Source organism: Diceros bicornis, chromosome 14 (assembly GCF_020826845.1).
Source record: "Diceros bicornis minor isolate mBicDic1 chromosome 14, mDicBic1.mat.cur, whole genome shotgun sequence".
NCBI classification, from domain to species: Eukaryota; Metazoa; Chordata; class Mammalia; order Perissodactyla; family Rhinocerotidae; genus Diceros; species Diceros bicornis.
In genome coordinates, this window is record NC_080753.1 from 52,194,654 (window position 1) to 52,266,742 (window position 72,089).

General features: G+C 42.7%; 1 long non-coding RNA gene across 1 annotated transcript; it reads left to right on the plus strand.

The window, feature by feature from the left end:
• Positions 1–17,567: 17,567 nt before the first annotated feature.
• Positions 17,568–34,556, plus strand: LOC131413510 (uncharacterized). Its single transcript, XR_009221955.1, has 3 exons — positions 17,568–17,657; positions 29,456–29,766; positions 34,504–34,556. It is a non-coding gene; the product is annotated as an uncharacterized LOC131413510 (long non-coding RNA).
• Positions 34,557–72,089: the final 37,533 nt, after the last annotated feature.

Here is a 72,089-nt window from a genome sequence, read left to right on the forward strand (position 1 = left end):
TTGCCCTGCAAACTCAGCATTGGCATTTTAAAGGACTGCTAATTCTTTTAAAGAATTCTTTTGTGAATCTGTCTTTTTTTTTTTTGTTCCTATCTGATGGTTGTCTGGCATCTCCTCTGACTCCCTGGCTAGTTATTCACAAGTAAGAGGGACAGTTCTTTCACCTTCGTCCTCATATACATCAGAAGGCACTCAAGTGCCCCTCTCTACTTCCCTTGTCCTTAGTTTTCTCATTGAGGAAGACAAACTTACCTGCTACCCCAGTCTCCAGCTTAGAATGTGTGTCAGGAGCTAGTGTAAGGGCTTTACCGACTTTACGCCAATTAATCCTCATGTGGGGCCAATACAGTCAGTATGATTATTATCATCCCCATTTTATAGATGAGGAAATCAAGGCGTAGAATGGTAAAGAGCTGCCTGGGAATATCCAGTGGTGGTAGAGCTGGATTTAAATCTGTCATTCCGACTCCAAATCTTATTCCTAGCCATTGGGCATTCTGAGCCATGATGACATGTCACTGGTGATCTCATCCAATCGCATGGCTTTAAAATCTATCTGTATGGTGGGTGAATCTCAAATTGTTGCCTCTAACCTAGACCCTCCCCTGAGCTCCAGGTTTGGGTATCCAACTGCCTACCAACACTATCACTTAGATTTCTAACAGGCACTTCAAACCTAACCTGCCCCAATCAGAGCTCCAGATCACCCTCTCCCTGCATAAGCATACTCCTGTGGGTCTTCTCTCCTCTCCATAAATTTGTTTCCATTCAGTTACTCAGGCCAAAATGTGGGAGTCGCCCTTGACTCCTCTCTTTCTTTCACAGCCCACAGGCAAGTCATCAGCAAATCTAGTGGGACTAACAATATCCAGAATCCAACCACCTCTTCCCACCTCCACTGTTATTGCTCTCCTGCTGTCTATTCTCCACACAGCTTCAGAGTGAGTCAGCTTATGTCACTCCGTTGCTCAAAATTCTTTGGTGCCTTCCTGTCTCATTCAGAGGGTGTGCTGTTAAGTTATTGCCTTGCAACTCCAAACCCATCCTTCTATACTCGATTTTATGTTGCTGGGCTGGGCCCCTGAAAACCACCTTTCCCCTTTGTCAGCTGCATCCCTGTTGGGCTCAGCCAGTAGGGGATGGTAGAGGGAGACTGTGCTGGGAGAAGGGACTTGCTCCTTCCTGTTTTGTTTTCTGTGGGTTTCCTGTCAGCTTACAGCTCCTATGAGTGGGAACCTGGCCCCGATGCTTCCCCCCAGCAGTAGCAGTTCCTTCCTGTAGCAGTAGTTAAACCCACTTGTCAACTTTTCCCACACTCGAGAACCAGCCTCACTGTATGTCCTCAGGGACACCAGAACCAGCTGCCATCGCCCCCTCTTCAGTGGTCTGCACTCCAGCCCCAGGGGACCCTCTTCTGAGCATCTAAATTTGAATAATCACCCCCTTGTTCCCCCAGTCTGAGGGTGGAGACAGCTTCCGGCAGTTGCTCTCTCTTTCACCCTTTCAGTTACCTGGTTAATGACTTTATTCCTAATTAATATTGCTTTATATTAAATGAGTTCTGTTGAAATAACTAATGTGGCTTCTGGCTCCTGACTGAGCCCTGAATGATGTGCTGAGTCAAAGCCAAAGTCATTAAAATGGCTTGTAAGGTCATCCCGGAGCTGGCTTCCACCACCGCTCCTGTCTCAGCATCTTCCACTCTCAGCCTGCTCGTTCTCTTCTAGCCCCTCGGGCCCCTTGCTATTCTACAAACACACCAACTCTCTCCAGCCTCAGGATCTTCACCCTTTCTCATCCCTTTGCCTGAGAAATGCGCCCTACTGTTCTGCATCGCTTCTCCTTCACCTCCTTAGAGTCTCTCTGAAATGTCACCTCTTCAGTGAGACCTTCACTGGTCACCCTACACGATCCACATTCCTCCACCCCTTTAAATCTACCTTGTTTTCCCTATAGCACCCATTTACTTGTTTGTTTGTTAATTGCCTGTCTCCTCCTGAATGGAATATAAGATCCAGGAGGGCAGAGACTGTTCCCGTTTCAATGATTGCTACGTCCCAGACTTTAGAACACTGGCCTTACATGTAGTAAATGGTGATAAGTATTGGTTGGATGAATAAATGAATTGAAATTCTGGACTCTCAGGATCATGACTAAGGTGCCCCAGGCCTTGGTGGCTCTGTTCTCATGTCTTGGGTTGGTGGGGGCGGGGGGTGGGTCCTAAAGGGGTGCTGGCCTCTTAGGACAATGACTATAGGTGCTTTCTCCATTGATGTGCGAAGGAGAGCCGGAATGGCGGTGCCAGCACCTACAGTGTGCGTGGGCTTGGGGTATACTTTTGAGGAATGAGTCATGTTTTTTTCCTCTTTTCTCCCAATTGCTATTGCTAGATCTGAAAAACAAACAAAAAAAATGAAACAAAAAAAACCTACAACAAAACTTAGGAGCTACTGAGTCTGTGGTATCTGAACTCTACTCTCATTTCCATTCTGACTGGCTTTTGAACTGATGGACACTGAGGGGCTGCCTTGCTAGGACACTATCCTGAGAACTTTATGGAACATTCTAAGTGGTTACCAGCTCCTATGAGCTTAATTCGTAATGAAACAGCCTGGGAATGTTGGTTGTTGGCTTTTTGTTGTCATCTGTGTATAGACTGTGTCTGTGAGGGTCGGTCTGCTGTGTGGATTGCCACACCTCACTTCTAAGGTGGGGCCCAACTCCCTAATCCAATGTTGTTGGAGGGCTAACAATATTTTCAGACCAGGAAGAGGCAAGAGAATTCCTTAACATTAGCAATTAGTGGAGACCCAACTTCCCAGGGTTGAAGGTTGCAGTCACCCTAAAGCCAGCGCATTACAGGTTACACCCTGCCCTGCTGGATTGTGGGTAAGCTCCCTGGATTACAATGGCAGCTGCTGGGTTCTCACTGCTGAGATTCATCTGTTCAGTCTTGTTTGCCTTGGATTTCTGCCACCCGGGTTTCAGAAGGTGCTGAGCTGGCCACTGTTCTTGGCCCCAGAACACAGGTGTGATTGGTGCCATGTTAAATGCTAGTGGCAATTATGGTTGCTGATTTGAAAGGAAGCTAAACACACTGGCTTTCATCAGGTCAGCTTTGCTTGGCCACATGCAACTTGCCGCTTGGGCAAAGGAAGGCTGAATTCTTTATTCAGACAGGATCTTTCAGGGTGTTGTGTTTCTGGGCTTGGATAAGTAAACAAGACAACCCTGTGAAGGTGGATGTTGTCTACACTGCCATCGAACTTGGTGTCCTGTGAAAGGAGATTCTTAAGCGCATAAAACCCCTCATTCTGGAGGGTTAGATTTTGCTTAGTTTAGGCTCCAGATTTTGCTCAGCGTAGAGCTACTACAGCCTTAGGTTACAGTGCCATATCTGAAACAAAAAAATCTGAGTTATATTTTAACTTTTGAATTGTAGGGTGCATGGAGGCAAGAGGTAATTAACAAGCACCTTCAGACTACCTAGGACTGTGCTGCGTGCTATGGGGGATGCAAAATCAAAGACTTAGTTAACGTCCTCAGGAAGCTCTCAATCTATTTAGAGAAATAGGAGGTACACATACTCACAGACACAATAAAACAAGATTGTAGATAAGCATTAAAATGTTTGTATAGACAAGAGTGCTATAGAAACTCAGAGAAAGAACAGATAATTGTGGACCTGTGTTTGCAGAACAAGGCTACATTGGAATTTGAAGTGACCTTGGGAAGAGAATATGGGTTTAGATTGATAAGGAAAAGGAGAAATTCTCCTAAGGCCAGGGCAGCCTGAGCAGGGGCTTGGTGTCGAGAATATGTGTAGCATCCATGGCTTACGCAAGTGGATGAGCTCTCTCCAAGGGAGTCATTGGAGAGGGAGATGAGCAGATGGGAAAGGACAGCGCATTGGAGGACACCCAATCTGGTCGGGTAGACAGGATATGTGCATAAAAAAAGATAAGTCAGAGTGTTGTTTGCAATTTAAAATATTAAAGGGAGATTCAAAGGAAAAAAAGATAAGGAATACTTGGCAACTGTACCTTAAAAGCCAAATGAAAGTTACAAACAAGTGCTTCAGGACTTCAGTGGAGGGAGGAAACATCCAGAGCAGGCTTTGTAGAAGAGTGTTGATGGGGAATAGGTCTTAGGAAAGGGAAGAGAAGTGGGGAGAGGCAGGAGAAAGGGATGCACAGGATGTGAAGGGGGGCTCAAAAGCAAAACTGACTCTAGAAGGTCTCTGGCTACTTGGTGAAGAAGGAGATGGGTATTTGGCCAGGATTGGGGTCTGAAGACAAGATGAGAAGGTCTGTAACAGTTAAACTGGGGAAAAGAGCCAGGGAGTGGATGAGTGACAAATACCAGGATTACTAAGCACCTGCCAGGGCCAAGCTGTATTTGGATGCTGTGAGCCTGTGGTGGGCCAAGTCTGGGGGTTCTGGGACCTTCTCCAGTTGTGTTTTATGATTCCAGAAGTTGAGATTGGGAGTAGGTGGGGCTGACTTGAAGGGAAGATCTGAGAGGGTGAAGGCTCAGTTGCTGACGAAGGCAGCATTTATACAGCTGAGTACAAGGTTCAGTGGGCTTAGGGGAGGATTCTGGAGGAATGGGAGGAGAGTCTTCTGGGTTAAGAGACCGGTAGAGGTGGAGGCAGTCTTGTGCTAATGAGGTCTTGTTGGCCAAGAGGACAATGAGCTGAGAGGAAGAAGAATAAGGGAAGCTGGAAGGAGATTATTTAAGAAGGAAGTAGAGCATTAAGTGTTTTATTTAATACTCCTCTACATAAAGGAAGTTAGGTTGTCAACAATAGCATGAATAATATGACAATGATAAGATCACTAACTTAGAAGATCTTGGAACAAACCCTTCTCTAAATTTCTTTAGATTTTCTTTGTTTTCTGTCCAAACTTATTTTATTAAACATCCTTTGGTTAATATTTTTGATAGATTTTAGAAGTTGTAAGAGCAGGAATTAGACTTAGTTTGGAAACTCAGCTCAATCATTTCCTAATTGTGAGATCTTGGGCAATTTGCCCAACCTTCCACTCTTCATTTTTTCATCTGTAAAATGGCAATAACAATTCATTTCTTGTGGGGCTGTTGTGAAGACAAATATTAGATTCCAACAAAGGGGGAACTACTGTTATTTTAAAATTAGAATTTCAGAGGAGTTTGTGTGTTTCAGAGTCAGTGGTTGTTCAGCCCTGCCCATTCTTCCACATGTCGTCTCTCCTTTCTCTTTCTCACTCCTCACTCACTTAAACATGTCTACTTAGATTTGTGATTGGAAATTTGGGGTGCTGAGTCCAGGTAACTGGATGTAAGCCAGTATTTTTTAATAAGTTGCAAATTATGCCACGTTTAAGTACAATACAGGAAGAGGAGGGAATTAACCCTGTGAGTTGGGGCTCTTTGTCAAGTCTCAACAGTCTTCACAAGCTAGTTGGGATCTTTCTTTCCTAGACTCACACCAGTGTTGATGGCAGTCTCCCGTACATTGACTGAGTCAGGGGTTGCTGTGTGCTGAGTAACGCCGCTCTTTGCTGGGAGGGAAGTGGGCAGCCCTAGTAAGGAGCACTGAGAGTGAGTGATGCTGATACTCTCAAAACTGTAGAGGACTCCAGGAGCCGAATGTGTGGGTCAAAACCACTTGAGTTGTGTTTCCAAAAGTAACTCACATCTGTGAAATGTATCAGGGAAAATTAAATGAGTCCAAGCAGGAAACAAGTTCAAATATATTTGGAAGATATTAAAGAATGGGGAAAAATTCTCCGAGAGATCTGGTCTCATCTTTTACTCTTTATGTAAAACAATTTGTTTCTCTGGTTACATCGTTTCTTGAGGTATATTAGCAATACTGTGTCCATTTGACAACTATAATATTTCCTTTTTAGTATTGTATATAGGGTAAAATTTCAATTCCTAATTCCTTGATGAGTTCTACTTCCTTGGCATAGAAGGTCTGTAACAGTTATGGGTTTGGCCAGGATTTTCCTTTGTCTAATTTAACTTATCTAAAGCACAAGTGAAGACTTTGTGGGCTGAGGCCAAGAAATTATACTTCATTCTTGCCTAACACTTTTTCCCTATAGATCTCAGATCCTTAGCTCATTGACAGAGGAGTTGAGAAAACACAGATTTACATTAAAAAATAATCCTTACTCAAGTATTTCCATTGTGTGAATTTGACACAGAAACCTACCTTACCTGCGTTGTCCCCAATGTCTTTGCGTCTATGACTTGCCCTGGAAACTTCCTTACTTTAAGAAGCAACCCAAATGAGTATGAAGTTTTGTCATATAAAAGTACTTTGGTATAAAACTTTTTCAGAGACAGATATTGCAAAATTTCCCATCAGGATATAATTTTGGTGGTTGTGTGTAGAAAGGGGAGGGAAAGGGTTGTTTATTAAAAGTTCAATATAGGTGTCTCTTGCTGTTTGACCTCTGGTCATTCAAATTTTCCCTCTCAAAACTCAGGAAACAAATTGATTTAGACAAATCCATCACTTTCTCAAATCTCAATTCTTGTTTATTGAAACTCAGGAACTCAATTGGTTTTTTTCTCTCCAAACTCACCCTCCAGATATTCACTATCAGAATTTAGGAATCAAATAAATTTAGAAATTGAGAGGTACTTTCCCTCTTCTTGCTTCTTAGAAACCATTCATTTATTGTAGAAAACTAGGAAAGTACGGAAAAGAATAGAGATAACAAAAATGACTCATTATCAGAGGTATAATCCTGAATGCTAATTTGCTGATAGTTTACATCAGGGAATGAGACATGCCTTCCCTTTGTCTCTTCCTTTTCCTCCTCATTCTCCCCAGCTCAGAAACATTCAGAATCCATGGGAATTTTTCAAAACCAGTTTGTTCATGGATCTGCATGTTGGCTTGGATGACTGTTTGTATCTGGCCGGTGTGCACCGTGTGTGAGGTTTCTCCCATTGCCAGCCTGTTGCACTTGAATCTGGATTAAGCCACTGGGCCTTCTCTTGGTGGCTGGCTTCTTGTTGCTCTTCTCAGGCATTGGAGGACAGTCTACCAGGCTGTTTTTTCAGGGTGACATTTGTAGCCACAGGATCTGTGAAAGTGTGTGAATAATCATTGACAGTAACTCATTTCCCTACTTATAGATAAGGACGAAAATGCCTCGTTGAAATACAGTTTGAAATCTAAGCATAAAGAAAGTCAGGATTGAAAATGATGCAGAACTGATGGCGCACATTGACTTAAAAAAATACATTTTCCCCCAAGTGCTCAAAAAATAACTACCACTGCTGTCTGGTGTCCAACTGACTGTGTGAGCAAAACAAAGCCAGATGCAGTCGATTAACTTCCAGGCTTTCTTATGCAACACTGCCATGGCCAGTTTCCCTACTGCACTTATGTTCTCTAGATGAGCTTCCTCAGTTTCATCTGCATTGCTTCTTGGGGCTACAGTTGCAAGTGAAGGAGCAGAACGCGGAGAATCTGGCCGATCGCTAGGTAATGTGGCCATGGTGCAAAGGTGGTTCTCCACTCAATGTGTCTGCTTGATTCCAACCTTCTGACCACAAATGTTCATTGTGAGTATGACTCTTGCCAAAGCAGCTCAGTTTGTAAATGTTTCCTTCATCTAGCTTTCTGAAAGATGACATCAACTCGGATAGTTGCTCCATTTCTGTTTAGGGCTTGGGCCATTATATATTGGGTATCTCGAAGGGAATTAGAAAAAGACACCCCCTCTGAGCCGATGAGCCTTCTGGGCCTGGAGGCAAATAGCACCATGTGTGAAGACAAGGCAGTTTCCTCCAGTTGGATGAATCCCTGCTAGGGGTGGAAAGAGGACTTGACTTCAGCTCCTGCTGTGCCCTTTTGCAGTTCACAGACTGCACAGTCATCCAGTTAGGGCAATAGAACACTTGGCAGAAGACATTCTGGATGAATTTCTGATTATGCATAGACACCTTTCTTGCATGGAGCTCTGAGTCCCCTGCCTACATTCTCACCTCACCATTCCTATGCACTCAGGGCAGAATGTTAGCTTCACAGACAGGCAAACAGAAGCCCAGTGAGAGCAATTACTTACCTGGGGGACGATGTAAGCCAGCCGTCCTGCCAAGACCAGAACCTGATCTTTTAACTGGTTCTATAAATCCCCCAGTGGGACTTGACTTAGATTTAATTTAGTTTTTTAAGTCTTGGCAAACTGGATGCTGTGTGTTTGTGTAGACTTGCACCATTTAAAAGGTTCTTGGGGTTTAGATCTTGCATGTAATTTGCTACATTAGCTTTGGGCAAAAATATTTGCTTTTTGGTCCTTTGTGGTTTGAGTTCCTTCGCAGCGTTAACCTGGCATGTTAGAGAGAGCTGTGCTGTGGAACGCAGCAGGGGGCCCTGAGTTCAGGGCAGGGTGAGCATGGGAAGGCTTATTACCAATGGCAGCTTTTCAGATCACACGAGCTTATATAAGATTTTCCTGGTTTGGTTGGTTGTTTGTTTATGTATTTTGGACATTACACAGTTGAGATTAGGAAGCTGAAGCATTTCAGATTTGGAAATGAAGAAAAGATTTGGATTCAGGTTGGGAAAAACTCTCTGTTGATACATTGGATTAAGTAAGAGCATCACTGTGATGTTTGTCTTGGAGAGTGACATTCACTGTCGTAATTGTCCCAACACCTTTTGATCATCTTTGAGGCCAAAGTTTGGTTCATCTTTGAGGTGAACAGAACCAGGATGGGTTATTCCAACCAAAATTTGGCTGTCTTCTTGGATTCTGCAGAATGTTAAACACTTCAGCATTGGAGAATGGATTATCTAGTAGTTAGATCTAATCCCTATATATTCTATTGTGACAACAAGCAAGAAGCAGGTTTATGACCCCACTTTAGGGTAGGGATAGCTGGGACAGAGAAAAGGAAGTAGCTGGGTTAGTCATATGATGAATTTCAAAGCAATACCTGGGCATCCTGGGGACAGCCTATGATGATAAATCCTGCAGCTATACTAATTTTCGGCAATGCCTTTTCTCTCTCTCTCTCTCTCTCTCTCTCTCTCTCTCTCTCTCTTTTTGAAGCTAAAGCTAATACTCTTGTTTCGGTAGACTGTGGAACGGCTTTTCTCCTGTTCCTGCACCATTACCAATCTCTCAACCGAATTTTCAATCCCTGTGTGTATGGACTGGAATCACACCATATGGGAGGGTTAGGTTCTAAAATCAGCATGGAAAGTGAGAATCTATTATATTTTTTAAAATTCTCCTTCAAAATCTCTTATTTTGCCCATTTCATGTAGTATACATAGTTTACAGCATTGATATGTATAGTATATGTAAAAATGCATATATAGTTAAGACTATGGAAGCAATGTTTAATTTTTCAGTGCCAAATCTTTAAACAGTGTCTTAGCAAGAGGCTTTGAGAGATAAGCAGGAGCAAAGATTGATTTAGGGCAGAGTAGATCACATCTCTCCTCTCCCGCTCGTTCCAGGGCATTTGCTCGCTGAGTGAAATGGTAGGTAGAGTTGCCTACGTTATTGGAAAATTTCCACCTCTCCTCCTCTCTCTCCTTACCCCTACCCTGTGTGCCCCCCTCTCTTTCTCTGTCTACTTTTCTCCCCTAAATGGAGATAGTTGAATTTGTGTAAGTTAAATATGTATGCATCATTTTACTGTAGGTTTCACAAATGCAATCTGTAAGTCAATCAATGTCATTGTGAAATACAAGAAAAAGTAGAAGGAATGCTTGTTGCTTTCTAGCGCTCCTTAGCAGGAAAACACACTGATGGATTTTATGTTTTTGTTGGAAGGATCAGCCTATAATGGAATATGGGTTTATTGTTAATGTTAAATTAGTAGTTTACATGGGGGATGTTACATTGTTTAAGCCAGAGAGATCAATGTCTTTTTGGAAAAACAGGGCTAGTGTTCTATTCTGGCATGCACTGCACCAGGAAAGCCCTTGTTATGAGCAAGTATAACACGCGTTGGAAAGCATCTAGGGAAGAATTCCGGAACTTATACAACTGAGTGTTACATGATAGGGTCTTTACATCTAAACACCGCTGTATCAGACCATTTGTCAGCAGCTTTTCTCTTAGTTACCCCAAAGCACTGATACTGTACAGCACGGTGTGATGGCAGCAGCTTCTCTGGGGTGGGGAAAGTCAGAGAAGTCACAGATGAAGAGAAACCTCATTCTGGAAAAATCATCTCTGAAGCCAGCTCCAAGACCACCTGGGTTCGTTAGTTGTCTACTTGCTCTTGGGTCTCTTTCTCATTTTCTCCAACTCTGTTTTGTATTGTTTGGGGTTGACCCCTCTAGACTACATTCCCTGACTCTCTTGCCAAGTGTCTTACAGCTAGGTTTGGCCAACAAGAATCATTGGAAGGTAGGAGAAAGGGAGAAGCCAAGGAATTTTTCCCTCTTGTTTTCTGCTTGGGATGGTGTATTTCAGGGTAGCTGGGTTTCATCTGTGGTTGTAGCTTTTGTTGGACAACCCCTCCTGCTGGACCTCCCCAGCCCTGGGCACTGGTAACATCACCTTCTCCCTTTATTTCCTCAGCCCTACAAGTGGCTTCCTGCCATTGCTAATTTCTGGGTTTCCTCACCATCCCTTTTGTTTTTTTTTTTAGCTTTTCCAACACTTTTGTGGCAAGACCCCATATTAAAATTTCTGTGTTGAGCTACCTGATGTGGACTGTGTTTTGCTGTCTGTATTTTTTTTCTGTTTGTTTTCACAGACCCTAACTAATGCCTAGCCAGGCTCTAGCCTCCATCTTGAATCTTGTCCTTGGCCTGATGGGTTTGCCCTTAGGTCTGGCTTTACATTTTACCAGCCTGTTGCTTCTCACATACATCTTTCTATTGTTTTCTGGCCTCAGTCTTGATGCTTGGGTAACACTTAGTGCTTTTATGCTGTAGCTCACTCCTCCCATACCTCCATCTCTGCTGGTGCAAGACATTGTCTGAAATATGAGACACTGGATTTACAACCAGAAGAGTCCTTAGATATTTAACCCAACTCCCTATTTTCACCAATGAGGGCACCGATGCCTAGAATAGTTAATGACTTCCCCAAGGTCACTGAATTAAAGGTAGGGAGTGGGGAGGAAAGAGAAGGTTCACATTCGTGTCTAGATAAACTTTGTATCACCTTATTAACTGTAGCATGTGACAGGGATTGCAGACATGAAGATTGAAATATTTACTACCCAATGACCCTCCTGGTTGTCTGGCCTTTGCCTTCAAGCAAACATTTTGCACTGAGTGGACAGAAATATTAATTAATTAATTCAACTCATATTTATTGATTGTCACTAAGGTCAAGGCTCAATGTTGAATGCTTTGGGAAGGACACATGTGAATAGAAAATGACTCCCATCCTCAAGAAACTCACTCTCTATGAAGGAATATGACATATTTATAAATGATTCATATGTATGTCATATATGTTGTGTACAAGATAGAAAACTATAAGTTCCACAAGAGTGATGCAAATACAGTATTATTTGATGTGGAGGAGACAGAAAGTTGCTTCTTAATGGAGCAGGTAGTGTTTAAAATAGACTGAAAAGCACAGACAATATTTGACCACGTGGAGCTGGTGGGGAAGCCATTCAGGGGGAGTGATCAAAAGCAAATAAGGAGACAATGAGTGGTTCAATGCAGCTGGAAAGCTGATGGGTTTTAAGGGGGATAATAATAATAATTAATAATAATAATAACAACAACAACAACCATAGCTAACATTTAATGGACTCCTACCGTGTACCCAAACTCTGTGCTAAGTGCTTTACATGCTTTATCCCAACCTATGAGATGAGTATTGTTATTTCTATCTTAGATGGGGAAACTGAGGTTCAGAGAGATTAATAACTTGTCCAAAGTCAGCCAGCTAGCAAGTGATGGAGCTGGGATTCCACATGGGTCTTCTTGATTCTAGGTGGGCTGTTAACCCCTAAGCCAAATAAGTAGACTATGAAAAGTAAGGGATTTACATTTAGATCTAAAGGCATAAATAGTAAATTTAGTAATGAGTTCTTAGAGAAGTCATTAGGAGAAATGAAAAGACCTAGATCCCTGAAAAAAAAATTAGTTACCATAGCTTCACTGGAGCAGAGAGCTACAAACATTTTTGAGCATATTCTCTCAGTTGAAGTATATTTATTTGTTCTTATGTGTGTGCGTGTTTGTGCACACATGCATGTGCTATTGTCCTAATAGATTATGTATTTTATAAAACACACATAAAAATAAATTTAAAATAGATTAAGTAAAGATAAAAATATTTCAGAAAACATAATTTTTATTTATTAACAGTTCAAAAAGCCATCTTTGCCTTCACACAAAAGAGGCTTTTAAATATTTATCATTAAGCTTATGCTTAGTCAACTTTTATAAATCCTAATTGGCTTTCACATAGCTTTTAACCTAGTCAAAAACATTGTAGATGTTTGCTTTCTGATTCTACATGCTTTTCGTTTAATATCTTGCTCATCATGAAGATTTCATACCATCACTAGCTAATATCTCAAGTCATAGATATTTAATATGAGGTTCATCATTAATGATTGTGGGTGTAAATCCTAATTTTAAATAAATTCTTTTAAAAAAAATTTTGGAGGGTTTTTTAGTGATTGACATTTTGAAAGTGAAATCTTCGATTTTTTACCTTGTAATGTGACTGATGAAGAGCTTGCCTAAGTGCGAGAGAGACGTGTTGGCTCTGCCATTGTCGCATTGTTTGCTTGGGCTGGTGTTATTTGTAGTACTTTCAATCTGTGGTTTCTTTTATAGTTTTTTTCAATGACCTAAGGGTTAATTTAATTAAAATTACATATTGTAATGCATCCAGCCGCTTAACCAGGCATAAGGAAGTAGCAAAATGCTCTAAAATGCTGAAAACAAAGGAAGGGCTGATGATAGATACGGGTCTTAACTTCCAGGGGAAAGCTCACCTCTCTTGAGTGTTGCGGATTGGGCAAAAGCTCTAGGTTGATCTGGATGTAACATATTTGTTAAACTTAACTCATTTATTTTTAAAATAAAGACACATAAAGGTAGTCTTGATGGTCTAAATTCCTGTAGGGTTCCATGACTGTTGAATCATCAAAATTGTACACCTTGCCCATTTCTTCATATGACTTAGGCTTCTGGAGAAAAATATGGGAGGAGAAGGGGACAAAAGTATTCAGATAATGTCATTTCCTCTACAATAATCTGAGGTGTGACTCACAATCCCTGAAAAAATTCTCCTGGAGTTTGGATATGAATGACTAAATGCTGCTCTAACCAAGGGGAAGGTGTATTTTACATGTATAAATATTCATTATTTCTATGTATTAGGGTTGAAGAACTCAAACATTTATAGGAAATTAAATCCTATTTTCATTAAAACTCCTCTGTTCGGAATCCTTAAAGTGAATAACCCTGACATTTAAATTGGAATCCACTCCTTTCTTCTCTCTGTTGACCAAAGTAATACTGGGAAAATATGGGAATTATCTGTCTACCAAAGTCATATCATCTATTTCCAAGTATGCTAAACCCAACTCCAAAGCCTAGTGGATGAAATTTCTGTCTCCCGTGTTAAGGCCACCAGGTTCAATTCCTGCTGGGATAGTAGTTTTTTCAATTAAATTTCCATTAACTTTTCGCCTCTGTGTCATTAGACACTAATTCTTATGTGCAGCAAAAGTGAAAGAGTAAAAGGAAATATCTGATTCATGCATCATGTTGCTGACAGGTGAAATGTGACAATGACAACTTTTTAATGTGGGAGATAGGGAAGCCAGCAAGAGGACAGGTCTTTGAGACCCAACACTGACCACGGTTGGGGAGTGGTGGCAGCTGCAGCTCGGGAAGGTAATTTGGAAGATAGCGATCGTGCAGTGGGAGCATTCAGGATGCTAAATGCTGGGATGCGAGGAAGAGCTGGGCAGAGAGAACAGGCTTCAGTAAGCCTGAACACTGGAGGGGGAGGTACGTGAATGGTAAGGAGAGGAGATGGAGGGGTGCTGGTTGTTTGGAACAAGCCGGTATGAAGGGAGAAAGACAAACCTCTTTCACTAAAGAAAAGAAAAAATGGGAACCTAGAGGCGACCCACTTGGTTAATATGTGGATTCTTAGATGACCTAAAGTCTAAGCAACATGAAAATGTAAACTATTAAATTCTACCTTTTTGTTATATTTAGACTAAATTGTGATATATATTAAGTTTTGATCTGGAAGTATCTAAAGCAATTTAATGTATTTTTCTATTTCCAATTTTAAAGTTAATATATAAGTAAGGAATTGTCTTTAATCCTGTTATATACCTTAAAAATAATGATCAAAAGTTGATGATTTTCTTAAGTAGTATTGTTCTGAATTGAAAATGTATCATTTTTTAATATTACCAATAACCAAAATCTTAAGTAAACTTCAATTTTGTCAGTAACATAATTCAATATTTGGAATATTAATTTGATGGAAATATATCAATGTATCTTTAAAAAAATGTCTAAGACAATTAAAGCAGGGTGTCGCCAACCTTTAAAAAAAAAAAAAGTCCAAGCAACAATATGTAAACTATCTAGAAGAACGAGTAGCTAAGAGGTAGAAAATAACAGTTCATGCATTTAAACCTAGAAGTGGAAAGGGTTCCCGGGCACAGATGAAGACAGTGAGAAACAGACAGAGGTTCCAACAATTTGGCAAAAAGGGAAAAGATAAAAAGGCAAAAGCCAACCAACCAAAAATTAAAACAAATATTTGCTAATTGGTGGTGCGGAAAAATAGTAATAGTTGATGCTCAGGCAGGCTAGCTCAAGAGGGCTTTTAAAGAAGTACCCATATTCTTTCAAGTTTACATGGAAATAAGAGTAAACGGTTTTTAGAGTTCCATTACACAAATCTTAACCAAACGAGCTTAGACACAGAACTTAAAAAAAAAATAGAGGCAAAAGAGATTAAGGACAATTTGTTCTCTAGGGGCTTGTCTGAGTTTACATGTGGGGTGTTCAGAGGACTGGACCGTCAAAATTTAAAATTATTCCATGTCTTATTTGAGAATACAAAGAAAAACACAAATGATTGTCCACACACATCCATATGTATATATACACACACATATACATACATGCATAGTCTGTATGTATTTGTATATAAGAAGCAGAATCAACTTTTAAATATCCTAATAATGCCTAACATTTATTGAGCGCTTACTGTTCCATGCACTGTGTTAAACATTGTACATCTTGGTTATTCATCACAATTACTCTATTGGGGAGTTTCCCTCTATTTTACAGATGAGAAAACTAAGGCACAGAAGTTCAAGTTCAAGTTCATAGGGTCCATACATGGTAGAGCTAGGATTGGGAACCAGGCATTCCAACTCTAGGACTCGTGTTTGTTACCACAACTCCATGGAATGGCAGTTAATAATTTAACAAAATACATCTGGAATAGGTTTAACATTTATATTTGAACATAGCTTTGCCTGCTGTTCTGAGAATATTTACTTTCAAATAAAATGGTGGAGCCCAAATTGAAATAATATAAAAAGGCTACATTGATTCAGGCAGAACTATTTCTTTCTTTACCGCTGGAAAGAAACCACATCACTTCTTAGAAGGATGCAGAACATCAATTTAAAGTAAAATAGGCTTACCTCGGCAAGGTTTCTGTGCGATTATTGACTTTACCTAGTGCCACCCTCTAGCACTGTGCATGTGTGTGTCTCTGGTGTTTTGGAGTCTACTTTGGAGTCAGCCTCATTACTTCCATGTACACGCTGATGGTTTGAAGGCACCTCAGGACTTTGGTCTGTACACAGTTTTGCTTTTGTTTCTCCTGTATAGGCACTGACATCTCGTAGAGACCTGGCCCCCTAAGCCATTGAGTGAGTTAGGAATCCGTTTGGCTCTAAGTAACAGAAAATCCAGCACACAGTAGCTTAAACAAGCAAGGGTTTATTTTTCTCAGGTAGCGAGACGTCTGAAGCGAGGCAACTGCTGGTATTGGTTTAGCTGTTCCACTTGATCAGAGTCGGAGTGTCTGCGGTGCCCTTGGCCTTTCCTTTGTGTTTGCAATACGGCAGTTGTAGCTGCGAATGTTCAAGGCAGGCAACGTGGGGAACAGTCAGCGCCAGCCATGTCTGTCTCCTTTATCAGGAGAGCAAATCTTAAAAGACTTTGTGCCCTTTCTTTTTCTCTCTGCCCTCCAGGGACTCAGCTGGGACTGGGTCACTACTGGCTGCAAAGCAGGCTGGGAATATATTTGGGCTGCAAGGGAGAAGAAAGTTGGATATGGCTGTTGAGTAGCTACTCTATGGAGTTTGCCCTAGCATCTCAATTTGTTGTTGTTAGTGCCGTCCGGTTGATTCCAGCTCCTAGCAACCCTGGGGACAGCAGAGTGGGACTCTGCCTGGTCTTTTTGCACCATCCTCTCACCCTCCGGCACCATATCAGACAATGCTCTGCTGCTGTTCATAGGGTTTTCATGCCCAGTTTTTTCAGAAGTGGATGGCCAGGCCTTCTTCCTAGTCTGTCCTAGTCTGGAAGCTCTGCTGAAACCTGTCCACCATGGGTGGCCCTGCTGGTACTTGAAATACTGGTGGCACAGCCTTCAGCATCACAGCAACATGCAACCACCACAGTATGACAACTGACAGACAGATGGTGTGGTTCCCTGACCGGGAAACAAAGCTGGGCTGTGGCTATGAGAGCACTGAATCCTAACCTCTAGACCACCAAGGCTGGCTAACATCTCAACAGATCCTCTAATTTCAGGAACAGGCTGAATTATAAAATTGTGTAATAGATAATCAAATAACTTTCAAACTCATGCTGTAAGTCAAATTGGGCTAAATCATATATTTTTCCTTTATAACCCTTTTATAACGTGTAGTTTGATCTCTTGAACATTTGGCCCTAAAATCTTCTTTAAAATATTCATTTTCATTGTCACAGAGAAATGACTTCTTAAGCAAGGGTACACTTCAGTTCAGATCCTGTCCAAATGATCTCAAATTCTAAAATGTTGAATTTCAAACTCCTGAGATTTTACTATACCCCACTTGTTTGAACAGTGTTTACCCTATGCCCTCTTGGCTGAGATTTACAGAGCAGAACTCAAATAAAATTATCTTTTTCATGAAACTTTTAAAAAGTTAGCGTTGATTATTATGATGTTTCATTTTTACTCACTAACATTCATTTCTGGAAATACATAATGCATTTAAAACAAAATTATGCAGTCTAATTTCAAACAGGAAATTAACACATATGGGAGTTCTGTTTCTACAAAAATTCAATCTGTAAAATAAGAGAAAAAGTTAAAGTAAGTTGTGGAAAACAAACAAATAATGCTTTTTAAGGATAACTAATAATGAATGGGAACAAAGAATTGGAGAATATGGCACCCTAAGTGGTAGAGCTTAGATTCAAACCTAAGTCCAGTGCTTTTCCTATATTGTATGGCTATTTTGAATATTATTTAAAAAAGGTTATCTTTACTTTTTTAAGTAGGTGCTTAAAATATGTGCTACATTCTTAAGTGTGTTTTTAATTATATTTCAGGGCCAAATTATTTCCATAGGAATGCACCTCTAATTTTACAGTGATATCAGTGGGAAAATAAAAGAGGTTGTATGGAATTTTACTTTACTGCCAACTCCATGGGAGAGAGGTAGGAATTATAAGCCTAGGGTTTGAAGACAGAAAAAAAGTTAGCAATGTCAAAGCACTATTGTTATCAATATAAGATATTCGAAAGTGTAACAGCACTTTGATTTCTAACAAGATTTCCGAGAACCATGAACTTTGCCACAATACCATCCATTGTAAAGTAGATGTGGTATGACAAGAAACATCTTGTACCTACCAGAGGAGTTTCATGTATTACTCAAGTCCCGGAGATATTGTTATACGTGACCTAACTTATAAAGAAAGCACAATGTAAAATTTTATGATAAAGATCTCATATCTTTTTTACCCATTTAGCATAAAGTAATTTAAAAAAAATTCCAGGTCAATTTATCCAGTACTAAAATAAAGATGCCAGAAATAAATAACAGCTGTTTAACCATGTACAACAACATTGCACAACTGTTCAGGACAGGAGGCAAAGATGAATTATGCTGATAGGCTGTGAAGTGGCAACATTATTTGTGCCTTTTGTTTTAGCCATCAGTCTTGAGTTCTCCATCACCCACTCCTTTTAAATGATTCTACTGAAAAATGCAAAATAGCTCAATCCATTCATTTTCCTTAAGTTCCCTTAAAATAAAACACCAGGGATGTAATTTGCTAATCATATTTCATCATTCATGACAATCACTGCATAGAGTTATGGTTGGTAAAGTCACTGAGCGTCTGTGTGACTGTTATTGTACGAAGAAGGCCCGTTCTGGCAATGGAAAAATGTGTTGATCAAGAGCAATTCACAGCATCACAGATTCCATCCAGAAATGTAGGTCCTGGTAGAGATTTATTTTTATTCTATAGCAGCTCTCAATTTTCTGTGATAGCAATGAAGACTATTGACCTAGATGTTCAAAACAGTGGATTAATCTATCCAGTTGGGTGAAGACCATGGGAGTTGGAGAAAAAGGAAACTCTTCCTTTTTTATGAGTCAGTATGGTGTCTCCTATTCCAGTGGAAAATGTCTCTGTTGGTGACTTAGCAGTGGTCCAACTGACTGCCATAGTTGCTGAGCAGTCAGGATCACGTGACTTTTGACACATAACTAGTCTATGATGACTATGACATGGGTGAGGATCACCAAGGATCCATTACCTTTTTCTGAAGAATATGTAATATTTAAGAGCCAAATCATTTTACTGAATGTTTCAAAAACACATCATATATTTCATTTAATCTCCCAACAACTTTAAGAGGTGGGTATGATTATTTCTATATTATAAAGGAAGAAGCTAAGGCTCAAAGAGGTTCAAGTTACTTGCTAAAGTCATAAAACTAATAAATAGCTGAACTAAGTTTGATCTCAGGTCACTGGTCTCCAAGTTCATTCTTGTCTTCTTTAGACTACACTGCTTCTCAGTAGCTGGGTACACAAAAGAAAACATTATGGATGGATGGTAGACTCAAAGGCAGTCGGCAGATGTAAGCCTAAATTAAAATGGCAGGCATAGAGAAGTATAGGGTCAATGATCCTTGGATCAACAAATAGTCTGTGTCTCATTCCAGAATTCCTATAAAGAGTGTGAGCTCTTGGTGGTGGCTTATCCAAACCTTCTCTCTCTAGGGGGTTCATGTTTGGCCTTCCCCAACTGTCTACCAGCTCACTGGCACACCAAACTCCTTTGCCCCCATTGTGGTGTGAGAGACTCCCTTGTCAAATAGAGATGTTAACAGAACATATACTTCATGAGCCTAACTTCTATGGCATAGACAACCATAAGGAAGGCTGGCTCAAAGTCTCCTTTTGGGTCTTCTTTAGTTCCTCCTGCTTCCTCCTATGAGTAGTAGAAATTGTGGAAGCAATGAATAAAAACCTGAGCCTCTCCTGACAGAGAAGTCCTTTCTGTAACATCTCCAGTTTGACATCAAATTCTTTCCCACAGCACCTGAGTTTGCGTCTCATCTCTGTTCCTTATTAGCTGAGTTGCCTTAGTCAGCCCACTTAACCTCTCTAAGCCTTGCTGAAAAATAGCCAGGCTTATAGATGTCATGTGGGAGTGAATAAGGATGGTGTAGATGAGAGCAGTTTGGAATCTACAAAATGCTTTACAGACTTAAGATATTAGGTATCTGCCACCCCTTCTGAAGATCCTCACTCCCCACTGAGTTCCTAAAATAAATAAAGATAAAGTAACATTAGGATTTGAAACTATTTGAGGGATTCTAATTCCAGTGATAGTGAAAATTCTTACCCTGGCAGATAGGGACTTTCTCTTCTTTGCTCCCACAGTATCTTGTATCTCCCTTCTTTGTAGAACTTACCTCATTGACTTATGAATGTCTGTTTACGTGTCTATTTTCCCTCCTCAAGGAGCCAATCTTAGTCATCTTTTTATCCACAGTGCTTACCATTCAACCTTGGCTGAGCATTTACTCTATTCCACTGTTATAAGCACCTTATATATATTAATTCAGTCACTCCTCACAACAATAAAATTATCCTCACTTTATTGATGAGGGAACTGGAGTTCAGGGATACTAAGTATCCTGCTCAAAGTCGTGGATGTACATCCTTACACGAGTGGTGGTCGTGAGTGGTGAATCTGGGATGTCTGGAATATGAACCCAGGTCTTCCGACTCGAGACTGCTCTTAACCACAGTACTTTCCTGCCTTTAAAACACTAACATTTATTGTAGAAAACCTGGACAATAAAGGAAAACATAACAAAAAGAAAAATGTTATTTCCTTCATTGTTTTATATATAAACATAATTCCACCACCTAGCGGTAACTACACTTAGCATTTTCCCTCATTCTGTGAGTGGTATTTTGTATAGTTGAGCTTATACTGTAAATAAATTTATAGCTAGTTTTAACTTTTATCATATCATAATCATTTATAGTGATAAAAATATTATTGCATAAATGGGTGGATCATTATTTACCCAAGCATTCTCTCATAATTGGGCACTGTATTTTTCCTTCCTGTTTTAAACGATTCTGAAATTAACATTTTTGTGCATAAATCTTTTGTATGGATTATATTTTTGTGTGGTTCACAGAAAAGGATATCCTTGAGATTTTTGATACAGACTGCCAAATTGCTTGCTACAAAAATGGTATCAATTCACACCCCCACCAGTAGGATCTGAGCAAGCCTTAGATGTTGGAGAGAAGTTTCTGAAGGAGGGGAAGGCAGAGACTTGAGGATTCTGAGTAAGGAAGAGACGGCACCAGGAGACAGTGAATTGCCTACTTCAAAGTGTTAAGCTCTCCTGGCCTTTAACACTCTTGCTCCTCACCCACTTAGAAGAAATGGAATGAAACCAAGCTGCCCAAGAGGAAGTGGAATTCTGTTGTCTTAGGCTGCACCTCCATTGTCTAAGGATCTGAAGAGCTCTGCTCTTGCTAAGTGGCAGGTCATTAGGCCTCAGTTTAGCAGCAGGATGCTGATATTGTTTTAAATTTCACCAAAGAATAAGGAAACACATTTCAAAGGCAAAGCAACCCATCCAGAAAATATCCTTAGAATTGTCTCTCTTTCTGTGTGCGTGTGAATGCACACGTGTGTGCATGTACATGTGTGTATGTGGGATGGGGGGGACAGTTTGAGAACAGTTGCTATTAAGAGAAATCAACTGATCAAAGGAATCGATGTTGCCATTTTTGCGGGTTTTCTGAGCTGATTTTGTGAGGTTTGGCACACTGCAGTGAATTTAGAGCACCATGCTGAGGCATTTTCATTAATACCTGGGAGGCTGTCTCTAGCCTATGGCGCTTCAGTAGAGGAATTAGAAATATATAATTCACCAAGTGTCTAACCTCATATCTTGTAAGATCCCAGTTGTAATTATCCAGGAAAAGCGTTTACTTTCTTCCGCCTTTATCTTGCGCTTTGAGCGGGTCTCCTGGCTTTCCCCATATTTTTCCTCCCTCCCTTTTCTCTTCCCTTTAACTCTCTCGCAATTATGTCTTGACTGTAGGGCACTCAGACTTCCAGGCAGGGGCTCCATTTTTATTGTTTGTCTTCGCAGTAACTATATTCACCTGTTTATATCTCTTGTTTTTTTTTTTCTTTTTAAATCCCAAAAACCCAGTGAGCTTTGCTTACTTGGTCAGCAAGAAGAAAATGACCTCCCTCAGTTTCAGAGCTGCAGACCTGGCATCAAGAGGAACACTGGCCACAGAAGCTACAGGTTATTTTCAGTAAAAAAACTGGATCATTTTACAAAAAGAATAAAAATCCACTGGAGAGAGAATGGTATCATTCTCCTTGGGCATGTGAGAACTTTCATTTTGGCAAGAAGCATTGTAATTAACAGCATGGGCTTCAGAATCAGATAAACCTAGTTCAGAGGGCTGGCTCCACTTAATAGCTTATGAACTTGGCAATGTTTTCTGAGTCTCAGTTGCTTCATGTGTGAAATGGGTATAATGGCATTTACCCCATAGGGTGGCTGGAAGGGTTAAATGAGATAAATCACGTTGACCACTCAGCACAAGGCCTGGCCTGTGTGCTCCATAAATATTGACTGCAATTATTTTAATAATTATTCTTATCATCATCATTTATTTGACTCATAAAATTTCTCACTTGCTCTATCTTATAGTAAGGACTTTTTTTTTTCTTTCTAAATGTAGCCTCTGTTTTTCTGATAATCTCAACAGATGAAAGGGAGGGAATATCCTTCCCCAGCAACCAGTTAATATTGTGATATAATATTGTGATAAGAATTTCTCCTCCTTTGGCGATTGTTTGGGAAACAGCTGTCTCTTTCCATGGCTCTCCCAGTAGTGTTTGGTTATGGGGTTAACTGATTCCTAAATGGGTAGGGAAGAACATGGAGACACCAGAGAGAATATTTATGAAGAAGAAAGCACCTCAGACATAAATATGCATCTAGCTTGTAACAGAATCATTCAAACCAGTGCTTCTGCACTGCCACCTGGATGCATGGCTGAGAGCTTGCTGGTACGTTTTCACCCCCATATACTCTCTCCTATGGTGCCTACTACAAAACCAATAAAGTATTAATAATAAAAAAGAGCCTTTCTGAAGATGTAGCATGTTAAGACAAGTTGTAGGGCATTAATGGCAATTCTGTGAAATGTAATTTGAGGCATATATTTTCAAAAAAGCTTGCCCCAAATCTATGGCATTCTTGATTCAAATCGGCTGCTGTGGTCTGACGTGTCTCCTTGAATTTTTCCTTTCATTGCTCGAGTTTACTTGCACAATTTTTTCCATTCCTTTCCTCCTCTGATCAATTTCCCACTTGCACAAAGCATCAAATCTCTCCAAGGCTGGTTTCTCAATACTTAGCAAAGCTTTCCATCTTTCTTTTCTGTAATGCTAGAGGGTAGGGTGACAAAAAAGGAAGATTTAAAGTCAGCAAGTAATTTTTCTGTGAGTTTATTTTTATCCTCTAAAATCAAGACCTTAATTCTTAGTTCTTCTGGGCCTTGCATCATTTTAATAGATTGACAATCCACCCACTTGGGCTTTCTCCTCACGTAATGAACCGAGTAGAAGACAATAAACCCGCTTGGTTGGAACCCAGAGCCCCGGGTTAGGCGTCTGATTTCCATGTGAGCAACTGGCCTTACTGGCTTCTCCCGTCACAGCCTGGAGAAACGTTGGTCAGCGGCAGGAGGAGAGAGTGCAGGTGGGCCCCACAGGGTCATCCCTCACCCCCAAGAAGGACAACTGAAGGGGCTTGTCCAGCCTCTTAGTGGGATGGGATGGAAATAACTGCAATTTTTATAAATTTATCCGCTGCTGATTTTTGAATAATTGGTGGTAGTGGTGGTGGGTGGGAGGGGTACAATGCACATTGTGGGTGAGAAACTTTTGGGAAAATGACTTGTTGGGACAGTTTATGTGAAAAGGGATGACATTTCAGACTCAATCCTCACACAGTGTTGGCGCTGCAGAAAGAGAAAACAGGCCTTGGGGAACTAGTTGCTGTTCCTTGTTTGATGGTTAGAGGTGGGGAGTTTGAAGAGAGACTGTTGGAAATAGTAATACTATCTAACCTTTACTGAATGATTACTACGTGTCAGGGACTGTTCTCAGTGCTTCCTGTGTGTTGACTCAATGAATGCTCACAACTGTAGCAGGTGTTATCATGCTTGTGTGTGTGTTTATGGAGGCGAAATTCACATAACATAAAATTAACTGTTTTAAAGTGAACAGTTCAATGACACTCGATACATTCAAAATGTTGTGCAACCACTGCCTCTATCTAGTTCCAGAACATATTCATCACCTCAAAAAAACCCCCTGTATCCATTGTATTAGTTTCTTAGGGCTGCTGTATCAAAGTACCACAAGCTGGGCGGCTTAAAACAACAGAAATTTATTGTCTCACAGTTCTGCAGGCTAGAACTCCGAAATCAGTGTCTGCAGGGCTATGCTCCCTCTGAGACTCTGAGTAGAATCCTTCCTTGCCTCTTCCAGCGTCAGTATGGCCAGCAAGCCTTGGTGATCCTTGGCTTCCAGCTGCACCCGTCCAATATCTGCCTCCATCTTCAAATGGTGTTCTTCCTGTGTGTCTTCACACCATCTTTCCTCTACCTGTCGATCTCTCTATCCAAATTTCTCCTTTTTATAAGGACACTAGTCATATTTTAGGTTAGGTGCACCCTAATCATCTTAACTTGATTCCCTGCGTAAAAACCTTACTTCCCAATAGGGTCACATTCTGAGGTATGAGGCTTAGACGTCAATATATCCTTTGGGGGACACAGTTCCACCTATAAAACCCGTTTACCAGTCATTCCTCATTCCTCTACCCTCCAGCCCATTGCAACCACTAATCTGCTTCCTATTTCTATGGATTTACCTATTCTAGACATTTCATTTAAATGAAATCATATAATATGTGAACTTTTGTGTCTGGCTTCTTTCATGTAGCATAATGCATTTGAGTTTCTTCCATGCTGTAGCGTGTATCAGTACTTATTTCTTTTTATGGCTAAATAATGTTATACCTGTTTTCCAAATAAAGAAACTGAGGCATATAAAGGTTAAATAATGCATCTAAGATCACACAAGGAGGAGATAACAGAGGTGGGAACTGAACCTAGAAAACTTCTTGAAAAGCCTTTCTATCCTTAAGGAGCATTGCCTCTAAGGGGCACAGAGAGAAATGAGCACTAGAAAGAGAGCAGGCCAGCAAAGAGAGGAAGATGGCTGGTACGGCATTCCAAGCAGCAGGAAGATGTCCCAGGGCCTCTTAAGACTGGCACCTAATATTCAATTTTAAGTTGTTTCCTATTCTGTGCTGTGCAGCCACCTTCTTCCTTCTTCCCAAACCTTCAGTAAACTCTTCCTCACTTTCCTGTTTTGAATTAAGTATGCTTTGAGGAAATAATGAAGGGTAGACTCCAGAGTGGAGACAGAAATTTGGAGTAAAAGATGACCTGAAAATTGTAAGCCCTGGGCATTTTACAAATTTGTGGATGTCTGACTAAGCTATTTCATTGAAGAATTAACGGACAGTAGGATTCCAGGGGGCTGTAGGATTTGGAGACAGGCCCACATAGCTTTGTGTAATTAGCTTGATGTCACCCAGAAGCTTTGATGTAGCGAAAGTAATCCCATCACCCTCACCACCCAGACCTACCATGTCCTCTTAACCTCCACTTGGATGAGTGGACGCTAAGGTGGTGTGCGCCACAAGAGAAGATAGGAATTGTTCCTGTGCCAGGTCGGTTCCAAAGTTTTAGATTTCAAGAGCCAACTTGCCAAACCAGAGAGATGTGGTTCTCCATGTGCAAATCAAGACTGTGTTTTGAGGACTTGCATGGGTTCCTTTCAGGAGTGAAAGCAGAGTACTGGTTTCCTAGGGCTGTCGTAACAAGTACCACCAAGTCGGTGGCTTCAAGCAACAGAAATTTATTCTCTCACAGCTCAGGAGGCTAGACAAAGTGTCAGCAAGATTGATTCCCTCTGGAGGGCCCTGCGGGAGAGTCTGTTCCCCTCAGACACGAGTGGCCAGGAACAAAGGACTCATTCTGGTCTAAGTATTCAATGCTGGGAGCAGTATTCTCTGCTGTTGCCCCTGCTGGCAACCTGGGCTCTGAGCCTCAGCCTGTGTGAGATTCTGGAGCCACCAGGACACAGAGTCGTCGTGGTCAGAAGGACACATGACACCGATTGGGTTTGGTGGATGGGAAATGCGTGTTGAAAATAGTTTGAGCAGTCAGTCCCACCGTGTAGCATAGACAGAGTGATCTGAATGCTCTTGAGCTGCTACCTCAGTGGCTTGTCATCTATTACAGAGTGTAAATCTAGAATCTATGTTTTTACCTTATTGTGTGATAACACTGTTTTTGATTTTTTTTTTTTGGCTAAAGAAGATTTGCCCTGAGCTAGCATCTGCACCAATCTTCCTGTATTTTGTATGTGGGTTGCAGCCACAGCATGGCTGACAAGTGGTATAGGTCTGCGTCCAGAACCCGAACTCGCGAACCCAGGCTGCCCAAGTGGAGCACAAAGAACTTAACCACCAGGCCACGGGGCTGGCCCCCCTTGTTTTGTTTTTGTTTTTGCAAAAAAAAAACCAAAATCCTTTCAGTAGCATTGAGCTAAAAAGGTGCACATTTAGTGAAAAATTAAGTCCTGAATATTTTTTGCTCAAGAATGTTGATGAATGTGAGACTGGCACAAATGCTTGTTAACATTTGCCGTACGCTCTGGGGTCTGTAGGAACATCACTGACCGCAGGTAAACCCAGAAGATAAAATCTATGAAAAAGCATCACCATCTATTTTAAAAAATTAGTAGCTACTTTAAGACACTTATGGCTGATGTTGCCTATTTCACATGTGCAGTTTTTTTTTTTATATCACTCTGGGAAGTATGGCTCTTCAGTTAGGTAAAATGAGTATTCTTCCAAGTTAATTTAGCTTAATTTTGATTTCATTTTGTCTCCTGCGCCTAGGAAAAGTAAAGTGATATTTATTAGTGGGATGGCTCCATTAGCAGCAGAGGAATGTCACAAATAGTTGAATGATGCAGTTTTCTATCAGTTTCTTCAAGAGAAAGCCAATTAATTTAAGTAATGGTTTGATTTTTTTTTCCAGCCAATTCATGGACTCAAAATAAAGCTTTTGAAAATTTATTCTGTCAAAGATATAGCATCTGACTTTATTGTAGTTTAGCACTTCACTTAAAAACAATTCAACAGTGAAGATGCTGGTGGAACTACAAATACAGATTTTGGTGGAGCACGGCATGATGGGAAAAATAGTGTCTTTACTAAATTAAGAAATCTGTGGAGCAGAGATGTATTTGGAATTAGATGTAGTGTGTTCATAGTTCATAATTGCATCCAGACAAGCTGTGATAGTCTACCAACAAAATAGAAGCTATGGTTGACAGACATTATAAATATTTTTATTTATACATAGAGAATCTGAGCTACAAAATATTTGTGAAAGAGATGATGCTGAATTTAAAAAGTGCTTCCAGGGGCTGGCCCGGTGGTGCAAGCGGTTAAGTGTGCGCGCTCCGCTTCGGTGGCCCGGGGTTCGCCGGTTTGGATCCCGGGTGCGCACCAAGGCACCGCTTGGCAAGCCATGCTGTGGCTGCATCTCGTATAAAGTGGAGGAAGATGGGCACGGATGTTAGCCCAGGGCCAGTCTTCCTCAGTAAAAAGAGGAGGATTGGCAGATGTTAGCACAAGGCTGATCATCCTCACACACACACACACACAAAATAAATAAAAAGTGCTTCGACCCGGCAGTATGTGCCTTTTCTCCTTCTTTGTATGTTCTTAGGTTTTAGATGTGTTCGAGCCTTTGAAGAGCTACCTTTAAATCAACTCAAGTGTACTACAATATATAACGATCTTTTCCTTTTTTTTTTTTTAAACAAATGAGTCCTCTAAATTTTGTTTGCATTTTGTTTAAAATCAGTTGGTAATCTTTAATCAAGTATTCAGGAAACGGTGAGCCAAAGACTTCAGTTCTGGAAGATTTTAGGAAAATGTAATTATTGAAAACAAAATTTATACCTACAAAACCAAAGGAGGAATTGAACAAATTAAATAATTAAAATTTGAGAACAAATTATTATGCTTTGAAATATCTTACTTATGGGAAGAATATTTTGGCGGAGCTTTTGCATTTTACTGGATGAATTTATATTCTGTACTGGAATGGAAAGAAATTGAGAAGGTTTATGATTTTGTAGCATCTAAAATTGGCAAAACATTGAAAAAAATCCTAAGCAGAGACAACTTATTTGATGAGTTTTGTCTTGTAAAACATTTGTCAAAGAAAATTTTCCTGAATGACAAAAAGATGGCACTTGTGAAATATGGACTGAAATAGTGACACATTTCAATAAGAAAAAAATTTTTTTGTTAGCGCTATCAGTTGATTCTGACTCCTAGGGATCCTGTGTCTAGCAGAGCAGAGCCCTGCCCAGTCTTTTTGTGCCATCCTCTCACTTCCCCGCGCTCTATCACACAGTGCTCCGCTGCTATTCATAGAGTTTTCATGGTCAATTTTTTTGGAAGTGGGTGGCCAGGTCCTTCTTCCTTTTCTGTCTTAGTCTGGAAGCTCCTCTGAAACCTGTCCACCATGGGTGACCCTGCTGGTATTTGAAATACCGGTGGCAGAGCTTTCAGCATCACAGCAACACGCAGCCACCACAGTATGACAACCGACAGATGGGTGGTGTGGTTCCCTGACCGGAAACGAATCTGGGCTGCAGTGGTGAGAGCACCCAATCTTAACCATTAGACCATCAGGGCTGGCCAAGAAAAAAATTAAAATTGAGAATATTTTCCATTTATTAGAATTACTTCTTCACTTACCAGGTATCTCAGCACCTATGAAAAGAATATTTTCTTAATTAAAAATACTACGGTCAGAGCCAGCCCTGATGTCCTAGCGATTAAACTTGGGCACACTCTGCTTCAGCAGCCTCGGTTAGGTTCCCGGGCACAAAACCACACCACTGCTCTGTCAGTAGCCATGCTGTGGTGGCAGCTCACATAGAAGAACTAGAAGAATTTAGCACTATATATAACTATGTACTGGGGCTTTTGGCAGGGGTAGGGAAGGAAGAAAAAGGAGGAAGACTGGCAACAGATGTTAGTGTAGGGTGAATCTTCCCCTGCAAAAAAAAAAAAAAATTACTATGGTCAACTGAGAAGAGTCAATTGCTAGTGTCAACAATGTCAAAACTATTTATAAACTATAAAATGCAGCTTTGAAAAATATTGCAGGCAATTTTATGAAAAAATAAAAAACTATATATTAAAAATACATTCTTTAGAAAAATACCTGTGACATGATATTAGATAGAGATATGACTCCAGAACTGGTTACAATAAGTGTTTATGAAACAAGAATATTCTGCTTAGGTTATTATTTATTTATTTTGAGGAAGATTAGCTCTGAGCTAACATCTGTTGCCAATCCTCCTCCTTTTTGCTGAGGAAGATTGGCCCTGGGCTAACATCCATGCCCATCTTCCTCTGCTTTATATGGGACGTCACCACAGCATGGCTTGACAAGCGGTGCATAGGTCCGCACCTGGGATCCACACCCGCAAACCCTGGGCCACCAAAGTGGAGCACAGGAACTTAACCACTACGCCACCAGGCTGGCCTAGGGCTTATGTTATTTTTAACTGGTTAGACAAATCAATCTAGATAATTTAAAATGTTTTGTTTTAACGTATATTGATTGCTTTTTATTTTTAGAAGTGACTTTATTTTTGAAAATAATTTTTGACTAGAACTATTTTATAGAACTACTTGTCAATCTATAAATGCATACTTAAAAATATCGTTTTATTTATTTTTCTTTCTTTCACTTTCAGATTTGTCCTGGTGTGGATAATAAATTATATAGTCACATAGTTAAAACAGAAGCCTATTTTGAGAGTTTTTTTTTTTTTAAATCCTATCGCCTCATTTATGATTATGGATGATAACCCACAGTCATCCATCCACTTCCAAATTCCTGAATGCCAAGAAGAGAAGACTGCCTACTGATTCCTTGATTAGGACATGGATGTACGTTGGGAATTCGATGGTTTCACTCACTCCTTGCCCAGCTGCCTTTGACTTCTCTTTCCCACAAGCATACAGTAACAGTGACTTCCGTCTCTCTTGGGTAACTCTGCACTGAGTAAGTAAGCATTTAAAAAATTGTTCATTTTATTTTGAGAGTTATATTTGCATTCTTTATATATCTTTAACAAATCATTTTATTGTTTACTTACATTACAGTCTATGGTTCCTTTCTGTGGAGAAGGAAAGTGTAATTCTTTCAGTATTATAGCACATGACACACAAGCACACTCACTAATGAGTTCATTAACACTCCAATAATTATGTAATTGGTATTTTAAATGCCTTATATCATGAAGAAATCCACAGTGGGTTGTTTTATCGGTGATTAAGGAGTATAGATGATAGAGGGAACAGATTCTTATTTTTCCCTTTAATGTAATAGAATATGGGCTTATGCTATCCAAAAATTCCCTGTCCAGTGGAATTTCAGGAAAGGATTAGACTTAAACAACAAGGGTTGCCTATATCTATTGAATGAGTTTTTTATTTATTATTTTTTCAGCTTTATTGAGATATAATTGACATATAACAATGTGTAAGCTTAAGGTGTACAAGTGTTGAATTGATACACGTACATATTGTACAATGATCACCCCCACAGTGTTAGCTAACATCTCCATCCCCCTGAGCGACTTTTAAAAATGCCAGGCACTCTTGAGGCCTTGGGGGTTCAACGGTGAACACACAGTCTTTGTCTTTACAGAGTTTATCTTTGGTAGAGGGAGAAGGACACTAAAATAAAAAATAATATAAACTATGTCTGGTGGGGATGCGTGCTTAAGAGAAAAATGAGCCAAGCTAGGGGGATACAGACAGATGAGAGTGGCGCTATTTTATTTAGTCAGAGACAGTCTTTTTGGTAGAGCACAGAGACTCAATTAAGTGTTGAAAAAAGCCATTTGGATATCTGGGGGAAGGGCAGGCCAGGCAAGGCTGACACAGGAGGAGGCCTGGTGCGCTTGAGGAAGAGGAAGGGGCCAGCGTGGCTGGGGAGGTATGGCGGTGGGGAGAGGGGAGGAGAGGAGATCAGAGAGGTTGGGAGTGGCAAGATCTTGGAGGACCTTGGAGGCCAGAGTGAGGACTTTGGATTTTTTCTGGAGTGAGATGGGAGGCCACCGAAAGTTTTGAACAGAGGAATGACGTAATATAGCTTACATTTGCAAAGGATCATTCTGGCTATGGTATAGAGAAAATACTGTGTGTGCGCATGTGTGAATGTGTGCACGTGTGTGTGCATGTGTGGTGTGGAATAGAAGAGTAGAAAAGGGGAGAGCAGTAAGAAGACTCTTGCAATGGTCCAGACAACACACGATGGAGGCTTAGACTAGGGTGGTCGTACTGGGGGTGGTAAACAACAGTGGGTTCTGAATATATTTTGAGAGCAAAGCAGACATGATTTGTGATGAATTGCAGATGGCAGAAACTTGAAGGCTTTTCGCATGGGTATGAGGAAGAAAGGAGTTGCCATCTACTGAGCAGGGGAAGATTGAGAGAGGAGCAGGTGTGGACGGGGTGGAGTTGGGGAGTCAGAGTTTAGTTTCCGACCTGTTAAATTGAAGATGCCCCTAAGACATCCAAGTGGAAGCATAATGGTTGATTAGTTATCTTCCGGTGCCTGGTACTTCATCAGTAGACCGGAGCTATTAATAATACCTACTTACCCTACAATAAGATTGCTGTGAGGATTAAAAGAGTTACCAGGTTAAACGACTCTGCCAGAGCTCAGGGTAACCACTCAAATGTTATTGTCATGAATATCTTTGATTAAGTCACATTTTCTGAGAAAATTCATACAAAAACGAAGTACCACGTCCCAGAGGGCAATCAAGTCTATCCCTAGAGTCATAGACTTTGAGCCAAAATCGTCTTCAATCTCCACTAATTCAAACCCTCATTTTATAGATGAGAAGACCAATGGAGGGCTGGAGAGTCTTGTGGAGAGTCTAGAACCCAGGTCTAGAACCCAGGGCTGCTGCCCATGAAGCCTGTAATCTTTCCATTACGTAGTACTTCCCATGGAACATTACGTTTTGCCCCTGGGGTCTCGATTTTGCAGGGTGTTTGCTAAAAATCTGAGATGATTCAATGTTTAGCAAGGCTTCTCACAGGTTTAATCTTCAGAGAGCAGGGAGAAAATGGGGCCCAGAGAGAAGGCGCCTTGAGTCAGGTTCACATCCCGCCTGGTTTAGAAGAGTGAGCTGTGGGGGAAGTGCTTTCACAAATTGTTGTAACCTTCAGGTCACCAGGATCAGGAGCATGGGCCTGGCCTGCATGGTGGAGGTGATGCAACCTGGGAGGTTCCTTCCTTGTGTGGAAATATCACGTGATCAGCTCCCTCAGTCACGTGGGCCCACTCAGCCAGAGGGAATGGAGGACAAGACAGAGGTATCTGCTATAAAGGTAACGCCCCTGTAAACGTTGATGTTTCTAGGATTCTCTTTTACTGTCATCTAAGGTGTTCCTTTTGTCCCTGTCTCACCACATCTCTCCTTGCCCTCCATCCCCTAAATTCCAGGTTAGCGCTGCTCAGAAATTACCAGTGTCCCATCTTTTCCGTCCGTCTTGGGATGCTGATTAATACATAATTTATTCTTGAGCCCTTTCGAGAGTCCGAAGTCTCTGCAGAAGGGCTTTTGGCAGGCCTGGAAATGAGTGTGTTGGATCCTTTTCCATTAAGCCTCACAGCAGCTGTGAGGGCTGGAAAGTTGAGGGCTAGTATATCCCCAGGGCTTTCTTGCTCTTCCCAAAGTGGGAACTTTTCACTAGCCACTGAACCAAAGGAAGTGACCAACCTCACCCCTTGCCCATGGGAATATGCACTCGGCTGATAACGCTGGTGATCAAGAGAGGCTCTCCCGCACGCTCAGCTTTGTGGTTTAGCATGACGCATCTTGGGGGTTGGGGGGAGGTGGCCCGGCCTCAAGCCTTAGGTGGTGCAGGTTGAGTGTGAGAGGTCAGAGGGGCTGGGCTCTGCTTGGGGCCTGCATCCCAGGTTCCCTACCCAGTATCCATTCTCCCCCATCCCTTGGTAACAAATGCTAATTTTGTTTGTAGCAGGAATGTTACAAATTCCTAATGAGCCAATGAGATGGAAGAGAAGCCTTGTGAATGGGGCTTTGGGTAAAGCTATTGTTTTTCTGATTAAAAAGCACAGGATTTGGAGTAGGAATTTTGATCTTGAATGTACAAGTCCTACACTAAGGGTGGCAAAGCAGAAAGACACAAGGAGCTTGGGACTTCACTGACGCTGCAGACGTGCTGTACCAGTGCTTCACTTGGACCTCCTGTTAGGTGAGAAGAAATCATCCCCATTGGACTAAGCTGGTGTATCAGAGCTTTGTTCCATGCAGCCGAAAGCTGTCCTAACTGGTGACAGCATCTCACCCCTCAGGTGGGAGCTTGGCTCTGCCATTCACCTGCAGTGGAGCCTTAAGGAACACCACTTAAACTCCCTGAGCCTCAGTTTCCCCATTTCTAAAATGAGGACAATAATACCCTTTCTGCAAGAGTCCTGAGAGAATTCCAGGAGCTTCCGTAAGTGCTGAACAACCATCGTGGGTCACTGCTGTTGCTGTTGATAGCCACTAGGCCCTGCCCCTCTTGGGGAGGGGGACCGGTACGGTTTGACGGGGTGGGTAAGCAAGGAAGGAGCCTTTGGAGGGGAGGATGTTAACTCTCAGAGGTGATGACCAGGCCAAGAGAGGGAAAATCTCAGAGAACAGAGTAGCCAAGTCCAGCCGCCAAGAAGAAAACCCAAAAGTGTAAACTTGCCTGAGGCCAAGGCCGGCTCGGCTGAGTACATCAGGTGGGGCCTGCGCACGGGTGGGCCGGTGGGCAGGTGCAGCATTTGAGTGGCTGCAGCTGGCGAGGAGTAAGAGCCTGGGGGCTGCAGGTGGGTCCTCCCACTTACATCATGAGGATGATGAAAGAAATAACGTGTGTGTGCGCTCGTGTCAGTGTGTGCCGTGCCGGACCTTGGGCAGTGGTAGGTCAGCAAGTAACCTTTTAAAAATAGAAGTCTAATTTTTCGCTTTCTGCTTTTTTAAAACCCTTCACTTCTCCTAGGCATATACCCAAGGGGAGCATGGGGGAGTGACAGCTGAGGGGTGCAGGGTTTCTTTTGGGGGTAATGGAAAGTTTCCAAAATGATTGTTGTGATGGATGCAAACTTCGTGAATACATAACGAGCCATTGAATTGTACTCTTTAAATGGATGGACTGTATGGTATTTGAATTATATCTCAATAAAGTTACAAAAAAGCAATAATGATTTGTTAGTTTCTTATTGCCAACAAGATAAAGGTTCTTCCAGAATTGACTTCTGTTGGCTGCTCTAGTCTGACCCTCTGACTGCTATCTGTTTGCCCGCGTGCGTCTTTAACTCCAGACACAGGGAACTATCTCTATTCTCCTGGCCGCGTCATGTGGCTTCATGTCTCTGGGTCGTGGTGCCTGTTGTTCCTTCATCTAGTGGAATCCTAGCTCTGGGCCTGCAAAATGAAGCTCACCAACATTTCTTGTGTAGAGCCTTCCCTGATGTTGACTTCTCCCCACACTATTCATTCATTTAGCTGTCATCTCCCCTACTAGACTACAGGCAACTTGAAGGTAGGGACCATGTTGTATTTGACGTTGTGTCTCCAGCCAGTGGCATTCCAGGGGTGTGGGAGTGGTGAGGGGACTATCTGAGCAGGGGCTAGTTTTTATCACTGGCTTTGTTTAGGATTGCCTTCACACGGTGATAATAAAAAGCAGACTGACAGTTTTATCATTGTTTTTACATTTTCTACAGTGTACTCCCTTGTTTCTTTGCACCATGGCTGACTACTCCCATCCTCCCTGCCTTGGTAAGTGTTTAATGCAGTGACTTGCATATAGTTGGCACTTTATAAATGAGTCAGAGTGGCTGGATCCAAAGGCCAGGCAAAGGCTGGGAAAGAAAGATTGCTCTGGGAAATCACCAGAACAAAGGAATGCTCAACAGATCATGCCAGAGAAAGAGGCTCAGGACCTGTAGAGAGGCTGGGGACTCAAGGAGGCTGGCAGGTTTAGAGTATTTGACAAAGCCCTGAAGAGGTCCGATAGAAAGATCTATGGTGACTATTGCCATTTAAAATTTTCCCCATGTGCCTTTTTCTTCAACAGCTTTCCTGTATGTCTGTCTCTGTGTTTTCATTGGTTCTCCGCTCTGGGAGCTTCCTCCCTCTTATCAGCTACAAAGTCTCATGGCAAAGATTCTGCCTCTAGGGCCTCTACGAAAAGCAGCTAGCTTCACATCTCACAGTCCTCAATTATTAAGCACCTACTATGTTTCTGGCACAGTGCCAGGCACCCGCTATGCATCGGGCATGGAACTAGGCACTCTAAATGTATTATCTCTTCCATCTGTTAATGAAATCCACAAGTACGTTACATAGGGTAAGTAGCATTATCTGCTGTGACAAACAACCCTGAAATCTCAGTGGATTAACACAATGAGCTTATTTTTTGCTCGTATCACAGTCCAATGTGGCTCGTATGTGTGTACGTGTGTTGGGCTGGGGGACTCTGCTCTGTAGTCTCTCAGGGACCCAAAATCCTTCCATCTAGTGGCTCTACTTCCTGTAGGGCCTCTGAGCCCTCTGCTGGGTTTTTACCTCCAGCTGGCTGAGGAGGAATAGACAATGCACAGAAGATTGTGGGAAAGGTTTCAGAGGCCAGGCCTGGAAGCAGCATTCAACCCCTCTATCCACATTCCAGTAGCCAGAGCCCACTCCCGTGGGCACTGCAGGTGACACTGGGAAATGCTGTTTAGCTGTGTGCCCAGAGAGACAATAAACTCGATTTGGTGAACACGTAGTATTGTGTCTGTCACAAAGAGATAGTTATTGTTGTCACTATTTTACGGATTGGCTAATTCTAGCCATCTTATAGCCAAACAATGAGCTGTTTCCCTGAGAGAAAGTCTGTCTTCTGCTGTTCTAAAATCCCTTGTTCCTGGCCCAGACTCTGACACACAGGAAGTACTCAACACCTCTCTCTTGCCTTGGATTGAACTGAGGAAGCTAAAGCTTGTAGCGGAGTGGTGAGTGATTCCTAAAGACATCCTCACTTCTCTGAGATGTTCTGGTTTTCTACTTTAGCTGGCAGCCCTTCCCCTCTATTGGAAGGTTGACAGCTGGAATCCCTGGCTCCTGCCCAAGGCTGTTGTTGCGCTGTGAGACTCCTCCTTGCCAGGTGGGCAGCCCAAGGTCCTTTGGAATGCTCCCTCTCTGTGTTTCTTCAGTGGGATAAGAAAAGTCTAATGATGCAGAAATACAAGGGAAGTAAGATGGAGGAGGAGAAGGAGGAACGACTCTGTTGAACCTGGTAGTACCATTTTTCTCATTAAGGAGAAAGGAGAGATGATTATTCCAAAGCAGAGGATTATTGACTTACGATGAACTGATTGCTTTAGAGGGAGTTTTCCCCCTCCTTATACCAGGCAAGTTCAAGCCCAGGTTCAATTGTTGGTCCGGGGCTTCCACCCTTGCCCTTTTGTTCCCCCTTTGCCATGGGCTAGATGTTATACGTGATCCTTTAGGGATACTCCATCCTCTTGCTCCTTCTGGGTCCTTTCCCTGGGGAAAACAGCTTATGAAATTTCATATTGTTTCTGCCCCAAATCCTCAACTCAGCAATACCTAAATGGCCATTTCTTTCTTTTTCTTAATTGTGTTTCCTTTTTTTTTTCATCCCCAATGAACTAATGGATGCAAATGAAGAAGAGACTGGTAAAGGGCTACCAGAGAGAGGAGAAAAGGGCCCTGAGAATGGAAATCATCAAAAACAAAGACTGGAGAGATGGCTTGAAGAGCTTCATCATTATTAATTTAGGAAGCTTAAAGAGGGTTGGCGACAAGAAAAGGGCAGTCAAAAAATCCTAATGATAAGCCTGCCAAGCGTGTGAAGGTTGTCCAATCCTGAGAGCCAGAATGATCGCGGGCCTTTCATTTCCTTTGTTCTTCCACTGGGGCCAGTGGGAGTGGATCGTGTAGGCAACAGGCCCCAGGAGGCAGGCAGTGGAGAGCAGGCCTGCTGCGGAGGGCCTGTTCCTGCGAGGTTGTTGGCAAGGTTTGAGAAGGCTCAGCAGTGCTGGGCAGTCTAATGGGCATGTCTAATCGAATATGAAAACTATTTAATAATGGGTTTGGCCTGGACATTGACCAGTCAGAATGGAAGCCGCCTACTATGCTGAATCAGGGTGCTGGCAGGCTCCTCCTGTGCCAAGCCTTGCCCATTTAGTAAAGTTGCTGAGTTGTGATGGTGAACTAGGGGTTTTAGGAGTGGGGTGGGGAGGGCTGAGGCAGTGGGTGGGACAAGGGCTTGGCGAGTGTTTTTTTTAATCAATCAGTATGCAGTATTTCAATATTTTAACAACTAGTCCAGCTTTCCCGGTGCACACCAGCTGAATTTTCACCTTGGGAGCATCACGCCTATAATTTGGACTGGTGTGGTGATTGAGCCATGACATAGAACTGGATTCCTTTGGTGGAATCATTCATTGGCTCTACTGGAGAAAGTTAATCAGGCATTGTAGCTGACGATTTCCAAGAGTGCAAGCTGCAAGGTCAAGGCTAGTACCCTTGATCTCTCTGACTTTCTTAAATGTGTTTTTCTTTAGGTGCCTCCTTCCCTTCTCGAAGCTCTCTTTCGTCTCTTTCCCTGTCGGGTCCCTTGCTTTCAATTCCTCATGCAGGTCCCATGTATTTTAATCAAGGGCAAGGAGAAGGCAGCTCATGGGTTGTCATTAGGATGATAGGATGTGAAATGACCACTGAATTGTTTTCATTTCTCCAAGACAGCAGCCTGGTGTTCTGCGTTGTCAGCTCGTTAGAGGATGTCACTGAGAAATGCAAAGTAGCCCAAGTCCAGCCCTATCAGCTTCTTCCAATTCCCTGAGCACAGAACATCAGAGCTAGAGCATGCTAATCTGATTCCAGCACTTGGGCAGTGGAGTTTTTTATTGAGCTCACTCAGAAGTGACTGCAGGGCTAAAAAAAAAAATTAGGCACTTTTTTTGGGGAGGGCAGATAGCAGATATGTTTCCACAGTTATATATATACATATATATATGTCTTCTACCTTGTTCCAGAAAGGATTTAAGGCTGTTCTCAATCTGTCATACTTCAGTTTAAACCCAAGATACGTAGCTCCAATATATCACACTTTTCAAGAAAGGAGAAATTAGGAGACAGTGATTCCCTACATAAAAGAGTTCTCGACTTTAACAAATGACATATCTTCTGACTTTTCAATATAATTTAAACTACCTAAATTTATAATAAAGGAAAAGACTCTTTTATTGGAGCAGAAAGGGGTTCAGAATTGCCTCACAATGCTTCCCATGCTTTCCTCTAAGACACCCTGATGCCAGGGGACCAGGACTCTGCACCCCAGAGTCTAAAGGTAAGTTCAGAGGGGCCTGTAGCAAGCTGAAATTTCTAAATTTCCAAATTTCCAAGTCACGTATTCTAAATTGAAGTGGTAAATCTTGCATACTATTCCATAATCTACCTGTTTTATAGTATAAAATTATGTATCGGATTTGTAATATCACAGAAGATCCTCTCATCTCCCTAAACTTTTGGTAGAGTTGACATTCCTCACGGCACACCCTGGTGCCCTTCTGCAGCCTCTGCTTGCAGGAAACACCTGCTGGCCCACTAGTGCTGCTGCTGCCAAGGAGAAGGGGCTGGGGAAAGTCCTAGCCTTGGAGAGACTGGAGCCCCGAGGGTTCAGAGCAACTGTCATTTCTAGGCCTTCTTGGCCCCCAAGATCCAGCCTCTTTTGTCATTTTATCCTCATTATTGGGCTTCTGAAACAGTCTGTTCCCTTCCTAGGCCTGCTGACTAAAAGAGAGAATCTGGACATGAGGGTGGGTGTCTATTGCCTGCTTTCAAAAATTTCCATGGGCTTTACGTTTGCGTTGGGGTAAAACCACTTTCTTGAGTCCAAGTTTACTATGTGCAAAATATAGCTCAGAAAATTCCAGTCTTAGAAATTTAATATTATGAGGGCTATTTATGTCTTAAAATGCATAAGTCCCCCTAGGACCCAGATGGTGATGGCTAAATACCACTGAAAGGAACCAAGTCTCCCTGGAGAAGTGGCTGATCCAGTCCCGGAGAGTAAATATACAAGATGATCCTGGAGTATCTTGTCCACTCGAAATGCAAGCAAACTTTTGAAGACTTCTGGGTGTGTCAAAAAAACTCATGAACCAACCCAAATAAGCTCCTGTTGTCCGAAGATGGGACATTTTTGGCATCAGTAAAGATCATCGCTGCAGTGTTGAAACCCATCCAATACCTTTATATCCCCGAGTTCATAAATGATTCTTATAAGAAGAAATCCCCTTTAGAGGAGGCTAGGAAACAACCTCATCATTGTGAAAACCTCTAAATGAAAGGATCTAGCATTTACTTATATCTGCTATATGAATTCTATCTCAGGGAAGCCAAAAAGTTGATTAGAAAGTATTTCTTTATATAAGAAGTCTGGCTAATAAATAAAAAATGAATGATAGAATTAGAATATAACATTTTAGTGCCCCAAATAAATAAATGGATTCAGGCCAGGGTTTCTCAGCTTTGCACTGTTGACATTTTGGGCCAGATAATTCTTTGCGGTGAGGGGCTGTCTTGTGCATTGTAGCAGCATCTCTGGTGTGGACCCACTAGATTCCAGTACAGCCCCTCCCCCAGCCGTGACAACCAAAAAAATGTCTCCAGACCTTGCCAGATGTTCCCTGGGAAGGTAAAATAACCCTGGTCCAGGACCACTGCTCTAGGCAATAATCACCAATGGCTGATAACACCGCAGCAGAGACGGACGACTAGAGTTCGTGTATCTCCTGATGGAAGTGCAACCACCTCCTTAGAAATTCTTGCCAAAACAAGAGCCAAAACAAACTGATCTGAACTCAGCCTCTACATCTAACTTCCACAGAAATATGAGACACACACATGCATGCGTGCACACACACACACACACACACAAATTAACCAGCGTTACAGGGCTGCAGTCAGCAAAATCCAGACTGTGTCAAATGCTAAGGACAAATGACATGGTTAATTCAACAAAAAATTGCAAGTAATAGGCAATGGTAGAGGAGGAAGCTGCAGATTCAAAGAGTATTATAATAAGGGGCATATCGCCCAGTTGCCCTGTCTGGACCTTATTTAGATCCCAATTTAAACAAACCTAAAAATTTATAAGATTCATGAGGAAATTTAATGGTATTGAGGAATCATCATCATTGATTTATTTTTTAGATGTGATATTGGTATTGTGGATGTTTTTTAAAAGTCCTTATCTTTTAGAGTTGTGTATTGAATAATTATAGATGAAATCATATGTCTGAGATTTCCATTAAAATAATTCAGAAAGAAGGCACATAGAGGGTATGAAATTAGCCACATATTGATACTTGTCGAAGATTGGATAATGGGTACCTCAAATTCACTGTGCTATTATCTACTTATCATGTTTGACTATTTCCATAATAAAAAGTTCAAAAACTGCATGGGCCTTCAGAGGAAGTCCCAGCATTTAGAGAAGGTTCCATTTAGTCCAGCGCATCAGCTTTGCCCCTCAGGATCTGACTGGAACACAGTAGACAGGCAATCTGATTTCCATTTTCTGCCTTGAAGTCCGTATCTACAAGTGAGTGCTCAGGAGTGAGTGGAGATGAATCGAAGGGTCAGCCCTGTCCTCCTGTTAATTAGCTATTAATCGTTCTAAGTAATGGATTAACTGATTCATGCTTTTCATAAATTTATTGGCCCTCCAGTTAATGAAGAGCCTAATGCAGTACCTTTTGGCATATATCATTCCTTGGCAGGGCCGGCATGTCCTTTTCGGCAAACTGCCGAGCTTGGCTATACAGGGAATGACAGCTGCTCAAATTTTGGGCTTCAGGAAACTGGTGCATCCCGTACAGAAGGTGGAGAGAGTGGAGAAACCCTGGGATACAGGCTGGAAAGGGTAAAACTGCCCAGGTGGATTAATAATGCATATGTACTTCCAGCGTGCATGCAGGCATGGCGAGTGTTGCCTGTTGTCTGCTGTCAGGATGATGGTTTTTAGAAGTTAACCTATGTCCTGTTCCCTCCCTCCCCCAGCCTATCATTCTCCTTTTGTCAGCCCCTCCCTCCTCAAGAGCAGCCAGGACATCTAATGCTTGTTGCCTCAGGGAAAGGATGTGGTAGGATGGAGAGCAAATGGCCTGGGCTCTTTTTGCTGTCTTACACTGTTTTGAAGGACTACGCTCTTAGGGAGGAATGTCAGGAGCTGAGGCTGGCTCCCTACACCCATCATTACCCCCAAATCTAGGTGAGGTTTCCTCTGGGGTTAGGAAAGGAATAAAGACGGTGGGTAAGTGATGATCATATGGAGAGAGACGCCCTGCATCGTAATTCCGAGGGCTGGCTGCAGAGGGCGACCAGGGTGGTGGCCTCAGCAAACATTGCAGAGACTTCCATGCTCCCATGTGGTATGGACCAGACCGGGATGCTCCTCTGCCCTTCACTCGTCTGTGCACAGACTAGTAAGGAGAGGCAGTGGACTGGGAAGTGCCTGGTGGACGGCGGTGAAGGCTGTCTCAGTGGACATGTGAGCCAGTGGCTGCCTTAGCACACACCTGCACAGTCAGACGGCAGCCAGGACTGCCTGACAGCCCCTCGTACAAGATGTTGCTCCACATACCTGCTCCACCCAGGGAGAACGGATTCCCAGAATTGACTGAGGCAAAGTTTCTGCCCTTCAGGCAGGATGGGGGCTGCAGTAGGCCTTTGTGGGCTGAGGTTCATGTCCGCGACAGCAAACACACCTCAGATTAAGGTGGCAAAAGGAGCTAGTTATACATGATTATCTTTCTTTGTTTTTTTCCCTACTTTTTCTCATCAGCACCACAAAAAGTGCTTTGTCTTATGGTGCACAGCATGTTTTTGTGTGCACGTGCTGGTGTTTCAAGGGACAACTGTGCATAAGCCCCCTGTCCCTTAAGCACTCCAGGAAAAAATTGCCTACAAATTCTGAACTTGTTAGAACTATGTGGTTACAGGTGACTGGACCACAGTTTGAACTGGTTTACACAAAGAGGGGGCCTTTGCTATAAGAGTCTGGGACGTGGACCCAAGGATAGGAACGTAGCTGGAGGCAGGACCTGGAATACAACCAGCACTGTCTTTCACCTCTTCTCTCTGCATTTTCTCCTCCTTGCTGCAGTCTACTTTCTTCACCCTGCACACATCTTGGTCCCCAGCAGTGCCCGAGATTGATATATAACAGTACGGTCATCATGAGACCTACTCTAGACCTACTGATTCAGAGCCTCTGGGCAAGTGGCCTAGGAATCTGAATTTCAAAGAGACTTCTAGTCTAGTTCATTCTTATCTACTCGAAAGCTTGAGATCCTCTGAATTAGAGTTTCAGCTACTGGAGAGAGACTGAAATGATGATGTTTTTGGTTCTAAGAAAAATCCCAGGGGAAGGAACTTGCCTTAGCTTGGACTAGGTACCATGCCTGGACTGGTCCACTGTGGATTAGGGGGTGAGATCACATGAAAATACCATCACTCCTCTGAAAACCACGTGGGTGGAGTGAGGAGGGATCCCAGAAGGAGGCGAGTGCCGTTCCCAGGGCAGAGAGGATGGCACCAGGCGGGCACAACTACAGGCATCTACTCCACATTTTAGTGGGCTCCATGGAAAGCGATGATCGGGGGCCTCAGTGGTTCTCAATCCCAGCTACTCACTAGAATCTCTTTCCTATTTCCCGAGCACCTGCTTCACATCTTTGCCACTGTCCCCTTGACCCTAACTCTGCCCTCAATTTCCTCACTCTTTGTGGACAATCGCTCTTCTCACTCCGTAATAAAAATGGAGGCCAGCAGGCACAAACTGCCTCCATTTCCCTAACCATGGCTTCCAAATTTACTTGTATTGTCATCTGTTCTTCCGTGTTCTCTTTTCTAGAGGGAAAGGATGTGCCTACTCCTTTTGAGGGCTAATTCCTTCACCATTGTGCTTTGTTATGTCTCCTCTTAGTTTTCCTCTCTTTCTCATTGATTTCTAATCCCTTCCTCTCTTCTGGGTCTTCCCCAAATCTTCCTCGTCCCAGAATACACCCCCTCTGTCCTGCCTATCCATCAGGCTGCTGTCCCACCCATCTCCTTCCACCCCACCAAATATTATCACTAAAATAATCATAACATCACTTTATGTTTTTTTTTTTCCTAAATAAGAAAGCAATACATCTTCTGGCCTCCAGAGGAACTCAGAAAATTAGAAAAATACAGAATAACATGAAGAAGAAAATAAAATTCACCTATAAGTTTATCAACCAAAGATAGCACTATTAACAAATCACTGTACATCATCTTAGTCTTTTTATGCATATATTATAGATATACCAAAATTGAGATCATACTATATATGTCTTTTGTATCTTACTTTGTTGACTTAAACTGTGAACATTCACCCATGTTATTAAATATACTTTTACAATACTCTTCTTTATTAGCCAATGGCTTGTATTGGTCTTTTAGGTAGTTGCAAATTTTATTGTATGTACATTATGTTTTTATTATAAATAACCCTTGTATATAAATACTTTTGCACATCATTGTTTTTTTAAACCATGAAATATTTTGGAAAGAGCTGTTTATCTTTATTGTTTTCCATTTATGCTTCTCGTGATCTCCTCAGGAGGCTAATGTTGGTCCCCATTGCTCTATAATAATGGGTTAAGAATTGGCTAGCATTGACCTCCAAGGTGCAAATTGAGTGATCTCTTCTTTGCAGTGATGTTCTTGTACTCTTGCCCAAAATGCCTTCTTTCTTGACCTCAGTGACTCTACTCTTCACTCTCTTCCTCCCAAAGCATCCCCTAGCCTATGTGCAGATAACTGCCCGGCACTCCACGCACTTCCAACAGCTGAAGGATGTGTCCATCTCTCATTCTAAAAGCAAGTCTGACCCCAGCGTAACCCAGAGAAACCAGAGACTCACGTGGCCCAGTCTGGAAGGCAACAATGAATTTCGGGAAACTGTCTAGCCTCCAAAGGAACTTAAAAATAACTAAAATCCTATATTCACATTTTCAAAGACCATCAAAGAGGAAATCCAAGCACAGAGTTCACAGCAACTGGTTCTTCTACTTGATTCTCTATCCCAACTTCTCCCCAAATTATTCAGAGACTCCTGCTGTCCAAGTCCTAGAGAAATCTCTCATCCCTCCTCTTCATTCCTTACTCAGGTTACTTTCTCCTCCTGCCTGCAGGATCCTTACCACTCTGCACCAGCTGTTCTCCCTGAGGCTGAACTGCTAATAGAAGTTTCCTCATGCTCATGGAAGCAGCACCCTGAGAATTGCAGAAGACAAGAACAGAGGAAAGAGTCAGAACAGATAACAGGCTCTGCTTTCCACTGTGCACAATCATCCCTACCATGTACATTTTTTCATATTCCTGAATTCTCTTTCTTAATGATACAATGTCCAAGTTAGAAACTGCTATAGACTGAATGTTTGTGTTCCCCTAAAATTTATATGTTGAAACCTAATCCCAATGTGATGGTATTTGGAGGTGGGGCCTTTGGGAGGTGATTTGGTTGTGAGGGTGGAGCCCTCATGAGTGGGATTAGTGCCCTTAGAAAAGAGACCCCAGAAAGCCTTCTCCCTGCTTCTGCCATGTGAGGTTATAGCTAGAAGGCAATTTATGAACCAGGAAGCAGGCTCTCTCCAGATACCTAATCCTCTGTCACCTTGACTTTGGACTTTCCAGCCTCCAGAACCATGAGAAATGAATCTCTGTTGTTTATAAGCCATCTAGTCTATGATATTTTGTTATAGCAGGCCAAACAGACTAAGACAGAAACTCTAGATTCTCTTCTCTCTTTCACAGCTAGAAACCTGTTGGTCACAGGGCCGGCCCAGTGGTGTAGCGGTTGGGTTTGCGCATTCCACTTTGGTGGCCCAGGGTTCGCTGGTTCGGATCCTGGGCACAGACCTACTCATTGCTTGTTGGGCCATGCAGAGGTGGCGTCCCACATAGAAGAACTAGAAGGACCTACAAGTAGGATATACAACTATGTACTGGGGCTTTGGGGAGAAAAAAGAAAAAGAGGAAGATTGGCAACCAATGTTAGCTCAAGGCCAATATTCCTCAAAAAACAAAACAAAACAAAAAATCCTGTTGGAGGGCCGGCCCCGTGGCTTAGCGGTTAAGTGCGTGCGCTCTGCTACTGGCGGCCCTGGTTTGGATCCTAGGCGCGCACCGACGCACTGCTTCTCCAGCCATGCTGAGGCCATGCCCCACATACAGCAACTAGAAGGATGTGCAACTATGACTACAACTATCTACTGGGGCATTGGGGAGAAAAAAGGGGGAAAAGGAGGAGGATTGGCAATAGATATTAGCTCAGGGCTGGTCTTCCTCAGCAAAAAGAGGAGGATTGGCATGGATGTTAGCTCAGGGCTGATCTTCCTCACCAAAAAAAAAAAAAAAAAAACCTGTTGGTCATCAACTTTTGTAGATCCTATTGCAGAAATGTCTGTTGACTTGGTTCTTTGTCCTTATTGCCACTGACAAAGCCTTGGTTCAGATCTTCCTCAAAGCTTAGTTGGGTTATTTCAGAGTCTATTAACTGCTCTCCCTGACTCATCTCTCACCTCCCTTCTACCATCTACATGCTCCTGCTGAGAAGCAGATCTGCTCACCTCCCTCTATTGTTGACAATCACTCACAGTCCCATTGCATGCATATAGTTCACGTTCCTTTCTTTGGCCCTCATAGGCCTTCATATTGTCCTTCCTTCAGGTTGTCTCTCATCACTATCCTCAAAGACCCTGCATCACAAGGTCTATTCACTGTCCTTCAATCTTCCCTTTACTTTCACACTTTCACTTTTTGTTTGTGATGTTTTTACTCCCTGGAGCACACTGCTCTCTAGCTGAGCAACACCTACCAGTTCTTCCGTCTCCAGCCTCACTGCTCCCTCCTGTGTGAGAACTGCCTCCTTGCTATTCCCCAACTTCAGGCTCAATGCACACACTTTGTGCCCACAGGAATTGGTCCGTGCCTTTATCATGTCACTCATCACACTCTGTCTGTCTTTTCTACTACATTGTAAGCTCAAGATCAGGGGCATGATTCATTTGGAAAATCTCCAATATGCAACCCACAGAAGTTGCTACATCAGTCATGCCTTATCCACACAGAACAGATTAGTGTTTGCTCACCTTCAGCGTGACTCTTCATCATATTATTGGGTGAAGCCTGAAAGAACCTCTGATTCCTGCTTGTGAAGACTGAAGGTGGAATAATTTCACTCTAAATTCAGGTATCTGGCCTGTCAGCTAGGCTAGCTGAATGAGACAGTGGACGAAACTTAGTGGCATAAAAAGATTCCATCTAGTCCAAGCTGCTGTGCAACAGATATTTACTCAGCTGTAAACAAGCCTGCTATGTGTGAAAACAGAGATTTACAAAGAAGATGTATTGTGTATTGTTATTCATTTTGTAAAATAAATCACCTTTGCATCTGTTCCCCTTCTCTATTCAGCACCACAACCTAGAAGACACAAAGGCAACAGCTGTTCCCAAGTCCCGTAGATCTTCCTCCTAAAATCTCTCTCATTTAACTACTTTTCTCCATCTTCCCTGCCAATGCTCTGCTCAGGCTACTTTCATCTCACTTCTAGATTATTGCAATCCCTGTGACTGACTTCAGGCCTTGGTTTAGATAACACTCAGCTTAGACAGCACTTCCTTTCAAAACTTTTCCACCCTCCAAGATTGGGTTGGGTGACTTGCCTACATGTACCCGTACATTATCCTGGAACTGTCTTAACTTTCCTGTATCCCCTATCAGACTGCAAGTTATTTCCATTGCCTGCACATAAGAAGTACTCAATAAATGTTTATTGCACAAAGGAATTACAAAGGAATGTATCAAAATATTTTGAACACATATCTTTTTTGCATCATATCAACTAACTGTAGCAAGGCACATTTATCTTTTGGTATGAAAAACCAGGCTACTTAATGAATTGAATTTAATTAGATTAGGAAATATGTCTTTTATTTCCATCTTTGCCTTTAACTTTTCAATACAGATTCAGATTTGCCTAACATAACATGTATTGAGATTTACGTCTCAGGTACGGGACTAGGCACTTGCGCATACTTTCTCTGTCTTTCTTACAGTTTTTCCTCAGTTAATTGGGGATAGAAATTAGATCTGTTAGCAAATAGCGCTATAAAGAGTGAATTTCCTTCTTGAAAGAATGTATGTGCTTTTCTAAGTACCTGAGTTTTTGCCAGGAAGGTATTCATTCCCCGGGAAGACTAAGCCAGGTGTTGCAAATGGTTTTGGAGTCTCCTCATCAACACACATCTATACACCCATCGATTCATGGCTTCAAAGCTCTCAGAAGAAATCCTCAAGTTTAATATTTTTAAAGAAATTAGGTCAAATGTTATATTTTTAAGCACCTTTAGAAGTCATATTCAACAGCATATCTCTTCCTTTCTATCCATGTGGGTGACTTCCAGCAATTTGATTCTACTTTCAAATTGAATGAGAAAAATTTTTATGAGATTCTGAGGGGATGAAGTAGCTTCTTGAAATTAAAAGTCAATTTGAAGGAAAAGACTCCATGAAAAATAGGACTGGAGACAAAACAGGATTTTTTAAGCATGATATTTTCATGCAGGAGAGGGAAAATCAAGCATTAATTCTCTCTCCTCTCATTTAACCACGGGTGAAATCTCCTGGATTCTTGTGCCCATCAGAAAAGAGGGACAGTCTAAGATCTGGGTGATCAAGCATTCAATCTCTCCTTGCCTGGCAGCAACTTCAAAGGTAGGATACCCGGAAGAGAAATCTGTGGCCCCAGGAAACCGAGACATGGAACTGGGATGTCAGTGACAGCTATTTCAAGGCTACTGAGAAATTGCAGATGGAAGGAGAAAATGCCCCTCCCTCTTCCTTCATCAAATCAAGTAAAACAAACTGGAACAAGATGCTGTCTGCTCAGATGATGTGAGTGAGAAGTACTTATCACAGAAGACATGAATTGAGTGAGATCTTAAAAGACGGCTCACGGGCCAGAGACAGAGAACAAAGGAGCTGGAGTAGCACCAGCAAGAGGGGGGAAGGATGAGCCTGCACGGAGTGATGAGAGAGGCCTGAGACCATCGGGAGTGTGAAAGGGGATGGAGGAGACCAAACTAGAAGTTAGATGGGTACCTCTGACTCCTTGACATCAGGAGATCCCAACCACCAAAATGTCATTCCCCATGGTGACAAGATGTTAGAAGGCCACAAAGAAATTGGATCTGGGGCCATGTCAAGTTCACCCTCTCCTTTTCAATAAGCTTATTTGGTTGAGATCAGAACATACAGAGTCTGGACCCTAGAGATTCTGAGGCGAGCCGAACTGATTGTGTTTTGGGGAGAGAAGAAGGAATTTTCGTAGGAGCCAGTTTTATGGATTGAGTTGTGTCCTCCCCTCCCCTACAACTCCCATACTAGGGAGTTGAAATTCTAACTCCCTAGAACTTCAGAAAGTGACTTTATTCAGAGATAGAGTCTTTACAAGGATAATCAAGTTAAAGTGAGATCATTAAGGTGGGCCCTAATCTAATATGATTGGTGTCCTTACAAGAAGGGAAAAATCTGGACACAGAGACGTGCACAGGGAGAACACAATGTGAGCAAGAAGCTGGCCGTCTATAAGCCAAGGAGAAAGGCACGGAACAGATCCTTCCCTCACAACCCTCAAAATGAAGCAGCACTGCCAACACCTGGATTTCGGACTTCTAGACTCCAGAACTTTGAGACAATAAATTTGTGTTGTTCAGGCAACCCAATCTGTGATACTTTGTTGCAGCAGCCCTAACAAATGAACAGTTGGCCAGTGCTAGCAGCCTCTTCTTTCCTTCAAGGGAGGGTGGAGAAGAGAAGGCAAGGATTCTTAAGATTCTGTAAAGCAAGGTGGGTTTCTTTTGGTATAATACCTGGAAACCCCAACAGTGTTTATGTAAATGAAGCAACTGGCCCATATCTCAGCTGATCAAGTGATTTATGTCATCTTAACAAGCAGTGTTCATTGGCCCACCATAATTGTGCATTTGCTGCATGATCAGTTGGAAACTGGCCAAATAATCTGGTAGACACGTGTCATGGCCAATTCTGATCCTGTCTGCAGAAAAACACCAGTGAACTAGGCTGAGAGGCAGTGAGTGAGAGCTGTGTTGAAAGCCTTTCTTGAGGTTCCCTGAAGTTCTTCTGTGGCTGGGCGCCCTGTATCTCTAGCCACAGTCACTTCTGATGGGTTGAGAAGGATCCAAGCTTGGATCCAAGCTCTTTACTGGGCTGAATGGAACCTCTTCATTTGATTTCCCTCCATTTGAAGAGGACAAACTGTTAGGAAGAGAGCAAGCATTGATATTTCCTTTATCATTAGGTGATTCTTTGAGAGTGTTATTTTTCTTTCTTTCCTTTTCCTTTCCTCCTAAAAACATGTAGAAAATATGAATGCTAATTAGGATATAATTATCCTAACAGTGGATCAATTTATTGGATATGCTGAATTGATGCTTACCATAGGAATGATCTGGCAACAGTATAATAAACTATTTGTAGGAGAATTATTAGAGACAGGAGGAGAGTGAGCCAACACATGAATTAGAAAATACACACAAATGTGTGCATGTACACACTGAATTTGGATGTGCCCCACAGCCTCTGTTGCTTATGTATCCATTGAAGCCTTCACCTTTTCTGTGGCTGCTTCTCTTAGCACGTGACTTACACTCAATAACTTCTCTAGGTCTCAGGTGCAATGGTGTGTTTCCAGTCTCTGCTACTCGGTCAATTCTCACAATGCTTGAGATCTTCATGGGGCTATTGGAACAGTCAATCAAAGTAATAGAAAAGGAAGAAAGTGTTATACAGGAACCAAAAGCAAAAAGACATGCTTAATGGCCATGAGCTCTGTAGAGGTGGACAGATTTGGACTCATGTCACATTACTCAAACATCCTCTCCCTGTGGGCCTCCAAATTATTTACACAGAAGACCTTTTGACCCATCAGGGAGAGATCCCTGCAAATCTAGCTTTTCTAAAAGGCAATAGACCACGGGCTTTGGAGTCAGGCCAATCCGAGTTGTAATCCCAGATCCACCATTTACCAGCTTTGTGAACTCGGGCAAGTTATTTTTAACCTCCTGAGTCTCAGTGTTGTTAACCTGTAACCTTGACCTTAAACTTTAACCTCAACCTTAAAATGAGCATAGAACCTATCAATAGTAGAATGGAAAAATAAATTGTGACATATTCATGTAGTGGAATATTCTGCAGCTAGGAGGATGAGAAATTTACACCCACACACAATACACAATATAATTACACAACACAACTACACACAATATAGGTGAATCTCACAAATATATTGAGGGAAAGAAGCCAGATACAAAGGGTTCATATTGTATAATGCCACTTACATAAAGTTCAAAACTCAGTGAAACTGACTTATGTTATTTGAGGTTTGGATAGTGGTTACCCTTGAGGAGGTGTGACTGGGTCGGGGCAGGGGAGGGCTGGAGGTGTCTGTTTTTTATTCTGGGTGGTGGTTACTTGGGTGTGTTCAGTTTGTGAAATGCACTGAGTTCCATACTTAAAATTTGTGTAATTTTCTGTATGCATATTATACTTTAATAAAAAGTTAATTAAAAAACCCCAGATCATAACAGTACCTAGCTCATAGAGATGTGAGGATTAAATGAAACAATGAATGGAAAATACCTAGCCATAGTAAGTGCTTGATATATGTTAGCAATTTATTATTGTTATTCTTATCATCCTGATGAAGGTGTTGATGACAAATTTACTTCCTGTTGCATCTGGGTATGCCTGTGACACTCCAGGGTTTTTAAATAGGAAGGCATATAAAGGGCCCAGTTCTTCATCAGAGGCAAACCCTTTAGCATTGTTTCTCATTCAGAGGCATGCCTTCCAGTGGGGAAAAAAATAAAGGAAAAAAATCAGCCCCCAGTAAGACAATTCTCTAAGTATTTTTTTTAACATTGATTAAAAAAACAAAACAAAACAAAACCCCACCCCATGTTCTCCCAAGTGTGCAAAAAATACCTTGGCAGAAAAGAGAAGGCCTGTTTCTGCTGTGCTTACACTGGTTTACTCTTCCTCTAGTTTCCTCCTTAGATAAAAATAGCAGTTTAATCTATTGACAGATAAAAGCCCTTCCAAGTACTAACTCCATTTGGAGCTGTTGCTCTTCATTGTTGATTTTCTATAATGCAGATGTTTTTGGCATAATGTATTCTCCAGAATGTCCTCTGTCAGCTCAGTAAAGGAGACAGACAGCAGCCTGATCTTGAAAACAGGGCCTCTCCACAAACAAGCTGACATGAGCTCCATTGAGCTTCACCTCACATAAAGATTTTACTAAACAAACCTCGCTGGTCAGCATATTGCTCCGGCGTATTTAAACACGTCACGGGCTTTCTGCTCCTCTTCACCATTCTGCAGCTTTTGCACGAAACAAGTTCTGGGTTAACAGAATGTAATGAGTCTGGACAGGGGAAAATACCTCTTCTCTACATGCCACGAAAGAGCCACGGTGTGAGAGCATTAAACAGCGGGGCTGTGGTGTGAACCCAAGTTCAAGTCCAAGGGCTCAGAACTGCAGCTTCTGCGGCTGAGTCAGCATACACAACTCTGTGGGCACGTGTGGACCTGTTCCTGAGCCGCCGTGTCTCCCCAAGTGTGTCTCTACCTAGTTCTCCTCGTCTTGCCTTTTCATGCTGTGTTAGAACTTGATCTGCTTTTCTTGCATCTAACAAGCCTGTTCTTCTGGCTCTCGAGTCAGACTCCCTCCATTCCAGTCCTGGGTTGGCCCTTAAGACCTCTGTGACCTCCAACATTTCGCTTAAGCTTTCTTAGCCTCGGATCTCTTGTCTGTAAAATGAGGATCATAGTGGACCTACCTCATAGGGCTCTTATGAGGATTAAATGTGGTATTGTATGCAAAGCTCTTAGAACAATGCTTGGCCAGCTCATGGTGAAAGTTCAGTAAATGATGGTTGTTATTCAGTTCCTTTCCAACCCCACCTCCATCTGTCTATGCAGTCACCCACCCCACACAATTCAGAGGGGAAACCCCATCATCCAGAGAAAGGTTAGTTAATTGGGTTCAGGAAGTTTTAAACTGGAAAGATACTTCTTAAATTAAAAGCAGAGTTTAGGAACTAGTGGTTTTCTCAACTTTGGCAGCATTATTTAAGATTTTGGACCAGATAATCATTGTGGTGGGGGGGCTGTCCTGTGTAGGATGGTTAGCAGCATCCCTGAGTTCCACCCACTACCTGCCAGTAGCACTCCCTCCGGACAAGTTATGACAATCAAAAATATCTTCAGACATTGCCAAATGACTCCTGCCAGGCAAAAGTGTCGTCCCTGGTTGAGAACCACTGGGCTAGACCAAGACTCCAATTGTGAGCTATAGAGGAAGGCATAATAAATGAACTACAAAAAGAGGGGGCAAAGCGAGTTAGCCTAAGACAGTGCCTTCCCTACCTTACCATGGAGCTTAGAGGACAGATAGTAGTGGAAGTCTAATTCAAGACCCTGCTGACACCTATGTTGGCCTACAGGCTGTCCACCACTCTTATCAGCAATGCTGTCCTGAAAACTTCCATCGCCCAGGAATGGGTGAAAGGAGAACAATAGAAGAGGAAGGGATTCCATTCCCAAAAGGCTGTAAAAATGATCAAATCTCAAATCATACCCCTGCTTTTAGATCCACTCTTTGAAGATATATTTACAGCATTTCATAAAAGTTCCTCAGTTTTGCTATATTCCTTCACCAGTTTAGATCCAGTGAGTGTTTAACCACATTGGGCTGCCCTATTTCCAGCTTTGTCTTGACTGTGTTAAGTTCATGAGAATTATATTTAAGTGCTTTCATTTTTCCATTTCCCCGCTTATTTTTATGAAACCATAGGGTCAAAAGGCAATAAAAATTTTCAAATAATTGCAGAAACATTGCTGTGCAGATAAAAATGACAACATTGCCAAAACTCAACTCTTGGCTGACAGCGCCACTGTGCAAGAGCTCAAAATGTTCATTTTTCAGCTGATTTATAGAGATTTGAATTTGGCATACAAAAACTGGTTGAGAGGTGTTGGTGTAAAATGTGTGAATGGACAGGGTACAGAGAAGTTTTTAGTTTATGAAAGTTAAAAACTGCTAGTAATTATGACAAGGTGAAATATGGGCACTAGGTCACAGTGTATATTTTATCTTCTTAATTAGATCATAAGTACTTCAAGGAGAAGAAAGGACTTTCAAAAAAATTCTTCAGAATCCTCTTTAGTATGCATGCAATAAACACTTATTAAATTCTAATTTAATGAGTAATGAGTGGAATAAAATTAACAGTTTCTTTAAAACAAGGATGCAAAGCTTAAGGATGCCTTAAATTTTTAGATCCAAAAGTACTTTGATCCCGGTTAAGGAATGTTGTATGTATTATATATGGATAAAGAGATGTAGATACGTATAGATAGAAAGATCAATCTTCTCCATCCGTAAAAATGCAGGATGATGCCCTCCTAATAGCTGCTGAGTGTACCTCTCCTCTAGCACCCAAACAGCCCAGTGAGCCTAGCTATCTTCATGCCAATTTCAAATTCCCAGGAGTGACAGTGTGATTGGTCCAGCTTGGGTCAAGATCCATCCGTGCTCCAATCAATTATAACCAGTCTAATGTGAGGTGGAGAAGGGTCATGTGATTCAAACATGTCTTGGGGCTCAATTCTATGGATGTAGGGTGTGATTTTCAGAGAAAGGAGATTAAATTATGGAGGACAGACAACCTTAAAGATGTATCACATGTGTGTTTACAATGTATTGTAGCGAAAACCTTAAGCATATGTCTAGCAATATTTTCTAGTTCAATTGTCTTTTTCTTCTTATAACAAATTAGTAGATTTTAGGTGTGTTTATTGACTAATTGATTAATCTGAGAGATATGAGCAATTTAAAATGAAAGAAATCTGTGAGTTTTCAAATTTTAAACCTGTGAGTTTGATAACAGTGTGACTTGGCCTTCTGGATCATGAGAATGTAATTTGTCCTTGAAAATGAAGTAAGGGATCCGAGTTTCCTAGGGCTGCTGTAACAAATCGCTCAAACTTGGGTGGCTTAAAACAACAGAAATTTATTCTCTCATAGCTCTGGAGGCTAAAAGTCCGAAGTCAAGGTGTTGGTAGGTCCTGGTGTTCCCTCAGAAGGTTCTAGGGGAGAATCTTTTCTTGCCTTTTCCAGCTTCTGGTGGGTCCAGGCATTCTTTGGCTGTAGCTGCATCATTCCAATCTCTACATCCCTCTTCCCATGTCCTCTCTTCTCCACGTGTCTCTCCTCTTTGTGTCTCTTATAAGGACACATGTCATTGGATTTAGGGCCCCCTTGGATAATCCAGCATGATCTCATCTCCAGATTCTTAACTGAAATACATCTGCAAAGACCCTTTCTCCAAATAAAGTCACATTCACATGGTCCAGGACATGGACATACCTTTATGGAGGCTTCCATTTAACCTGTTACATAAGGTGAAAATGGTCTGAACAAGAGGCTTTCGTGCACTTTGGTCTGACGGTGCCACATCTTGCTTAGGGCAGTGCTGTCTGAGAGGTGGCAGCTGCACTAGTGGACCTGAGATTTGGAACTCCTGTTTTGGGGCAGCAGTAGGAGGTGGAGGGACTGATGGACACAGTCTGGGGCAGCAGGAGCCCGTGGGCTGGTTACCTTAGGCTGATGAACAGTGCATGATGCTGACATTTTCCTAAATGAGATCTGTAGACAGAATTCACCTGCATTTCTCTCTGTTTTTCGAAGGATGGAGTTGACTGCTTTTTCTAATAGGGTGAATTAGGAAGGAGAAATGGATTGGAACCAATTTTTGTGGTGAATTCCCTTGCATTATGTAACCCAGTGTCTGGCTGGGGTCACCCTGATCTTTAAGAGCTAGATAAGGTCAGCATAAACCATCCTTTTTTGGATAAAGCATAGGCTGAAAGAAGCTGGGAGTTAGCCAGGTCGATCCCCTGTCATAATATTTCTCAGTTGTATGAGCAGGTGTGTGGAGGTGTCCTCCTTTGTAGTTCTTTGTAGAACTGTAATACTAAGGATATTATAACAATTATGATTATTATTGTTATTTGTCAAAATATTACACTCAGGACTTAACCATAGTCATTTTTCAGAGCAAAGATTGGAATCTGCGACGTGGTGTTTTCGAACAGCCACTTATCTCAGGCAGAAAAAGTCCTTTACTGGGCCGACCGAGTCACCAAGGCACGACTTTCTAGAAAATTGTGCAGTTGTGTTTTTAACTTTCCTTGAACAGCTGGTGGATCTTTGCCAATTTTCTTAGAAACTCTCTTCCAGGATGTAATTCATTTTTCAAAGATAATGTCAGGGCACTGAAGATAAGGGCTGGGTTAGGATGATTATCTGTGTCTTACTCATTGAGTCTCAACTATGAAAAAATCAGAAGAAAAGTCATTTTACTATAAGATACTATGTATGTTTTCTTAAAAATACCCAGCGAAGGAGTCACTCTAGCAAACAAAATTGAGTTTTATTTCTGAGTCACAATATTCCAGGCAATTTGCACATTGTCTGCTTGCCTGTCTCCTCTATATCTCATGTATCAGCTTTCAAGGATAAATAATATCCACAATAAATAATATCCACAATTTACCTCCTAAATCGTGGAAGTCTTTGCTAAAGAAAGAAATCTCTGTAGTGAGATAGGAACCTCCTAAAATCATTTGATAAGGTATTTGTTTGATTTCTCCCCACCTGCAGTCCTTATCATTCTGAATAACATCACCTACCCCCCACCCCCACCCCTTAGGAAATTTAGGAAAGGGTTTTAAGATTCTCTGTTTTGAAGTGGAGGAATGTGCTTGTCGTGTTTCCCTGTCTGTAAGCCAGGCCATCTCCTATCCAGAGCGCTAACCAGGCAAGATTTCACACAGGAGCTCAGATAGGGCCCCGCACAACTAAAGTATTAAAATGATTAAACAATTCAACAGTGAAAGAGCAAGCTTGCTTTTTGGCACCCATCCAAGTTGTCGATTTGTGCACAAATATGTAGAAACCTTTTCAGGGAGCCATCACTTCTGTTCATGTGTGAGCCATTTCTGATTTTGAGATGCTCTCTGCTCAGACTTCAGAAACATGCCCCCAGCGCACTGTTTTTACCAAATGTCTGCCCATCTTTTTAATATTCAGACAGACATATTTGTGGCCTAGAGAAATTTCTCTAGGGAAGAAATCTCCCTTGTTCCCCGTGACACTCTCTTCCCTCATCAGTTTTCATTTTTCTGGTTAAGCTGATGCAGTGACATATGAACAAAAAGAGAGCAGCACTGCTTGGAATATGGGAATTATCAGGGAAATGGGCCACAGAGTCCTTGAGTGATGGGACTTTTCCAATTTTTTTTCATGTTGTGTTGTAATGACCTATTTACTTTTCTGCCTGATTTACCAGATTAAGAACTTATAGAGGGGGGTCGTCCCCGTGGCTTAGTGGTTAAGTGCGCGTGCTCCGCTACTGGCGGCCCAGGTTTGGATCCCGGGCGTGCACCAACACACCGCTTCTCCGGCCATGCTGAGGCAGCGTCCCTCATACAGCAACTAGAAGGATGTGCAGCTATGACATACAACTATCTACTGGGCCTTTGGGATGAAAAAGGGGGGAAAAAAAAAGGAGGAGGATTGGCAATAGATGTTAGCTCCGGTCTGGTCTTCCTCAGCAAAAAGAGGAGGATTGCCATGGATGTTAGCTCAGGGCTGATCTTCCTCACACACACACACACACACAAAACTTATAGAGAGCAGGAACTATGCCTTATTCATCTTATATCTCCAGTGCCAAACTAATATACAGCATCCAGTGCTTAAGCAACACTCAACACAATTGTTGAATAGTTCAATAACTCCAAAGTACAATGTTACAACTCTGATTTAGGGTGAACAGCATTAATGGAAGAGGGTGTAGTGGGTTGAATGGTGGCCTCCAGAAAAATATGTCTGTATCCTAACCCCCAGAGCCTATGAATGTGGCCTATTTGGGCAAAAGATCTTTTCAGATGTAATTAAGTTAAGGATCTCAAGATAAGATTACCTTGGATTATCTGGGTGGTCCTTAAACCCAAAGATAAGTGTCCTTAAAGAGGCAGAAGAGGAGAACACACAGAGAGAAGAGGAGATGGTCATATGCAGAGGGAGTCAGAGATTGGAATCGTTAGGCCACAGTCAAAGAATGCCTGGAACCACCAGAAACTGGAGGAGGCAAGGAAGAATTCTCCCCCTAAAGGCTTCAGAGGGAGCGTGGCCCTACCAACACTTTGAATTCGTACTTATGGCTTCCAGAACTGTGAGACAGTAAATTTCTGTTGTTTTAAGCCCCCAAGTTTATGGTAATTTGTTACCATAAACTAGGAGGAAACCAGTGCAGAGGATAACTTGCCTTCAAGAAAAGCCACTAAAGCCAACACACAGAGTTTGGCTTATAGTATTGGAAAGAAGAGACTAAGGAAAGGCTAGTTGAAGGATTTCTGTTGGCAGAGCCTAGGGAACATGGAGAGGCTAGGAAGGGTGGATCTTAATTTCTAGGGGCCTTGAGGAACAGAATGAAGTTTCAACCTAGATTATAAGAGTTGGAGTAGCAGGAGCTTATCACTGGCTACAAATGCATCATTTAGACCTGGAGCATGCACTGCAGTATGCACTTAAATCGACCAGAAAAATACTTCAAGGCTTTGCATATGAGGAGAGAGAAGTACCTCAGTAAAAAGTGGGGTGTGGCTGTGGAGAGGACTGCCAATTCTCTAAGCTGGGCCTTTAAGAAATTGTCTTTTGTTACTACCAGGGTTGAAAGAAAAGCACCCAGGCAGGGAAGGTTTGTCCTCCCCAGTGAGCAATGATAATAAGCCCGTTTGGCCCATCTGTTCCCTGGAGTGTCCTGTGCTGCCCAGCCTGAGGTCCCTCTGCCTCACGGGGACCCAATCCTCATGCACACGTGTGGTAGGGGCCTGCATGGCCCTTTGGAGAGCCTAGCATCCTTCTTCAGAGATCAGAGAGGCACATGGTAGGGAAGTGTCAGAGATGACCTCAGGACCAGGGCCAGGTCAGAGAGAGAAGTCTGTGTTTCTTGCTACTGAAGACAAATGTAGGGCCTTTGAATTTTAGGTACTGTGGGGGATGGAAGGTGGGCTGGACTGACCATCAGGAGACCTGGACTATTGCGCCAGTCCACCACGCAGTAGTTCAATTACTTTACAGGAGAAACTTAACTCCTTGTGTTTGCCGTAAGGTTGGCTAGAGCACCTTCAGGGTCTATAACACTCAGAGTCTATGATTGCTACTTGGATATTGAACAAAACAGATTCAGCCCAGGGAAGAGTTTCCTTACTGAGACGCTCCAACCATTATGAAGTGTTTTCTGATGTATACCTCTTCCCACCAAAAAAAGTAGAATAGAATAGAGTAAAATAAAATAAACACGGAAAATTTATTCCTAAGAAAAGGACCGCATGATCACAGTATAGTGCAACGTGGGTGTTCAATGAGTGAGCGTTGAGGAAATGAATGGATGAGGGTTGTAAAAGGATTCTAAGGATTTTGACTCCCCAATACCCCAAATCTCATTTCGGTCAGTTATCTGTACAATAACAAAAAGGCGTTTTGTTTAGCTATTACGCATCCTTTTCAAGTCAGAGGTTACTTGTAGGAGAGGCTCATGTTGACTTTTCCTGTTTTATCCCTCCAATCAGCTGAGGCAGTCTTTTGCCCAAGCTGGTGGGCAATGAGCATTGGTGACCCACTGCGTGTTGATTGCCAACATCTATGCTCTGGACTGTCCAGAAAACCAAAGAGAAAAGGCTGGCTTGAAAATATTTAGGGGTCACTGTCTTCTGCTCTTCAATATTTTCCACCTTCTTCCTTTGGACTCTGGTGCCACTTGACCTAACTGTTCACATCTTGTTTCTTTATTTCTTGGAAAGTGATGAGAGTGACAAATTATTTCCAAGCTCTTCTTGTTTTTATTCCACTTATAAGAACAGGTAAATATTAAGACACTATGCTTCTTTTGGGGGAAAGATTACCAGCCTTCTCTTAAAAGAAACAGATCACAAGACACAGAGAGCAAGCTCAAAATGCTGGCAGGAGGCCAGGCCAGGTAGCAGCAAAACCCCTATCCACCTGGCCTGAGCGGTGACGGTACTTGGTGGAGGCTGGCTTTGAGCCAGGCCTGCCTTGCTTTGAGTGTAGCCAGTGTCATTTCTGTGAAAAATCCTCAACAATCACATTAGCCAGCCATTTAACAGATGCTATAACTACCCTGACATTCGAGTGTTCATCAGATTTCTCCTCCTGTGACGGGCCCTGAACGAGCGTGAAGACTTAATGTGATTGGTTTTGGCAGGCAGCGTCTCCCCATCTTCCTGGCACACCCCTCCATGCCCTCCATCACCACTGAGACCTACTGGAGGGACACCTGTTATTGAGGACGCCACCAAATTATGTGCAGGACTGACACACCCACACTCACACATGCTCGCACATACTCTAATTATGCTCCTGGAGAAACGAAAACAAAGACAACAGAATCGTGCTTTTGGCTGAGTGAGATGAGGCTTTCACTTCTCCAAATTCTGTAAGTTTGCATAATGAACTGGAAATAAGCACACTCTACATATTAAGGAGCCATGAGGAAATTTACTTCTTGTTTGAACTGGCTGACACCCATTTGCATCAAGGAAAACTGTGTCGAGGACAAGAGAGCATGGAAATTCATTCATTCATTCATTTATTCATTCATTCATTCATCTGAAAAGTCCCAGAGACTGTGGGTATATGGAGATGTTAAACAACAGTTTCTGCCTTTCCTCCTTCCACCCTCCCCCTTTCCCACACAATTTAAAGAATGAAGCAGACATGCATAGAAATAACTTTAACAGTATGAGAAATTCTGTAGTCAAGGAACAATCTAAATACCATCAGGGCACAGAAGAAGAAGCACACTGCCTGCAGATGACCAGGAAACCTTTGGAAGAGGGCGATGTCTAATCTGAGTTTTAAATAGTAAGAAGGCGTTTGTTGATCTGGGTATAAATTAACTTGGCCCTCTGTCATTTGTCCCTTTCTTTCTGATTATCACATCAGCTTGTCAAGAGCAAGAACTGTGTGTCCGGTTTCTTTATATAGCAAGAGCCTGGCCCTGTGACTGGTACACAGTAACCACTTACCGTATTTTAGCTGAATAAATGAACAAATCTATAAATGGCAGATACCAAGATTCTTTATGTAGCACACGTTGGCGAGTCAAGGTCAAGATCTTATTTTGGTTTTAGGTGACAGTAGGCAGGGTAATGTAGCAAATATACAGGGTACACAATGACTAGGGGGCCTAGATGCTGTGCACGTGGGGCCTGGTGGAAGTTGACCCTAGATCTAACCATGAGTACAGAGTCAACTTTTGATCATCCACCCGTGGATAATAGAAGCCCACCACTAATTCACCCTTCTGGCTTGGGAGGTGGACTTCCACTGGGAAATTCTGCCCAAGGGCTCATCCCTAGGGAAGCTCCTTGGAGATCCTGCCTCTCTCTCTAGGTCCTGGACAGTGTGTGAATAATCAGGTATTGACCACACGGTGATATGGATCAGAATGATGGAAAAGGCAGCAATGATGAGTAGTAGTTTGTTTCTAAGTTATCCTTTCTTCTGCATTGTCCTTGTATCTGCAGAGCATAGTCTAAAAAGTAGAGAAGGCTCAGGAGAGTCAGAAACGTCATTTGCTCATTCAGCCTCATTTCTTAGCCTCCTTGCCAAGAATTCCCGAAAAGGAAGGGAGAGAACATTAGGAAGGTGAGTCTGAAGCTTCCCGGCAGCAGGAGGTAGTCAGATTTGTCTGGGACTAGAATTAGGTGGCTTGCAAGATGATGTGTCGAAATGGGAAGGGCCCAGGCTAGGAAACAGAAACCATCTTTTCTCCTTCAAGCCCTATCTTGACCAGTGAGTGAGCTTCAGCAAGTTACTTAACTTCCCTGGGAAGTTTAAACAGTTTCCTCGTCTGTTTCCAAAATCTAGTGCTCAGAATCATTACTCAGTTTTATTTACTAGACGTTCAATTTACATATCAACATATATGTGTAACAAATGTAATTTTGTTATAAAGGATATACCCTGTCAAAAAATAAAGGATATACCCCTTCAAAAGCCCTGGGCCTGTGAATATGTTTGCAGACTGCACATTATTTCAACTGTTCCCACATTTAGCAGTATCCCTGGAGTGTGTGCTGTTTCTAAAGGGACTGAGATATTAAATGGTGATATTCTATAGCTAAAGTGGAAACATTTATTGTAGTCAGCTATGTGACTGGTCCTAGGGCCTTCCCTTCCCACAAACAGAAGAACCAAGGGCCTAGATGTCTGATTTCAGAGATGCAGAGAGATGATGACCTATTTCATTCATTAGCCAATATCTTTCTTTAATACAATTGAATTTAGAATTAAAATGAAAATATGCACTTATAACATTGGAGCTAGATAAATGCTGATTATTTTAATTCATACTAAGGTGTAAATGACTGATACCAGACCCTATCCTCAGAGTGTGTTTTAAGTAATAGTAAGGAAAAAACCAAAGCAAAACACGGAAAGTGATGGGAACTGTAAGGATGGCAAGGGCATGGGAAGAGGGATAAGACCATGGAATGGGGAGAATGGAGTTTCCAAACATAAATTCTCTTCTACTTTATGTTTTTTCACTAAGCTTAGACAGAAACCAGTGGTTTAGGATCCAATTTCAGAGAATGTCATAGTCTCCTTGTTTTATGACCCAGGCTAATTTTCAAGACCAGAACACCACTTCCACAAAAATCAGATAAAGCTGCCAAAGCAAACCTCAGGATCTTGAGGGATTTTTATGAAACTAAAATAATTTTCTTTTTTTACATCATGCATTTTTTTCTTGAATATAAAACATATCCCCTTACTGTAAAACATTTAGATACCACAACAGAGTACAAAGGAACAAAAACGCATCCTCAATTCACCACTGTTAACATTGCGGCACTTTTTTTTTTTAAGCTTAAAGGGAGTTTTCACCCATAGCAGTTTAGACTGAGGAGACTGCAGAGCCACCACAGCAAAAACAGAAGTGGGGCCTGGACATGCTACGCCAGCAGAACCTGGGACCAGTTTTCTGGGGGAGAGATAAAACCACCCACCCTGTGTGTATACAATCAGATGTGTCTATGTGAGGCAGAGGGCTTGGCAAGTTCACTCACCACTTCTTTTATTCACTTTCTATTCCTAGGACGTAGGTTACCTAAAGAGTCCATTTGTTGCGTTCAACATGGAACTGATTTTTTAAATTCAGTGAAGACTGTGAGTAATGCAGATCCAAGAAAGTCTGTGTATGTGTGTGTGGTGTTGTTTGAGTATGTGTGTATGCGTGAGTGTGTGTGTGTATGTTCTTTCCCTGCATAGAGCTCAAGTAACCAAATTAAGGATGAGGTGGCTTGAGAAAAGCTTTTTAATTGCTTGTATTCCTGTTCCCATCTTTACGACTTGAAAAGGAAGCCTTTCTTGAAAAATGAAGTCAGGTTGTGCACGAAAAATACAGACTGGGGGGAGTATTTCTGCACTCCGTGCTCAGCGCCAGAGAAATTGGAAGATGGTTGGCTGTGCCCACCAGGCTCCAGGTGAGGCCTCGTTCTCCTGGCAGTTTTAGAAAGGGGCTGATGGTGATAATAAATATCATTTGCTGCTACGGAGTCCTGGGGCTGCACTGACCACAGGAGTCGCAGTCCCCAGGATGCTGGGACCGCTTACAAAGCAGGCATTTATGAAGTGGTTGGCTTTGCATTAATTAATTCCCCAGCCATTCACCAACAGTAACAATCCCTTCAATTAGAGTCCAGGCCCGGGAAAGCCCTGGTGTTTATTGGAAGTGACATCTGCACAGCAAAGTGTGACTGTGTTAATATGGAATAGCACGAGGGGGCCCGAAGCCCCTCCTGTCTGGCGCCTTCCTTCTCGTGTAGCTTTTGAGGAAGAAAGAGAACTCTTGTAGGAGGGTTCAATTTGTGCTTTTCCTCTTTGGTGGTTAGCTTGCCAGCTGAGGTTTTCTCATCTGCTTCTCCTCTGGGGATGGGTTAGTTCTGATGTGGTGAGTTCTGTCGTGTGTCCATGGAGTATTAAGGGGCCTGAAAACAGCCCAGGGTCCTGGCAGGCTGTGGAAGGCTGATGGGCCAGTGCTGAAACGTACATGGATGTGGAGCCCACTGGCAGGCCGGGCAAAACTTGGCAAATTCCCTCACCATAAAGAGTTTGGGGGCCAACAAGAGCCTTGGAGTTCCATAGGTCTTAGTATTGTAAAAGCTGAAAGGGTGGGAAAAGTGTGTGGAAAGTGGGGCTGATTGTCTATTCAAGGCAAGGAAAACATCTAGTTTTTAAGGACAGTTCTACATCATGTATGTCATAGGCTCTAAATAAATGTTTGAGGGCCGGCTGACTGATGGGTTGGTCAGCCTTTAATCCTCCAGCTTGCTTAACTGCCCGGGTTGCCCAATTATTCGGCCTCTTTCATTTCCAGTTCTCTCAATACTTGCAAGTGTCTGCATCTGTTGTAGGCACAGAGGATGCCTGCGTTTGCTGGGTGGACATCCCTCATGTAGCCTTCTTCGAGCTGCAGAAGGCTGGGCTGATGCAAACCACGTGGATCCACTAGAGGTGTTGCTACATATTGACACATCTCAGCAAATATTCACTAGTGGACACTGTCATTTATCACTTTCAAAGTTTTTTATGTTTTTACTTGCACTTTTAGGAGGTAGGCTTTTTAAATGTTCCACCCTTTTCTAGATGTACACTGTGCTAGATACCAAAATGATTAATAAAGAGTTCCCCTTACCACTAGAAAAGAGGATTGAACATGAGCACGTTCACAGTAACTGTAAGGCAGGATGAAGACAGGCCAGTGCTGACAGAGACGTAAAAGAAAGGTAGTGAGGAATCCCAGGAAAGAATATGGTAGCTGCCCGATCAGGCAGCAAAGGCTTCCTTTGGCATTTGCAATGAGTCTTGAAAGATGGTCAGGGTTTTGTAATGCAAAGGAAAGACGTCCTTGTCAAAGGGAGCAGGAAATTATGTAAGAGTGCACGTTCTGGGAGGAGTCCCCTTTGGAGGAAAGCATAGACTTGGACTGGGGAAGTAGGAGGGGGCCAGTGACTGAGGACATGGTCACCCAGGGTGAGAAGTCTATAGTTGGTTTGGCAGATATGGAACCAACCGGTGGGTTTTCATTCTGGGCAAGGAGGGAGTAGGGTCAGGACTAGGGTGAAGGTACAAACTCGAGGAGATGCTCACTCTCAGCTGTGGGCCCTGCCCTTATAGGACCTGAGAGTGACGCCTCCTTACTGTAGTTCCAGCCTGGTGGGAGGTGGGCGAATGGCTGGGCAGCAGTTTTATGATTAGAGCTATGTGTTTGAAAGGTTGCTCTGAAAGTGGTATTGAGGATAGATTGGAAAAAGTGGGAGCAGGGAGGTGAGATTGTGTAGATGTTATAATAAGAGTTAAATCTGACAGACAGGACACGGAACAGGGAGGGTGTAAGAGCTCCTTTAAAGAGTTAATACAGACTGAGACTGGCAGTCAAAAGAACAAGATGACGGTCACCATTCCCATATTAACTTGCACTTAGCGAGTGCTCACCATGGTCCAGGAATGGTTCCAAGAACTTTTCACGGATTAATTAATATCATGATGATGGAAGAAGCCCTAGGCCTGGAGCCCAGAGAGCCGAGTTCTGGTCTAGCTCTGCTCTAACTCATTGTGGGAGCCTTTTTGGCTTCAATTCTTCACCATGTAAAATGACTGAGTCACATTAGACAATTCCAGAGGTCCACTAGCACTCTGAATTCCCGTGTAACGCCTGACGTCTGTTCATGGCAGCTTGCTTAGAGAGATAACCCAAACCTCGGGGAGCCCAATCTAGGATTATATAAGATCTCCCAGATCAGGTGCCTTGGGAGACAAATCACTCTGTCTAGACTCTTCCTTTTTTTTTTTCTTTTTTTTTGCTGAGGAAGATTTGCCCTGAGTTAACATCAGTGCCAATCTTCCTCTATTTTGTTTGTGGATCGTTGACACAGCATGGCCACAGATGGGTGGTGCAGGTCCACACCCAGGAACTTAACCTGGGCCGCCGAAGTGGAGTGCACGAAACTTAACCACTAGGTCACTGGGCTCACCCCCAGACTCTTGTTTCATTGGTTTGCTTGTAACCAGCTTCTAGCATTTCTAGGTTGCAGGTCCCCCTTGAAGACTGAGATTCCAACAATCCGATGATCCCTTTCCACCTTTATCCAATACTCAGCCTGGCCCACATTGCCCTCCCCCTCCCCACTGCTCTTGTGTTATTAACAAAACTCCCCAGACCCTTGCAAAGCCCCTCCAGCAGAAGTGGCCCATGAGAGAAACAATGGATTTAATAAGCTTCCCCTTAAATGGCCCCAAATCCCTCCCAGTGATTAGGAGGAGAAACAGCTCCACACAGGACAGAGTCTCCTGGTGCAGGAGGTGAGGGAGGGAGAGAATAAAGAAAGTTCCCGAGATCCCGGGCTTCGGGGACCAAATTAAAAAGACAGCACCACTTATTCAAAATCAGATGAATGTCAGTGGGATGTTTGTCAAACAAACTTGTCATTATTTGTCACAATTTGAGGAAGTATTAGTCAGTAGTCACACTCGAGCATGTAACAGAGTTATTTATAGCTGCCAGCCTACAGTTTTAACTAATGCAGGGCCAAGGTTTGATGTTATAAACAGCTTTATTTATAACGATTGTGTGGCTATAAATAGTTTGGTCCACTGGGTGTAGCAGAACAGCTCCGTGCTGCTCTGCCGGAGCCGGAGCCGGAGCGGGAGCCTGAGCCAGGGGGAACTTGACAGCAGGGAGGTGAATCCTCCCATTTTTTCCTCTGCTTGGCAGACCCTCTCTGTGAGGCATAGGCTAGAATATTTCATCATCTTCCTCAGTGTCCCTTTTGGAACGAGGAGTTGTGCACAACCGTGTTCCCAGGAGATGGTAGAAGTTACTCACTTAATTAATTAACATCTGCCCCAAGATCTCCCCTGAAATGTTGAAAGGGAGCCGTGTGCCAGCACAGCCTCCTTTGTGCCTATTCACGGACAATGAGCTAATTACAGTCTCTTTCTCATGCTGGAGGGTGGAGGGCGATATCCTGTTATTCTCCAGAACAGGCAAAGCTCTAAAGGTTTGTTTATAGCTTCTGATTCAATTTGACCGACAGCAGTAGTCTCTTCTAAAAATGAGTGGTTGTCAGAAATTTAGAAATTTACTAGTTTCTTGTGTCAGCAGAACCTTGACTAGGGAGTGGGGAGTGGGTCGAGGGAGCAGAAGAGAGGAAAGGGAATATGTATACATAAATTTTATGTGTAAAATACATACGTGTGTCAGCTTAAAAATTGATCATTTTGCTGTTTGGCACAGGGGCAGTATTCTTACTGCTGGCCGGATAACCTCCACCCTACCCTCCAGAATGCTCATCTGTTTGTCATATGGAAATTTCTGGTTCTTTACACATTCCCACTCTACCCCATGCCCAAAAGCCTTACACTCAGTTTTCGTACTGTTAGACTAAATCTTATTTTGCTCTTTTTTTTTTTTTTAAAGAAAAGGTGTGGCCGTGAAAAAAATTTATTGGATCTTAATTTGCAAAATTAGTTCTGGTTGATTTTATTGCTGTAATTTAATACTCATAATGATTTTCTGACACATATGTTTTAGCAGCAAGATCTACTTCCTATTCATTTTTCATTTCGGTAGAGCTGAAGTGTGTCAGGCAGGATGGTACAAATCAGAGAGTGCAGCGCCCCGCCAGAAACTGGTATCACGCTGCCATCTTGGCATCCTCTCAGACACGCACTGGGCCCCTGTAAGTGTGCCAGTAGGCACGTCCAGGGATTTGGGGCAGAAGGAGATAAGCAGGCAATACTTCTTGAAAAAGGAATTGCATTTTTATTCATGGTATCATCATCGGCATCCTCATTATCATCATCATCATCTTTATTGCAGTTCTTTGTTCAAGGGTGCTGTGAGATGCATCCTATCTGAACCTCTCCCACTGGAGCTGTGGAAAGGAGCGCCTGCCTTAGTAAACTGACAATTACACCACAGGGGATGCAGGTCATGGATGCCAAAGACCCAACGCTGTGGGACCCTGAGGAGATGCTTCTCGTCCCGACCTGGGGGCCAGAGAAGGCATCCTGGAGGAGGTGGGCCCCCCGTTGAATCCTACAGGCGGTTCCTTAGGGCAGCAACTGTGTCTTCTGGTTCCTGTGTAGACACCTTCTGGCATGGTAGGCACGTGATAAATATTTGTAGAGAGAGCAAGTGAAGGTTTACTCTCTTTTGGGATGTGATTGTTCCTATGGGATCACTTATGTTGTGCATTTGCAAACACAAATAAATATATAAATGAATTCAAAATGGTTAAAAAATGAAAAATTAAAGAGAGGAGAGATTTCTGGAGTGTGCGCACTAGAGTGAGAAGAGGAGCCCCTTCTGATTAATCAAAATGATAAACTCCTTATTAGGCTATGGTGAGAAGGTCCAAGGCCGAGGAGTAGGGAAGAAAATGGAACAATGTGTGTTGAGGTGAAGTGATTTCAGTGGCCTGACCGACGTCTCCAACGTTCCTTCCTTGTTTATTTCGGCAAGTACTTTTACCATACACGGGTCTAAGCCCTCATCTGCCATGAGCTCCAATTCTGTGCTCAAGGAGGTGGCAGGAAGCCAAAGGGAAGAAGACGAACAAGGAGATGGATGTTACATCAAGTTTCTCCCTCCTTCCCTTTAATTTCTTCTCCCAGCCTTTTTTTGGTTATGCTTAGCTCCATGATTATTTTCATGATTTTAAAAAGAGAAATTCTCAATATTTATTTTAAAATAAAAAAGACAAATGTTTTTCAGTATTGCTTATTGGGTGAAGGGGGCATTTTATTATTAGTGTCATCAAGCATGTAATTTCAGAGAAGATTCTTGGAATCGGAAATATGTTTGGCCAGTCAATAATAACTCCCATCTCTGCAATATTGTGACCGTATATCCTAGATCTACACGTTCCCATTCAAAGAGAAAAGAAGAGCACAATAAATTTTGCAACATAATATGTAAATCTGAGAGATAGCTTTTACCTAATATTTTTGTTTATTTCTGTTTCTAAGAATTTTCCCTAATGCCGAGTACCAATTGAGGAGGACATGGGGAAAACGTGTTAGCCTAGGCTCTCTGGCCACTCCTTAGAACTGTAGATGTTTAGAATTTCGAGGCACCCTTTGCTTCTTCTGCTCCATTTCTTTCCCTTTATAGATAAGGAAACTGAGCCCGAAGGACTAAGTGACTTGCTCAAGGCCATTTGACTTCTAAAAGAGAGAGCTGGGATAGCATCTCTGGCCTCTCAGAAAAGATAACTAATATTTGTTGGAAATAGATAGACGTGCCCATTATACAGATGCAGCACTGTGGTTAAGGATGAAGGTTCTGGAGTCAGACACACCTCAGTGTGAATCCTAGCTCTGTTTGTGAGGTGGTGTCGTGTTGCTGCTCTTCTTTGAGCCTCAGTTTTCTCATCCATAAAATGGGAACAATAATGATACAACAACGAAGGCGTTGGGAGAATTAAATGAGATAACGCGGGTCAAATATTCCACTGTGATTCCTAGCACAGGGAACGTCTCCAACCTAGAAACAACAGTGAAAACTAAACCAAAAAGCAAACAAATAAAACAAAACAAACAGCCCCAAACTAGGCTCCTCGTTCTTTCGCCCTGGCGAGATCTGTCGCAGAGATGTTACTGATGAAGTCTTCTCCTCCTGCACAACCTGTTGTACAGGCTTATTTCTTCTGAGAGAGAAACACGTGAGCCCTGTTCACCATTAGGTTTTGGGCATAAAGAGACAGACCTGATAGCGATGGGGACAGTGAGGGAAGGGCCCCGAGTGAGCCGTCCCCATGAACGAGAGGAGTGTGATGTGTTTAGCTGGCCCATCAGGAGGCCCGAAGGAGGAAGGTGAGTGAGGGTTGGGACAGCTGACCCTACTTTGGAGCCCAGCCTGCACCTGCGGGAGGTGGAGCTGCGCGCTGGGTGTTAGCTGCTTTGATCAGCGGTAGTAACTCAAGGTGGGAGTGACCTCCACCAACGGGAACCTTCCCCTGAGACAGACACATGTCAGCGGTTTTGAGGAACTGAAACACGTTTCGAAGAGAGTTAATTATAGAAGACTGTGTCTCTGGTAAGTCAAGCGAGTGCAGGCTTAGAACATTCAAATTTGGAGCCATTGTCTAATCACACGGTCTATGTGATTTCACTCCCTGACATACTGGGAAATACTGTTTGCACATAAAAGTATCCCATTTAATCCCTCAAGAACCTTGCAAAGTTTTTATGGTACTTTGCAGATCAGGAAAACAGAGGCCCAAAGAGATTTAAGTCACACGCTCAAAATCACAGACATCAAAATGAAGCCTAAATTGAAAACAAATCTCATTGATTTCAAAATCTGTCCTGTCCATGTCCACTGACCCAGCTAAATTTTACTGGAATGCATTTTCCGATACCCGTCCCTCCCCACCTTGGTTTGCTGATGGAGATGTGGCTGTGACTTCCTGTGGCTGAGAGGAACAGCAATGTCTTGATAAGGGAGCAGATTCTGGAGCCTGGCTGCAGGCATTCCTATCCTGCCTGCACCACTTATTGGCCTTGAGACCTCAGACAAGGGAACTAACTTCCCTGTGCCTCGGTTTCCTCAACTGTAAAGTGGGGTGTATTGGTCAGGGTTCTCCAGAGAAGCCGAAGTAATAGGATATATGTGTATTACATAATATATACATATATGTATTATACATACGTGTATTATACACACACACACGTCTTAGTGGTTCTGTTTATATATACATATGTGTGTATATGCATATTAGAGAGCGAGAGAGATTTATATTAAGCAGTTGGCTAAGAAATTGTAGATGCTGACAAGTCTGAAATCTGCAGAGCAGGCCAGCAGGCTGGAAACCCAGGGAAGAGCTGATGTTGCAGCTTGAGTCCCAAGTCAGTCTTGAGGCAGAATTCCCTTTTCCTCAGAGGACCTCAGTCTTTATTGTCTTAAGACCTTCAACTGATTTGATGAGGCCCACCCACATTATGGAGAGTAATCCGCTTTATTGGGAGTCTACTGTTAATGTTAATTTCATCTAAAAAGCACCTTCACAGCAGTATCTAGACTGGTGTCTGCCCAAATATCTGGGTACCGTGGCCTAGCTGAGTTGACATATGAAATTAACCATCACATGGGGCTAATAAGATCTGCCTCATAAGGTTGATGTGAGGAGTAAATGAGCTGATTTATGTAAAGAGCTTAAACTTTCCTGCTGTAGGTAAGTTCTGGCTAAGTGTTATCTATCATTCTTCCCCAGAAATGGACATGCTGTCTCTCATTTTGGCTCGGACATGTCATTTCTGTCACTGGGCCTACGCTCCTGCTGCCAGCAGCTTTTGCTTCTCGTCCATTTACTTCTCCTTGTGGCTGCGGAAGCTTCCATGTGCCTCCTGTGTGGCCACTGAGTCTGGCAGGAGGTTGATCTTTCCTGGTCCCCAGGATAAATTAGGGTACTAGGCATTGCCGCTCATGGACGCCCTCCGTGAAGGTCCAAGAGGGTGCACACTGCAGGAAGGGGCAGCTGAGGACAGCTGACTGAATCACAAGGCAAGAATTCCATCGAGAGAAACTCTGTTGTTGTTTATACTCGTGGCAAGAAGCAAACACATTGCTCTTTAATTTTCCTTGGCAGGGTCTGTGTGCTGTGTTGCTGCCAGCCCGTCTGCCGGGACCGTGTTGCTCCCCCACCTCCCTCAGCCTCAGGTGGATGGCCCCTCAGCAAATGCCTCTTCTGGAAAAATGAAAACACCGCAGCCCCTGTCGCCCGACTCCCTTTCGGTTCAAACCTCTGCTCTATCTCTTGCGCCCAGCTGCACCTGCGGTGGCCCTTCCCTACCTGACAAAGGGAGATACCTTTGGTAGTCAGGCGTGCATTTCAAACCGAATGCACGCTCCGTTTGGAAACAGGAGAATTTCCATTTTGCTTTGGTTTCTGGGTGGGGGGTGGATTAAAACTGGGATAAATGCAAAAGATCCCGGAGGACAATGAGAAAGGAGAGCTCTGGGAGGAAGGAGCAGACAGGGAGTGGAGGTGGGTGATGGGAGGGGGCCGGGAGGCCCAGTGAGAGAATAAACTAAGCTTTCCTCTTAGAGTCTGATCCGTTTCTGAACCCTGATGGGAAAGGTCATGAATTTTAAAATGTGTCTCTCCAGCCGACAGCTCCAGTCATAAAACCAACACTCTCTGAGGCTCTAGCTGCTGCGGGAGACCCGGGACGCAGGGAGCCGGAGACAAGGCAGGGGGAGAGGGCCACCCCTGTCAGGAAGTGGAGATGAGACGGAGGTTGAACAGGCTGTCCTGAGCAGGCTTCTGAGGTCGAGGCCTTCTTCCGGCCAGCCCGGGGAGGTTTCCACCAGGCCTGACACCAACAGATAACTTTCTGAGCTGGCCTCCTGGCACTGCTGGTTCCTTGTGTCACTAACCAGTCACATGGCCACCTGCTGCAGTCAGGGTTCCCCTGCTGAGAGGATGGGGGTGGGAGGTGGGGCTGGGTTGGGGCCCTTCTCACCAGGCCTCTGAGAGCTGTTCCAGAAGGGGAAGCCCGGCGCCTCCAAATGTCTCTGAGGAGGGTCAGAGTCTGCAGGTTACCAGTCGGGTTCTTGTTGGGGTTGCTGCCTGGCTGGGGAGGGGTCTGAAGGTGGCTGCTGTCGTTTCGGGGCTGGAATAGGCGATGGTGACCATTTTCCTTCAGCCCGGGGAGTATTGTCAGTGTATCTTACTTTACGAAAAGAGCATGCTCTTGAGAAACAGAGTGTGTGTGTTTTAAAAAATGTAGTGTTATATCTTAAGCAGAAGATATGCTCATTTTTTCAGAAAGAAGGCTGAGGAAGTGCAATCGTGGCTTATCTGTTTGTAAATTGAGAGTTGGGAATATTGGGTTTTCTGAAAGCAGGATAGTGGTAATGGAAACAAGATTGCAGACATTTCCAGAGCTGCGAAGTGGCCAAGAGCAGTACCCAAGAACACAGCTCCTTAGCTAGATGGCTGAGCCCGGGAAACAGA